Here is a 69,389-nt window from a genome sequence, read left to right as displayed (position 1 = left end):
CATGACAAACATGATTGTGAAAAATGTAAGAGGCCCCCATGGAGCCTCTCCCTTCACCCCCCCTCTGTCTCCAATACTTCTCTGATGGTCCCCTCTGCGATTAGGGTTTCCCATAATACGTTTCCAGAAGCATCCTCAAGACATCATAGATCTGTCACCGAAAAGGTGTGGTCTCAGGTAGAGCCTGAACTCCAGGCATGGACCATGACATGACATGGATCACGTCAATCAAATATACTCCATAACATTGCAAAGGAAAGCATGGACAGTTCAAATACACCCCTTGGTCTTGTCTGGGCTTGGTCCCACTACAGAGTGGGTAGTCATTGTGATTTAGATTGTTATCTGTTTGCCACTCTTGGGGCAGGATCTCACCGGTCATGACTCCTTGGGAAGTCCCTGTACATCTCTGGATTATGGTGGGCTCACTCACCCCTCCCATAGCCGAATGCCTAGTCAGGAGCTCTTGTGGCAGTTAGCATGACTTATGCTAACATGGCAGTGCATTTGCTGGGGAAGGGGTCAGGTGGTGGGTCTGATGATTCTGTGTCTGCGCCCCTGTCATAGTATGCTGGCAGTGGCGCCCCACCGGTTTCAAGAGAGTCAGGCGCCCCGCAGGCGTGCTCAAATGCTGGGGAGTTGAAGATGCCACACATCAACAATGACATTAAGTTAGGCGTCAAGGATGTCCTCTTGAGGCTGAAACAGAGCACTCTCAAGTCTCACAGTGAGGTGGGGGGGGGTGTTCAATAATCTGGAGCGCCATTTCTTTCTGAGGCTCTAATTAGCTTCTGTCTTCGTTGCAGATGATGAATTGGAAGGGAAGAACAAGGGGGACCACAAGAGAATCCACATAGCGGAGAAGTCATATAAATATTCAGAGTGTGGAGAGAACATCCATCAGAGCTCCCATTCCACCTTCCGTCAAAGAAAGAGCTTCGTTCAGAGGGATAGCCTCACTTCACACGTAAGAACACAGAGTAGGGAGAAATTGTATCAGTGCAGAGAATGTGGAAAGAGCTTCAAGCGGAAGTATAATTTCACTTTGCATCACAGAATTCATACAGGGGAGAAACCCTATCAGTGCTTGGAATGTGGAAAGAGCTTTAATCGGAAGGATAGTCTCACTTTGCATCAAAATGTTCATACAGGGGAGAAACCCTATCAGTGTTTTGAATGTGGAAAGCATTTCCGTCAGAGTAACGATCTCAGAATCTCCCATTTCTTTGCTCTGATGGATCAGAATCCATCAAAGAATTCATACAGGGGAGAAACCCTATCAGTGCTTGGAATGTGGAAAGAGCTTCAGTCAGAGACAGAAACTCACCATCCATAAAATAATTCATTTAAGGCAGAAACCCTATCAATGCTTGGAGTGTGGAAAGAGCTTCAGTAACCACCAGCATCTCACTTCCCATCAAAGAATTCATGCAGAGGAGAAACCTTTTCAATGCCTTGAGTGTGGAAAGAGCTTTCGTTACAGTACCAATCTCATGACCCACCAAAGAACTCATACAGGTCAGAAACCATATCAGTGCTTTGAATGTGGGAAGAAGTTCCGGGAGGGGCCCAAGCTCACTTCCCATCAAAGAATTCATACAGGGGAGAAACCATATCAGTGCTTGGAATGTGGAAAGAGCTTCAGTCATAGGCAGAGTCTAACTTCCCATCAAAGAATTCATACAGGGGAGAAACCCTATCAGTGCCAAGAATGTGGAAAGAGCTTCTGTCAAAGTGCCCATCTCACGAACCATAAAAGAATTCATGTAGGGCAGAAACCCTATTGTTGTTTGGAATGTGGAAAGCGTTTCTGTCAGAATATCAATCTCAGAATCCATCAGAGAATTCATACTGGGGAGAAACCCTATCAGTGCTTGGAATGTGGAAAGAGCTTCTGTCAAAGTGCTCATCTCAAGAGCCATAAAAGAATTCATGTAAGGCAGAAACCTTATCAGTGCTTAGAGTGTGGAAAGAGGTTCAGTCGGAAGGATAGTCTCACTTCTCATCAAAGAATTCATACAGGGAAGAAAAAGTCTTAGTGTCTGGAATTTGGTCCACCAAATAATCCAACTTCTTCTTTAAAAACCCCACTGAAGGATATTCCACCCCTTTATGAGGGGATTCTTTTTCACAGTTCGCTTTTACTATCAGAAAGTGTTGGAAAACACCCTGGGAAGGCTGCAAGCTTCCCCAAGTCTCCAGAGCCTTCCCCAGTGGCTCTTTCTGGCTGTAAATCTTCTTCAGTCCAGAGCAGCTAGTAATAAGCAACTCTTCTCTCCTGAAAAGAGCACGCCAGTCTTCTAGCATATCATAGCAGAAGAAAGACTCAACTGTAGTTCTAAAACTACTTTATTTACAGTCTCATATACAGAAACTCCATCAGTACAACACCAGTACAGAACTGCGACACACACAGAAGTGAAACTAACTTCCAATAGTACTCAGAAGAAAGACATTAAATGATACATTCTGCTGTTTATATACCATAAAATGTTGCCACGTTGTTATTCTCGTTAAAGGAAGTTGTAAATGTTTATTTAAATCCAGCCAATGTGTCCATTTCTTTTTGTTATTTCTGCAAGGATATTGTAAAAGGTTCCCATTCTTTTAAAAAGTCACTATTGTCTTTTTCACACAGAAGGGGGCGCCTGTGGCCAGAGGTAGGGGGTTCCCAAGGGGAACGCCCCAGGAGCAAGGGGGCAGCAGGGACTCCCAGAGCAGTAGTTGGAAATCAGGACCAGCCTCCCCACCAGAGCAGAGTGGGGGGGAAGGGTCCCAAGTATCGGGGCCAGTGCACTCCCCACCAGGGAGAGAAGACGAGGCAGGGCTGACCACGCCTCCATCGGAGAGTCGGACAATGGAGGGAAGGTCAGATCCGGCCAGCATCCCGGAAGAGGGAAGCAGTGACAGAAGTAGTGTAACGGTTAGGAGAAAGGTCACTGGGTTGGCGCGAGAGGCAAGTTCAAATGTACAGGAGCGCGGGACAACAGAGAATGAGGATTGGGAACCGGGTCCTAAAGCCCGCCGGAGGCAGGGGGAGGAGCTAAGCGACTCAGCGTCGGAAGAGTCCAGAAAGGGCAATGCCCCAGCAGGCAGGAGGACCCAGAGGAGGAGAGAGCAGCGGAAAAGGTGGAGCAGGGCTCGGATCTTAAACTGGTGTCAGAGGGGAGGAGACTCAGACGGGACTTCGCCGATCTAGGGTTTAAGACGTAGGGCTGCACGCTGCGGCTTTGAAATGGAAATTGAACTTCAATAAAGACTTTTGTACATTACGACAGCCTAGCGTTGGTCCTCTGTGAGCTGGGACCTAGAGGCAGCTCTGACACATACATTTACCAAAGGTGTCATGGGCTTTGAAGACACTCAAACTCAGGATGCAAGGGAGAAATGTGCTAAGAGGAAGGCACACGTGGCAAATCCACACTGTGATCAACTCCCATCTGGAAACCAATGTCCCCACTGTGGAAGGACGTGCGGATTCAGAATTGGCCTCCACGTCACTTACGGACTCATTGTTAAAACTGTGTTTATGGAAGACAATATTACTCGGCTATGAGTGATCGCCAAAGAAGAGAAGAAATAATTTCCATTTTCATTTCGGCAATTCTTGACCTAAAATACCTAACAGGAAAGCTTCTGTTTTTTAAAAAACAAATGTTATTTTAAACATTTTTAAAAATTCATTATATATCATCTCCCAAAAGTTTTTGATAATTCTGCATTCCCACCACATAGGGTAAAATGTACCTTCCCTTTCTTTACACCTCCAACAATTGTTTTGTTCTGTTCTATACATTTTGGCCAATTTTGTCAGTGTAATATAGCATCTGTAAATCATTTTCATATAATTTTCTTTCAACAGTATGCAATCTGTGAATTTCAAATTCACTTTCCACAATTTTTCCTAGTCTTTGAATTGTATAGTGTGACCTAGATATTGTGCCCACTTAATCATTACTGATTTAACTTCTTCACCCTTGGTTTCCCATTCCAATAATATATTATACGCCTTCTTTAGTAATTTTGAATTATTTTCTATAATATCTTTTTGGAATCTGGAGACTGTGTAGCTAAAACCTTTCTTACTATCTTCCTTAAAGATTTCATTTAGTTGTCTATGATGTAACCAACTCTGAAGGTGCTTGTGATGGGATAGTGAGCTGCTTGTGCGTAAAAGCTTGATCCCTCTGGGGTTTGGCTGGTCATCCAAACCGAGGCACTAACGGAGCCCCCAAAGCATGACTCCGTCAGTCGCTGGTAGAATCTGACAGTGGGCGTCTACGGAATTTACGCCAACATAAAAGCTGTTTGACGGACATGCGCCTTCGTGACTCTCTGCGTGACAGTTTCCGGCGAAGGGTGGGAGTTCCTAACGGGGGTCTTGTTACCTCTTCGCTATTCTCACTAGAAGTATCCCAGAGCCTCCCCTCCGCTGTGACTCCTGCACTCCCCCTGCTGGTTCCTTCCTCTGCTGCAGATTCTCTCCTATTCTCCTGGAGCCTGTCCACCACCTGTCCCTCCAATGGCAGTTCCCTGACATCCACCTCCCCCCCAGGGCCCCCTTCACCCCCTCCTGCCTCCTCTCCCACTGGCGGTGAGGGCGGAAAGCCCCTGAAGGAACTCTCCTCGTCGTCCGAGGATTCAAACACTTCTAGCCACGGCGTACCGTCTCTCTCCCCGTCTTCCTCTTCTTCGTCGGAGTCGGCTTCCTCACCCACCCCTGACTCTGGGAACCCTTCAAACTCTCCTTCCTCATCGGTGGTCCCAAAGTGTTCCCTTCTAAATCATGCCACGGGTTGCGGTTTTCTTGGGAAACGCTGATGAAATGTTTCTATTAAGACCTCGTCATTGACTACCTCTGCTGGTACCCAAGTGTTTTCCGACTCTACTTCCCCCTCCCATTCTACCAGATATTCCACCTGATTCCCCTTCCACCTGGAATCAATGATTCCTGCCACGTTCATGTCGCGCTCTCTCTCTTCTATCACGGGCGTTTGGGTGGCCTCTCTCTCACGCTCCCCCCACTCACGTCCCTCTCGGTACGGTGACAGTAATGACCTGTGAAATACTGGGTGTAATTTCATGTGACTGGGCAGCCTGAGTTTGAATGCTACTGGGTTGACCTGCTGTATGACCTCAAAGGGTCCCAATCTTTTGGGTCTCAATTTCTTACTCCCGCCCTTGAACGGTAGTCCTTGGGTGGATAACCACACCCGGTCTCCCACCCTTATAGTTTCACCTTCCCTCCTATTTCTGTCTGCTTGCTTCTTATATTCTTCCTTGGCTTTCTCTAAATTAAGTTGAAGCTGACGGTGGATCGCTTCCATCTCTTCAAAAAAATATTCCGCCGCCGGCACGCTCCACCTCTCCCCTCCCTCTCCTGGGAATGCCCGGGGGTGACACCCATAATTTGCCAGAAAGGGACTCATCCCTGTGGACACGTTCTCCGCGTTGTAGGCAAATTCTGCTAGAGGTAACTTATCCACCCAATCATTTTCTCTGTCTTTTACATAACACCTCAGGTATTGTTGTAAAATCCCGTTTGCCCTTTCCGCTTGCCCATTTGTTTCTGGGTGCCGGGCAGTTGAGAAATTGAGTTCTACGTGCAGTAAGCTCATAAGTTTCCTCCAGAACCTGGAAGTAAATTGTTTCCCTCTGTCGCTCAAAACCCTCAAGGGGGCGCCATGCAACCTAAAAATATGTTCTACAAACAACTTGGCGGTTTCCTCCGCTGTGAACGCATGTGAACAAGCTATAAAATGACACATCTTGGTTAATAGATCTACCACCACCATGACAGCTGTTTTGCCTTTGGATTTTGGCAGGTCCGTCATAAAATCTATGGATACTGCCTCCCATGGCCTTTCTGGCGTGGGTAAGGGTTGTAATAGCCCCGCTGGCGCCACCCTCTCTCCTTTCGCTCGCTGGCACCTGTCGCAACCCCTGACATATTCCCGTACGTCCTCCCTCACCTTGGGCCACCAAAACTCCCTGGTAACCAACCACATGGTTTTGTGCTGTCCAAAATGTCCCGCTGTGGGGCTGTCATGCAACTGCTTGAGTACTCTGCCCCTCAGTTCCCCATCGGGTATGTACAGTGCCCCTTTGTAATACAACGCCCCGTTCTTTTCTTCAAACCCCCCTGTGTTCTCCTCTGTCCTCCTGAGCTCTCTTAGTTTCTCTTGGGCGTATTCATCGTTCTCAGTACCCTCTATCAGTTCCCTCTGCCCCACCAATGCCGCCCCACACACCCAGCGGTCTTCAGGGATTACATGCCTTGCCTCAGGCGCTCCCTCCCCCTCTAAGTACTCAGGTTTCCTGGAAAGAGCGTCCGCCCTCACGTTCTCAGAGCCGGGCACGTAACGAATTTCAAAGTGGAATTTGGAGAACTCCTGGGCCCATCGCACTTGTCTCTGGTTCAGCACTCGGGCTGTTCTCCAGTATTCCAGATTTTTGTAGTCAGTTCGGACTTGAACCTTGTGCTGCGCCCCAATCAGCAAGTGCCGCCATTTCCGGAATGCTTCATGAATGGCGAGCAGTTCTCGGTCGTATACTGTGTAGTTCCTCTCGGATTTGTTCAACTTCCGCGAGAAGAATGCACACGGTCTCCATTCAGACGTATCTTTTCCCGGCTGGAGAAGAACGGCCCCCACCGCTCGGTCTGACGCGTCAGTCTCCACTCTCATTGGTTGTTGTAGATCCACGTGCAAAAGTTGCTCTTCCGACGCAAACGCCTGCTTTAAACGTTCGAACACCCGCTGCGCTTCTTCCGTCCAAACAAATTTCTTTTTGCTACTAAGACAATCCGTGATGGGCGCTGTTAAATGGGCAAAGTTTTTGATGAACTTCCTATAGAAGTTTCCGAAGCCCAGGAACCTTTGCACGTCCTTCTTGGTCTTTGGTGTTTTCCATTCCAGTACCGCTTGAACCTTGCTGGGATCCATGGCCAATCCCTTGTCAGACAACCGGTACCCCAGGAATTCCACCTCCCTGGTATGAAACTGACACTTCTCCAGTTTCACCCACAGCCGGTTTTCTCGCAGCTTGCTCAGTACCTCTCTTACATCTCGCACATGCTGCTCCTCATTCTCTGAGTACACCAGGACGTCATCTAAGAACGCTACGCAGTTCTTGTAGAGCAGTGGCCCCAGGACGTGATTCATGAATGATTGAAAGCAGGCGGAGCCCGCTTGTAATCCGAAAGGCATAACCCGGTACTCAAAAGCCCCCAAGGGGGTGAACATAGTGGTCTTCCACTCATCCCCCTTTCTCACACGTATCAAGTTATATGCCCCCCTAAGGTCCAGCTTGGTAAAAATTTTCCCTTTTCTCACCCGTGTTAGAATGTCATCAATTCTAGGCATAGGGAAAGTCACTGGTTCTGACACTGCATTTAGGGCCCTGAAATCACATACAAGCCTGGGCTTGCCCGTGTTTTTTTTGTCCACAAAGAACACTGGGCTGCCCCCCACCGCTCGTGACTCTCTGATGAAACCTCGCTTGAGGTTCTTGTCAATGAACTCCCTTAACTCCTGCATCTCACTGTCTGACATTGCATACAGCTTGCCCACTGGCAATTGTGCTCCTGGGAGTAAGTTAATTTGACAGTCAAAGGGTCTGTGCGGGGGCAGTTTATCTGCTTCTTTTTCGCTGAATACGTCTGTCAGGGTTTCAGGGACAGAGAGCGAGGGGGAGGGGTCCCAGGGTGACGAGGAAGAGGACGACGATGACCCGAGGTTGTCAGTGAGTCCGTCAAGTGAATCAGAGGATTCCCAAAAGGGAGCCCCCCTGGTCAGGCCAAGGGGCAGTAGAGAGGGAAGCAGTCAGAAGCAGGGGAACGAAGAGGGAATCCCCAGTGGGGGTTGGAGATCGGGACCGGCCTCTCCGTCGGAACGGAGTGAAGGGGGTGGAGTTACCAGTGTGTCAGAAGGAGCAGAACAGGGAGCAGAGAGGGGAAGGAGTTCGGAGCAGAACGTCCTGCCGGAAGGGGAGGAGTGTAGTACCGAGAGTAGCGTAACGGTCGAAAGGAAGGTCAGAGGCAACGTACGCGCGCCAAGTTCAAATGTGGAGGCGCGCGGAAATGAGGAGAGCCCTGAGGAGGAGCCTGGTCCCAAAGCACGAAGGAGGGGGGAGCAGGCGTCAGAAGACTCAGCCTCGGGGGAGTCCCGAAGGGAGGGAGCACAGGGGGGCAGGAAGACCCTGCGGAAAAGGAAGGAGAGGAAAAGGTGGAGCAGTACAAGCCTCTTAAGCTGGTGCAGGGGCGGGACTGACTCAGAGGGGACTTCAAACATCTAAGGGTAACAGATGCTGAGCCACGGAGCTTGGATGTAACGACAACAATGTTCTTCAATAAAACCTTTTGTATATAACTTGGACTGGATTTTGGTCTCTTGTGAGCTGGGACCTCGGGTGGCTCTGACAGTAAGTCCCCTCCCAAAGAACGCAATTTTTTTTTTTGCAAAGCTCACAAACGGTGACAGCCATGAGTGCGGAGGATCAGCTGACAGCACTGCGAACTACAGTTTCCGAACTCACCGCTGCTGTCCTTGCGTCTCAGAAGAAGCATGACGAAATGGAGAAGCGCTGCCAGGACCTGCAAACAAGGTGGGAGCGTGCAAACAGGGAAGGGTTCCCAGGGTCCAGATCAGAGGGCATTGGACTTGGAAGGCGGGGGGGCAGCCTAGTCACCCACTTTGATGGGAACCTGAAGCACTACCCCAGTTTCAGAGCAGACGTTTTGTATGCATTACACTTGCTTCGTCATGACTTTAAAGATGAGGAGGAGAAAGTGGGGTTTATTGTTTCTCACTTGCATGGGCCGGCCAGAGACTGGTTGCGCAATTTGTGGCGTGAAGATGGCCCTGCCCGCCGCGATTCTGATGAATTCATTAAAGCGATGGATGCCTGCTTCCAGTCAACCGTAGATTTGGATCTTGCACGCAGGGAGATATTTGGACTGCGGCAAGGCAAAGCCACTGTGCGTCAGTACCATTCCAGATTTTTTGCTTTACTGACTGCGTTACGCTGGGAGAAAGACTGCACACCTGTGAGGGATTTGTTCTGGGAGGGTCTCAGCGGTCCCATAAAGGACGAACTTGCCAGGGGAGACAGACCTCAGACCCTGGAGCAGGTGATACAGAGGGCTCTGGCGATTGGCATACGTCACGAGGGACGTCCTTGGCACAATGAGGAAGAACGTCAGGTGCGTCCACCAGCGAGGACGTCTTCTTTCATCCCCAGGGAGTTCAGTCAGTCACATCCCTCGCCGCTCGGGAGGCAGGGGGAGGAGCCGATGGAACTTGGTGGTGCTAAGGCTCAAGCAACAGCCAGAGCCCCAGTTTCCGGTGCAGTAAAGGCGAAGCCTCCTAGAGGGACCAGGAAGTGTTACATCTGCGACAGTGCACTGCACATGGCGAAAGAGTGCCCCCAGAGGCTCCAGAAACACACTGCAGCTTTAGCGACGGTAGCTGCAGAAGTGATCCAGGAAGAGGAACCTCAGGGAAACGACAATGCCTGGCTGCAAGCAGAATTGCTGGGGCTCAGCCAGGCGAATCTGTAGAACAGTCCCCAGCGTCTTTGCAACCCACAGACCCTTTACCACCCAAGCCAGCGGTGCAGCTCACTGCAACACTTCAGTTGCCAAATGGGACCACCCTAGAAGTGCCCCTCACGATCGATTCGGGGAGCAATGCCGATTTCGTGGGGATGCAATTCGTCAAGCAGCATCGCATAGCGCTTCTACCCGCCACAACGCCTCTGAACGTAGTCACAGTGGATGGCAGGAAATTGCTAGGAGGGCAAGTTGTGCAACAGACACCTCCCATGGTGATGCGGATAGGAGATCACCGAGAAGTCATTAGCTTCAATGTCACCCAACTGTCTGACACGCCTATAGTATTAGGCATGAGTTGGCTGGAGAAACACAGTCCTGCTGTAGCGTGGTACCAACGCCAGATCACCTTTTGCTCATCGTACTGTGCTCAAAATTGCATCCAGTCCTGCCAGGAGGAGGGGGCTGAGCACCAGCTGCGACTTGGCATGGTGCAGGCAGTACCTAGCAAGTACGAAGGGTTCCTGGAGGTTTTCTGCGAGAAGGAAGCTGACCAGTTGCCGCCCCACAGACCTTATGATTGTGCCATCGACCTGGTGCCGGGGGCGCAGTTGCCGACTGCAAAACTGTATTCCATGTCTGAGGACGAGATGCAAGAGCTCAGGGAGTTCATAGAGCACAATTTGAAGCGTGGATTCATCCGGGAATCGAAAGCAGTGGGGGGCAGTCCTGTGTTTTTTGTAAAGAAGAGAGACACGCCCCAAAAAAGACTCATTGTGGATTACAGGTTCATAAACAGTATGACCAAGCCCAAGGCCTTCCCCATGCCCAAGATAGATGATCTCCTAGCAACCGTGAGGAAGGGGAAGATCTTCACCAAATTGGATCTGCGTGGAGCGTATAACCTCATTCGCATCCGGGAGGGCGATGAGTGGAAAACGGCCATGTTCACGCCTCTGGGCACGTATGAATACAGAGTTATGCCATTTGGTCTCCAAAATGGATCTCACGTATTCCAAGCCTTTATGCATCACGTGCTAGCGGGACTCCTCTACAAGAAATGTGTGTGTTTCCTCGACGACATCCTGATCTTTTCGGAGACGGAAGAGGCCCACGAGAGGGACGTAAAGGAAGTCCTGCAAAGACTGCGGGAGAACAGGCTCTACGCCAAGTTAGAGAAGTGCCAGTTTGATGCGACGGAGGTGGATTTCCTGGGCTACAAGCTGTCCGACAAGGGGCTCGCCATGGACAGCGTCAAGGTCCGCGCGGTGTTGGACTGGAAGAGCCCACGCAATCGGAAGGAAGTCCAGAGATTCGTCGGCTTCGCCAACTTCTACCGCAAATTCATCAGAGGTTTTGCAAAGGAGACAGCAGCGATCACGGACACTCTGAGTTCCAAGAAGAAGAGGTTCGTGTGGACGGAACAGGCGGAGCGCTCTTTTCGGAAGCTTAAAAGCCTTTTCGCCTCCGAGGAGCAACTGCTGCACGTGAATCCAGGCAGGCCCATGCGAGTGGAGACCGACGCGTCAGACAGGGCGGTTGGAGCTGTACTCCTGCAAAAAGATCCACATGGAAACTGGAGACCCGGTGCCTTTTACTCCCGAAAGCTCAGCAAGGCGGAGCAAAACTACACCATATGGGACAGGGAGCTGTTAGCCATTCACGCAGCTTTCAAAGCGTGGCGACACTTCCTCATAGGAGCCAAGCACACAGTACAGGTCCGCACGGATCACAAGAACCTAGAGTATTGGCGCACGGCGAAGCTCCAAAGCCAGAGACACATGCGCTGGGCGGAATTCTTCGCGGATTTCGACTTCCGGATAGAGTACATCCCAGGAGATTCCAACGTTATAGCCGATGCGCTATCCAGGAAACCGCAATATCTCGATGAAGCGGCGCCAGTAGCAGCCAAGCACATTTTCGCACCGCAGGCGTGGTCGTGCGCTGCCATTGCAGTAGATCTGGACGCGGTGCGACGCGCGTTGCAAGTGGATTAGTTCGCACAGTCCAAAATGGAGGAGTTGCGCAGAGGTGTGCAGAGTGGGGAAGAGTTCCAACTGCGCGACGGACTGCTAACTCGCAAAGGTGCCCTCTACGTGCCAAGCGACGAGCTTCGCGCAAAGGTTCTGCAGCAGTTGCACGACGCCCCCAGTGCTGGCCACTTCGGTAAGGAGAAGACAATAGAACTGGTGGCAAGGGACTTTTGGTGGCCCCGGATGCGCGGAGAGGTAGCGGATTACGTCGCCAGGTGTGACACTTGTCAGAGGTTCAAGCCAGTACACCAGAAGCCAGCGGGGCTGTTGGAACCGCTGGAAACGCCACAGCAACCATGGGAGAGGGTAGCCCTGGACTTCGTTACTGACCTGCCCAGCTCCAGAGGGAAGACAGCGGTACTGGTGGTTGTGGACCTGTTCACCAAGATGGCGCACTTCATTCCGTGCGCAAAGGTGGCGACGGCGGAGCAGACTGCCAAACTCTTCATTGATCACGTGTTCAAGGTGCATGGGCTGCTGCAGTCCATCCTGTCCGACAGGGGGCGCCAGTTTGTTTCCAATTTTTGGCAGAAGCTTTTAGGTATCCTGAACGTCAAGATCAACCTTACGTCGGCGAGACACCCACAGACCAACGGCCAAGCTGAGAGGGTCAACGCGATCATGCAGCAGTACCTGAGATGTTACGCCAATCAGCGACCCGCAGCTTGGGTGGACTACCTGCCGATGGCAGAGTTTGCCTATAACAACACGAAGCACGCGTCCACGGGGGTGACGCCGTTCTTCGCGAACAACGGTCGGCATCCCAGAACCTTCCCGGGGTTCGGGGCACCGAGAGAGGGGGTGCCGCAAGAAGCCGACCAGTTTGCAGCGGAGCTGCAGGAGGTGCACGAAGAGTTGCGGAGACATTTGGAGCTGGCCAAGCAAGCATATAAGGTGCAGGCTGACAAAAACAGGAGAGCGGGGGAGGAGATCCAGGTGGGGGACTGGGTGTGGTTAGCCGCCCAAGCCATGCCAGCCAAGTCGTTGGCCAAGAAGAAGCTAGGGCACAGGCAGTTAGGGCCGTACCAAGTGGAGGCTAAGATCAACCCTGTAGCCTTTCGACTAGCCCTCCCCGAAGGTTCCAGAGTGCATCCGGTATTTCATAGGTCGGTGCTCACCCCCTACAAGGCACCGCACAGGTTTCAGGAGCCTGAAACAGTCCCGCAACTACACACTAAGTCACAGGAGAGGGAGAGGGCGCCTAGGGCCGAACCACTCAACGAGGTCACAGAAATCCTGGACTCGAGATGGGGGGAAGAGGGGGTAGAATACTTTCTAGCCACAGAGGGCACTCCAGCCAGTGCCAACGGTTGGGTGCCGGGCTACGCTTTAGACGAACCTCTTCTAAAAGACGAGTTCCATGCCCTTTTCCCGCATAGACCCATGCCAGCCGAGTACTTTGATGACTGGCTCTTTACGCCCACACTCTCAGGCAGTACTTTCCGGGGTTTTTCTTCAGCCGAGGAGAGAACGCCAGAATCTAGCCCGCCCAGGGGATCGTGCTCAGGGGTGGACACAGAAACCTCCTATTGGTGGGACGAGCAACCAGAGGAGGACTGGCGCAGGAAATGGCTGACGGGACCTTGGCCGGCAGCACCAGACGAGGTACCAATGGAAGAGGGAGAAGAGAACACCTTGGGTCAAGAACCCGAATTCGAACACTCATACACCGAACTGCAAGCAGAGGATATGGAGGTACACAACCTGTATCCTGCATCCACCTCCGAAGAGCTGCAGCTCCTACAACCTGCACCCGATGGGCGGGAGGGGGGAAGGGGGGCTTCGAGGGGGGGATGGATGTCAGGGTTTCAGGGACAGAGAGCGAGGGGGAGGGGTCCCAGGGTGACGAGGAAGAGGACGACGATGACCCGAGGTTGTCAGTGAGTCCGTCAAGTGAATCAGAGGATTCCCAAAAGGGAGCCCCCCTGGTCAGGCCAAGGGGCAGTAGAGAGGGAAGCAGTCAGAAGCAGGGGAACGAAGAGGGAATCCCCAGTGGGGGTTGGAGATCGGGACCGGCCTCTCCGTAGGAACGGAGTGAAGGGGGTGGAGTTACCAGTGTGTCAGAAGGAGCAGAACAGGGAGCAGAGAGGGGAAGGAGTTCGGAGCAGAACGTCCTGCCGGAAGGGGAGGAGTGTAGTACCGAGAGTAGCGTAACGGTCGAAAGGAAGGTCAGAGGCAACGTACGCGCGCCAAGTTCAAATGTGGAGGCGCGCGGAAATGAGGAGAGCCCTGAGGAGGAGCCTGGTCCCAAAGCACGAAGGAGGGGGGAGCAGGCGTCAGAAGACTCAGCCTCGGGGGAGTCCCGAAGGGAGGGAGCACAGGGGGGCAGGAAGACCCTGCGGAAAAGGAAGGAGAGGAAAAGGTGGAGCAGTACAAGCCTCTTAAGCTGGTGCAGGGGCGGGACTGACTCAGAGGGGACTTCAAACATCTAAGGGTAACAGATGCTGAGCCACGGAGCTTGGATGTAACGACAACAATGTTCTTCAATAAAACCTTTTGTATATAACTTGGACTGGATTTTGGTCTCTTGTGAGCTGGGACCTCGGGTGGCTCTGACAACGTCAATCAAGTCAGCGTATTGTGGTGGCACCCTCCCCTTGTCCATCACTTCCATCCCTGCTAGAGTGGCCCTGGCCCCTGCCTGAGCCTCTCCCTCCTTGCAGTGTTCTAGGCAATGTGCTGATCCAAAGGAAACCACTCTCTGATGCCAGCCTACTAGCGGATCGTGTAGCGCCAGCCAGCTCATACCCAAGATAATAGGAGCTCCCCCCAAGGTGGCTACGTTAAACGCTGTCAGGGGTTCTGTGTGTCTTGCCACCCTCATTATCATTGGTACAGTCTGTTGGCTCACTTCTCCTCCCAACAGCTCCCTCCCATCAATCGTGGTAACCTGCAAAGGCTTACTTAATGGGATAGTCTGTATCTGGTGTTCAGCTGCAAACTCCTTACTCATGAAATTACATGAGCTACCTGAATACAATAGCACTTTTATCTTCAGTGGGTGTCCGTTTGCCAGTTCCAGCAACACCTCTATCACAAGCGCTGGTCTTGGAGGTTCCGGCGTGGGCACATTCACTACTCCCTGGCCTGGCTGCTGTGCCCTGATGTTGGCAACCAGACGTTGGCTTTTACTTGCTCCGTGATTTCTTCTTCCTCCTTCCCCCCAACAGTTCCCGCCATCCCTTGCCATTCCTTCCTTTGCGGACAGACTCTGGCAAAGTGACCTGGCTGTTGGCAGAGATAGCATCTCTTGCCGCTCTTTCCCTCCTTCTTCTGCCCTTCACTGGTGTTTGAAACTGCGTGCGCGCGCGCTGTTCCAAGTTCCATCGCCTCTGCTGGCGGGAAAGGCTGCTCCGGAATCTCTGGAATGCGGAAGTCCTTCCAACGTTCCCCCTTTCCTTCCCGCTTTTCCATAGCTCTAGCCTCCTGGCGTGCTCCTATGGACAGCGCTGATTTAGTCAGCTGATCCATAGACTCCGCCCTAGGCGCCCGGGAAAGTTCATCTTTCACTGCCGGAGAGAGACCTTCTTCAAACAGCATTTGAATAGGTTCACTAGCAAGGTCCCACCCTAGTCTATGAATCAGCATGGTGAACTCAGTCCAGTACTCACGTACAGATCGGCTCCCCTGTTTACACGCCATTAACTGTCTGCGCACCACCCCCTGCTCGATCTCGCTGGAAAACATCAAGTCCATAGCGCAAAAAAACTTCATTGTGTCCTTTAAGATTTCATTATTGGCTGCCATCAGGGGCCGAACCCAGTCCTTCGCCCCTCCCTCTAGATGGCCAATCACGTACGCCACTCTAGAGTTCTCATCGGGGAAGTCATCAAACAGTAGATTGAGAGCATATTGCATCTCTGTCCTAAAGGCTTGATAGTTCCTGGGATCCCCCCCAAATTTCTGCACCAATCCAGGCACCCGTCTGGCAAGTGGGGTGGTTTTCCCTTTATCCGCATCTTGAGCCCTCCTCTCCTCGAGCCTCGCCGTTTGCAGCGCCAGCTGGACCTCCAACGCCCTGTACCTTTCTTCCAGGCTTGGACCTGCTCCAGCTCCAGCTCCTGCTCCTCCGGTTCCGGCTGGTTCGCTCATGATGCCCTCTGCTTGCACAAGCTGCTTTCAAAGACTGTCAGATTGCTGTGATGGGATAGTGAGCTGCTTGTGCGTAAAAGCTTGATCCCTCTGGGGTTTGGCTGGTCATCCAAACCGAGGCACTAACGGAGCCCCCAAAGCATGACTCCGTCAGTCGCTGGTAGAATCTGACAGTGGGCGTCTACGGAATTTACGCCAACATAAAAGCTGTTTGACGGACATGCGCCTTCGTGACTCTCTGCGTGACAGTTTCCGGCGAAGGGTGGGAGTTCCTAACGGGGGTCTTGTTACCTCTTCGCTATTCTCACTAGAAGTATCCCAGAGCCTCCCCTCCGCTGTGACTCCTGCACTCCCCCTGCTGGTTCCTTCCTCTGCTGCAGATTCTCTCCTATTCTCCTGGAGCCTGTCCACCACCTGTCCCTCCGATGGCAGTTCCCTGACAGTGCTCCTTCAACTCATCGTAACTTTTTAATTTTAACTTGCCTTCTTGTTCTATTAATAGTTCTCTATGTTGGCCATATTTGTTTCTTAATTGTCAATTTAAGTGAAGATGCTTCAATAGGGGAAAGCCACCATAGAGTTTTTTGTTCTAATAAATCTTTATATTCCCCCCATACTTTTATTAAATATTTTCTTATTATGTTGTTATGGAATCCTTTGTGCACTTTCTCTTTCCCATACCACAAGTATGTATGCCAGCCAAATCTGTTATCATGTCCTTCCAACTCTATTGCCTCCTCCTTTTCTAATTTAATCCAGTCTCAAATCTAAGACAGACATGCTGCTTCATAATATAATCTAAGGTCTGGGAGGGAAAAGCCCCCTCTTTCTTTTATGTCTGTAAGTATTTTATGTTTTATCCATGGCCTTTTCCCACTTCAGATAAATTTTGCTATATCTTTTTGCCATTTTTTGAAGCAGACATTGTTACTTATTATCGTATCCCTCCCCTCCCAGTAACAAAGGCCCTGCTAAGTAAATCAGCCACTGATAGCCAAGATTTTGACTGGGAAAGGACTTTCGTCGTTCTGCTTTGGAATATGTGATGTGAGTGTCTGGTCTTTTTTTATACTTGCTGCTTCATGATTTGGCAAGCCTCAAGGAGAAAGAATCAATTAATTAAACAGAATGCAAGTGGAACTTTAGAAAAAAACAACTTGAGAACTTGATGTTTAATGGCGTGGTCCTTTGCGGAGGGCTCTAATTAGAACAGGCAAGGTATCAACTTGTTTGAAGATATGAAGGGACTTTGTTCAAAGACATGATTACATTAAAAAAACAAAAAACCTCTCTCAAAGGGGGCTGAAGACAACCAACAGATTACAACTGGGGAATATTTCACACAGGAAACCACATCTGTTTGCATGGATTTTTGTCATATATGGATTTATAAAAGTGAAGGTGAATCTTTGATCTTTGTAAGCTTCCCTTAGGGCTCAGGGGGAGCAAGCTTAGATTGTAGAGGAACCAAACAAGTATTAACTGTGAAATCTATCGCACAGTGTGGTCTCTTACAGAAGATTATTTGGTTTGGGAAAATATCAGTTCATTGAAAGACATGTGTCAGGGGTTCAGAAGGAGAGACACAGGAGGGGGAGCAAATGGAGAGTGAGGAGGAGGAGTACGAGGGGGGCGCAGGCAGTGACAGTGGCCAGAGTTATTCCACAAGCCTCTCTAGCGAATCGGAGGACTCACAGAAGGGAGCGCCGGTGGCCAGAGCAAGGGAGATTCCAAGGGAGAAACCTCAAGAGGGAGGGGCCAGCGGGGAGTCCCTGAACAGCAGCTGGAGATCAGGGCCAGCGTCTCCACCAGAGCGCAGTGGGGAGGGGGAGTCCCAGGAGTCGGGACCAGTGTCCTCACCACCAGAGGGAGGAGAGGAGTCAGGTTTGGCAACACCCACATCAGGAAGCGGGGAAACGGTCAGAAGGAAAGTCACCGGCTGGGCGCGCGCGCCAAGTTCAAATGTACAGGAGCGCGGCACAGCGGGGAGCCCGGGAAGGGAGCCAGGTCCTAAAGCCCGCCGGAGGGAGGGGCAAGACTCAGGAGGCTCCGCGTCAGAGGAGTCCAGGAAGGAGGGAACCCCAGAGGGCAGAAGGACCCAACGCAGGAAAGAGCAGCGCAAGAGGTGGAGCCGGGCTAGAATCTTAAACTGGTGTGGGTGGAGCAGTGAGTCAGAGGGGACTTAGCCGGTCTAGTGTTAAGACGTGGGCCTGCGCGCCCAGAGCTTGGAAATGGAAACTAAACTTCAATAAAGACTTTTGTATATAATATCCACTGGGCGTTGGTCCTCTGTGAGCTGGGACCTAGCGGCAGTCCTGACAGTAAGTCCCCTCTCCATTTTCACCAATTTTGCAACCTCGTGGAGTGCGGGAAAGCAGCGAGGGGTGAAGATTGGTGCTTCGCGAGCTCACGAAAAACAGGGAAATGACTACCGAAGAGAGGATAGCGAGTTTGCAAAACGCAGTGACGCAGTTGACTGCAGAAATTGCGGCTTCCAGAAAGAAAGAACAGGAAGCAGCTGCTGCCTGCCAGGATCTGCGAACCAGGTTAGAAGTGCTAAGTACACAGAGGCTACCGGCCACCAGACCAGAAGGGATTGGGCTGGGAAACAGAGGAGGGAGCCTGGTATCTCACTTCAATGGGGACCTGCAGGAGTATCCTAACTTCAGAGCAGATGTGATTTATGCATTGCAGCTGCTTGACAAAGACTTTAAAAATGAGGAAGAGAGAGTGGGATTTATTATTTCGCATTTACGGGGGGAGGCAAAATCGTGGCTGCGCAATCTATGGAGAGACAAGGATCCAGCCCTCCAAAATGCGGCTGCCTTCATTAAAGTGATGGATGCGTGTTTTTTATCTGAGATTGATGTGGATATCGCTAGGAGGGAGATTCACGGACTAAGACAAGGTAAAGCCACTGTGAGGCAATATCATTCACGTTTTTTCGGATTGGTGAATGTACTAGCCTGGGAGAAAGAATCGCCTGCCGTCAGAGACCTGTTCTGGGAGGGGTTGAGCGGAGCTGTGAAAGACGAGATCGCAAGGGGGGGAAGACCCCAAACCACCAAGGAAGTGGTGGAACGGGCACTCTCCATTGGGGTTCGGTTGGAAGGACGCCCTTGGGGCAGGGAGGAAGGGCATTTGGGACGCACGCCAGCGAAAGGACTGCCTCCCTTCCCCAAGGAGGCGGCGCGCGCTCGATCCATGCCTCCGCTGGGAGGGGGAGAGGAGCCGATGGAGATAGGTGGTGCTAAGGCTCACTCCACAGTCGGAGCCCTAACTCCGGGAGCAGTCAAGATGAAGCCTCCTAGAGGAACCAGGAAGTGCTACATCTGCGACAGTGCTCAGCATATGGCAAAAGAGTGTCCCCAGCGGTTTCACAAGCATACTGCAGCCGCAGCGACAGTAACAGACGCAATTCAGCAGAGGGAGTCGCAGCAGGAAAACTCCACTGTCTGGCTGGAGATGGCGTCTCTGGGGACCAGCCAGACAAGTCAGTGAAGCAATCCCCAGGGATCTTACAGCCCACCGACCCCCTCCCACCCAAACCAGTAGTGCAGCTCACCGCATCCCTTCAGCTCCCCAATGGGCTACTTGTGGAAATTCCCATCACCATCGTCTCGGGGAGCAATGCAGATTTTGTAGACATGCAGTTCCTCCAGCAACATGGCATAGCCCTTCTGCCAGCGGCGGTACCTCTGAAAGTCGTCACAGTGGACGGCAGGGAGCTACTGGGAGGGCAAGTGCTACAGCAGACGCCGCCAATGGTGATGCGCATTGGAAACCACCGTGAGGTCATCAGCTTCAACGTCACCCGCCTGTCAGACACGCCCATAGTGTTGGGAATGAGTTGGCTGGATAGGCACAGCCCGGCATTAGCTTGGTACCAGCGGCAACTGACCTTCGGCTCCTCTTACTGCGCAGAACACTGCATCCTGGCGGACTTGGAAGATGAGGGGCACGAGGATGGACCACAGCTGAACTTGGGCATGTTGCAAGCGGTGCCTAACAAATACAAGGAGTTTTTGGAGGTCTTCTGCGAGAAAGAGGCGGATAAGCTGCCACCCCACAGACCCTACGACTGCAAGATCGACCTCCTGCCCGGGGTGACGCTCCCGACGGGGAAACTGTACTCCATGTCTGAGGATGAATTGCAAGAGCTCAGGGAGTTCATAGATCACAACCTGAAGCGGGGATTCATCCGGGAGTCCAAGGCGGCAGGAGGCAGTCCCGTGTTCTTTGTAAAGAAGCGGGACACGCCCCAAAAGAGGCTGGTCGTTGATTTCCGCTTCTTGAACCTCAAGACCAAGCCCTCAGCCTTCCCTATGCCCAAGATCGATGACCTGCTGGCGACGGTGAGGAAGGGTCGCATCTTTACCAAGTTGGATCTACGCGGAGCGTACAATCTCATTCGCGTACGGGAAGGCGACGAGTGGAAAACAACCATGTTTACGCCGCTGGGCACTTATGAATACAGAGTTATGCCTTTTGGATTAAAAAATGGTTCCCACTGCTTTCAAGCCTTCATGCATCATGTCTTGGCGGGTCTCCTCTACAAGAAGTGCGTCTGCTTCCTGGATGACATCCTAATCTTCTCGGAATCGCCGGAGGCTCACGAGAGAGATGTTAGGGAAGTTCTGCAGAGGCTGCGGGAGCACAGGCTGTACGCCAAGCTGGAGAAGTGCCAGTTCGACAAGACGGAGGTGGATTTCTTGGGCTACAAACTGTCCGACAAGGGACTGGCTATGGACGGTGCCAAGGTACGTGCAGTACTGGATTGGAAGAGCCCACGCAATAGGAAGGAAGTACAGAGGTTTGTCGGTTTTGCCAACTTTTATCGCAAGTTCATCAAGGGTTTCGCCATGCAGACAGCGGCCATCACCGACACCCTCAGTTCCAAGAAGAAGAGGTTCATCTGGACGGAGCAGGCAGAGCAGTCCTTTCAGAAGCTCAAGCAGCTCTTCGCTTCCGAAGAGAACCTACTGCACGTAAATCCCAGCAGGCCCATGAGAGTGGAGACGGACGCCTCAGACAGGGCCGTGGGAGCCGTTCTGTTGCAGCAAGACCACCAGGGGGACTGGAGGCCGTGCGCTTTCTACTCCAGAAAACTCAGCAAAGCGGAGCAGAACTACACCATTTGGGACAGGGAGTTGCTGGCCATACATGCAGCCTTCAAGGCGTGGCGGCACTTCCTCGTCGGAGCCAAGCACACGGTGCAGGTCCGCACAGACCATAAGAACTTGGAGTACTGGCGCTCGGCGAGGTTCCTGAACCAGCGACACATCCGCTGGGCGGAGTTCTTTGCAGATTTCGACTTCAGAATTGAGTACATCCCAGGAAACAGCAACGTCTTGGCCGTGGGCCTGCGCGCCCAGAGCTTGGAAATGGAAACTAAACTTCAATAAAGACTTTTGTATATAATATCCACTGGGCGTTGGTCCTCTGTGAGCTGGGACCTAGCGGCAGTCCTGACAACATGAAAGACCACTGTGTCTTCATTTTAACTAAACAAAAGAAAGGTGGAAGACAGCCCAGAGTCCTGGAAGAGAAGACGGTAGAATGAGAAGGGACTGCACCAAAATCAGTGGATGGACAACAACAGGAAGAACAAAATTTTCCTCTTGCATGTTAATTTACATATAGATCCATTAAATACTATGAAAGTCGCATACCAGTGGCTGTCAAGATAAGATAAAGGATTAAGATTGGTATGATATTGGGAATACATAAGAGAGAAAAAAGCAGGAACAAGAAACAAAAAAATTCTCCTGACAACCCAGAACATGGGAAGTCTCTTTAAATTATATCATTCGGAATGTTTAACTGCTTTTTTGTACAGTGGTACCTTGGTTTAAGACCAGACTAGTTTACGGACATTTTGGATTACGACCAACTCAAACCCAGAAGTGCGTGCCTCGGTTTGCAACCTTTTTTGGATATTATGAACCGAGTGAAACGGGACAAACCCAGAAACCTGAAAAGAGGCAAACATTACTTTGATACCCAGACAAGATAAGGACATAGCAAAACCTAAAAATGTCCAACCAATTTCATTATTAAACTGCGACTATCAACTGCTTGCAGCAATATAAGCAAACAGACCTTAAGAAGTTATGAATGATTGAATGCATCCCCGGCTGGCAGTTAAAAGATAATGTTAGAAATCAATATATCCAGCTTGCTCAGCAGAAAAGAACAGAACCTTCTGGAAGGAAGCAGTATTTTCTGGTTTCTGCCCTCAAGACTTTAGCGGTGACATTTTGTCCCACTGCCAGAAAAGCATCTCTAGCTCCCTCGTTTCTGTGGCAACGCTTTTTGGGATGTGGTTCTTTGCAGGCTCATTTGTATTTCAATAAAGGCCTATCTTTCCACTTGGAGACTTCCTCCTTTTTGGGGGGGTTTCTGTGGGTAACCTCCAGTCTAGGAACCTCTTTTTGAATTTCTCCTACATATATGAGACTGAAACACTATAAATATTGGTAGAAACAACTCTACTGTGAAGTTCAATTTACAGATGGGGGGGGGGGATATTCCAAAGCAGAGCCCATCTTTTTCACAGGATCCAACTGTTACAGAAATTATGGGGAGGGGGGCACATCTTTAAAGTTGTTAATTGTTACAAATATTATGCATAAAGGTATACTTTTGACTTAACAGCTCAGGGATGTTACCTAGCTTAAAAATCATATAAAATCAACTCCTTTGCCATTTTCCTTCATTCCACTGCCAATTTGCTTCATTGGCCAAAGACTTGGAAACCACTCGGTCCCCGCCATAATCCCTCAAGCGGGAGGTCACATATGCAAAGGAAGGTACTCATAGGTGTCAATCACTGGGCAAAAGCACTCCTCCGGACTTGCCCAGGTGGCAGACTATGCAGACCCAAGTTCTATTGTCCCTTTGTAGTAGGTGCTTAGAATGTACTTTCCAACACATATCTTGTATCCGCCTGTTGCCCCAACACATTTCTCCTATGTTGATCATGTATAACCCTCCCCTTTTCTGATGTAGGAATGATGTAGCGATGATGCTTAATGAACTGTATGCTGGGATAAGATGGAAACTTTTAAAAGTCCTTGTCACCCCATCCTCGGGATTCAAAATTCCTCTTTGAACCTGTTGCGCAATAAACTTTGGTCTACAGCTATTTGCTCCAGTTGGTGGCTGGACTCCTTCCTTTATTCTGGCTCTGCCCAACCAGCTGGGGGACTGAGCAGCCTGGCACATAGATTTTTCCGTAACACTTCTTAAACTTGGGAATGTCTGCATGTGACCCCATCTCTAGAGCTCCCATAAACACCACAGAGAAGGTGGCTGGAGCCTGAAAGGCGAAAGCATTGGCCTCGAAAGCAGGACTTGGGGATGCTTCCCCCATGGAGACCTGGGACCCCTTCTCCTTCGGAAGGGACCTCCGAGGAGGAAGCTATTAGTCGTGGCGTAGCTAATTGGTTTACGACCCCAATTAGCCCCAGCTTACAGCGATCTCCAGTCCGGCACGTTTCCCTCTAGCTGCGCCGATCCTTCGTTCCACCACGAAATGCAGAGTAAACACAGCGGAGCTATTGCTTCTCGGTGTAGAAGATTCAAACACACCCAGGCATTAGTGTGTTTATTTAACAGTGTTTATTCAAGCAGTAAAACAATAAAACAGCACTTCTCAGATTCTCCCTGGGCTGCTAGCGTTCATGGCTACCGTCTCCTTCGGAAACAGAGACAGAACAGGCAGTGAGGAACAACTCCTCCCTCCTTCTGAGTCACGCGTCAGGAATGGACAGACGTCATCCAGAACTCCTTAACCCTATGAGTTCTGAAACCACTAACAGAAGCCAGGGCGGATATAAAGTTCCTTTCCCCACTTGTTAGGAGCCTGAGCTCCATTTGGGGTCCCTCCTTCTGCACCCCAAGGTTCCTCCAAGGCCTTGGGGAAGGAAACTGAGGCAGGCTCTGCTTGCTCCCCAGGGCCCTGGGCAATTTCCCTAGAGTCCCCCCACTGCCTCCTGAGACCCACAGGGATCAGGAGTGGGAGCGACTTCTCCTGTTCAAGTACTGCCTGAGGGGGAAGAACAGAGGTCTTGGCCCATTTGGGGGAGCAAGCGAGGGCCATCCAGAAAGGGCTCCTGGGACCCCGAGTTCGAGAGGCAAGAAGGGGATTCTCCAGCCTGACCTTTCCCCTATTCCTGCAGGTGGAGCCCTTCTCCTAGCACTGACTCTTGGGGTGACCAAGGTGTCTTTGGCTGGGGAGGATAAACTAAGCATCCCAGAATCCTTTTCGTGAGGCGGAGGAGAGGATGGGCTCCAAAAGGATGACTCCTTTGGGGGGGGGGGAGGGTTAGGCAGCCAAAATCAATAGATGGGGGGGATTCAAAGAAGGCTTGGAGCCCCTCTCAACCTGGCAGAGAAAAACACCAAGGAGCCCCCCTCTCCCCCCCGCCTGCTGCTCTCCTCTCTCTTCCCGGCTCAATCCACCCACTTCCGGGTTCTCTCTTGCCCTCACCCAATCGCCATGCACAGAGCACCCTGCTCCCCTCCAATTGCTGACCGTTCTGGAAGTGAAGCTGCAGAGGAGGCCCAGGAGGCGGTCCAAGGAGCTCCCCCTTCCACAACAACCCTGCCAGGTTGGCCGCTTGCATGTTGCCCTTTCCAGCAGGCAAAGCTGCAGGGGCCACTCACTTCCTGGCTGTCCAAAAATGGAGGAGGCTTTTGACCCTTGATGAACCTGAGAGGAGCCTTGAGGGGGCAGATAGGGGCTCTTGCCCATTCCCAGACTTTTCTTCCAACCATTTATTACTACTGTTTATCAAACCTGGCCACCCTCACCTCTCCTGCAGCCCTGGAAGGAAAAAACAGACACATGGCATGCATTTCTTTTCAACACGGGTTTATTCTCCAGGTTGGCTCTGCCCCACGGGGCTTACAGTCTACAGCAGAATCTACACAGAATGGGGAGGGGGGCGAGTTCTGGGGGAGGGAAGAGGGGGCAGGTCCTTGTTCGTATCGAGAGAGAGGGCCGAGGGGAACGAAAGCTGCTCTGCATGGCCGTCTCTGCAGGGATGTTGCGGGGAAACAGGCTCCTTTTGCACCCAGGTCTCTAGAGGGGATAAACTTGGGTCTGGACTGTACCACTTCAGGTCCCCCGGAGGGGGAGGTAAAGGGACACCTGATGACCCACATTCTGTAAGTGGAGGATCCCTGATTTATTTATTTTTTGGGGGGAGAGGATATGCCAATCTTGCTCAAGTCAGTCTCCCCTACTCCAAAAAGGTTCTCTCCCACAATCCCAAAGACAACACAGGCCCCCGTCAAGAGTCTCCCAGAGCATGTGCAGAGTCTGCGGCCCAGGACCTTAGGGGTGCTTTTGATGCAATTCCTGCCTTGCGGGGGATTGGACTAGATGACCCTCAGGGACCCCTCCTAATTCTACACTTCTATCATTTCACAGCACACAAGTGAGGAGGGGCAGGGACTGCCAGAAAGGGGAACTTTTGCTATGCACAGATCTGGCCCCCTCCTTAAAATCAGAGCTGTGAATCTGCAGGATGCGAAGCCAAGCAGACCCCTGACCCCAAAAAGGAAGGGGAAGGGGGCTTCAAACAAGGGACCGGTGGGGCAAGACTGGGCAGCGAAAGAGGGGGGACCCAGGAGTCCGGGGGCCTACGATCCACTTCACCCTTTCAACGGGATCTGGAGACAGGCAACAAACCAAGCCGGGAGCTGGGTTGCCCAAAGTCCGTTACTGCAGAAAGAAGAGAAATCCGTGAGATACTGACCCGATTTGGAGAGGAAACATTAGCTGGCTGGGGGTTGCAATTGCAGGAATTGCTCCACAAGAACCCTGCGAAGTAGGCAGACTGGATCCTGCCCCCCGGCCCCCCCTGCGAGCTTCATCATGGCCAGGGACTGGGGATTTAAACCCACATCTCTCTGCCAGGGCCTAGTCTGGCCCTCTCACCACTGCACCGCACTGCCTCTCAGCGAGTGGCAGAGAGATATATTTTTTTAAAGAATAGAAAAATGAGGAATCGAGAGAACTTGGCAGTCTTGGGAGCATCTTGGACACTGACCTCGGATTTGGGCTTCTCCGATTTGGGTTTTTCTTCAGAAGCTGAAAGGGAGGAAAATGAAGCAGGGAAAGGTGAATGACCAGAAAACCCAACAAAATGGACAGGAATACTTGAAAGCATGCAGAAAGCTAAAACGGAAATCAAGATTTCTGAGCTGCTGGGCAGGGATGTTTTTAGCAGGCAACCAAAGAGAGTCTGGCCAAGGCGCCTGGTTGGTATCAAGAGGCAGGGAGTTCCAAAGAGCCTTGGAGCCGGGAGGGAACCCCGAGGGTCATCTAGTCCAACCCCCCCGCAAAGCAGGAATCTTGAACCCACAACCCTGAAATCAAGAGAGGCTCTCCCAGCTGAGCTTCTTGTACTGGCAACTGTGGGAAAGGGGAGTCAATTGGCCAGTGCCAGTTCCGCCAGTCAAAGGGGTCAGGTGGTGGGGGAGAGATTTCTCAACTGCTTTTACTGTCAATGTTTGCATGGTCTTAATAGATTCTGAATTGTCTCCCCCAGGAAAATATTTCTATTTTTCATTATAATAATTAGACTTGAGGGAGGCTGGGTTATTTGTTTTGGTTCTCATTTTTATTATGTACGTTGTGTTTTCGTCATGCATTTTTATGCCGCAAACTGCCCGGAGATCCAGAAAAGGAGGGTGCTGTGAACATTTATAGAATCCTAGAATTGTAGAATCCGAAGGGACCAGAGGGTCATCTAGCCCAACCCCTGCAAGGCAGGAATCTCAACTGAGTTATCCCCCAGAAATATTGACCAAATGGTAAATAGGACCATATCGATAACAAAAATAAGAGTACAGAAGGGGAGGGTGGGAACAACCTTACCCCATCGGAAGAAGGACTGCAAGACCCCCAGGAGCACAATGGCGACAAGGAACAAGCCGATGGCATCCTCCAGGGAGGGGCCCAGGGACCCTGGGTGGGGGAGAAGGGGCAGAGGCAGAAGGGGGCCGTCAGTGAGGGAGAAGGGGGGCGACGTCAGACCCCCACCCTGCCTTGGCCACCTATTGCAGGTCCCAAAGCTGCACCTTTGCCCCACCCCCATATCCTCCACCCCATGCCCAACTTGATCAGTGCCAATGCACAGAATCCTAGTTGGGAGGGCACCCCGGCGGTCATCTAGCCCAACCCCCTTCAAGGGAGGAATCCCAGCTAAATCACGCAGGACGGACGACCCCCCCAACCTCCGCCAGTCAGGAATCACACCCACAGCCGGTCTTCTGGGCCTTGCTACCCAGCCCCCAGGGGACCCCCAAGTGCAGACCCCCACCTGCCACATGGAGCACGACCGCCTTCTTGACCCCCGCCTCGCCCAGCCCGGCGTGGCCCACGTGGCAGACGTAGGAGACCCCGTGGTCCTCGGTCGGGACGGGCAGCAGGCGAGCGAAGCTGGTGAAGCTGAAGGTGCCGTCGGGAGCCTGGCGGTGCCCCGAGTCCCCGATGTCCAGGAAGGCGTCCTGGGGGGCGCCGGACCCCCTCCGCTTCCAGCTGACGGAGGCACCCAGAGGGAAGAAGCCGGAGACCTCGCAGGCCAGCTGGGGCCGGGCGCCGGGGGGCACCGAAAGCGTCGTGGGGCGCAGCGTCACCTGGGGGGGCTCTGCAGGGCGAGAGGGGGAGGGGGAGTGAGCAGAGCGCCCCCTGCTGACAACCAGGAGTGCTGCAGGCTCCCAGCTGCTGGGAGGGGAGAGGGGGGCTCTTGGATTCGAATCCTGAGGAAGACAGGGTCCCCGTTGGCTTGATCAAGCGGCCAGAGGCTTCTTAAGGAGCCTCCCAGTCCAGGGGTAGTCTCTCTGGATCGCTTGGTTCTTAGAAGCCTAGAATTGCAGAAGTGGAAAGGACCTGCAAGGGTCATTTAGACCAACCCCTGCCAGGCAGAGATCTCAGGGCAATTTGGCCACTGCGAGGTTTAAGTACTCCCCTATGTTCTTTTGGAGCCTCCAGGCCCAGGAGCAGTCTATCTGGATCCCTAGGTCCTGGCCGGCATTTGGAGAATACAAGATGCTGGCTCCATGGGGGTCCCTTTGGGCAGTGGACCCCCCTTTCCCCTTCCCTCTGCCCTCCCTGCGAGGGAGACACCCCACTGGCCGCTCACTCACCCACCACCTTGAACTCGAGCGCCTGCTGGGCGTGCAGGTGGGGCAGGTAGACGGTGCAGATGTAGGTGCCCTCGTGGCGGACGGCCACGCTCTGCAGGCGCAGGGAGGCGCCGCCGCCCTCAGCATCCAGCAGCAGCTCGGCCCCCTCCTCGGCCACCGACACCCCCCGCGAGGCTCCGTCGAAGGCCAGCACCACCTTCCCGGCCCCCCGGAACTGATGGCGCCACTCCACCGAGAAGGCCGAGGCCGGCGCCGAGAAGCCGCAGTGCAGGACCGCCGGGCGCCCGAGGCGGGACTCCAGGCGCGGCGTCCGCGTGAAGACTGACAGCACCGCTGCGCAAGGAGGGAGGAGGGCGAGGTGAGCGGGAGAGATCCCCAGCGGTCATCTAGACCAACCCCCGGTGCAAGGGAGGAATCCCAGAAGAGAACAACCCAAACCCAGCCTGCAAAAACAACAAACCCAGGGCCGTGTTTAGCAGATGCGGCGCCAGGCCGCAAATGTCCGCACAGCACCCCCAAATTACCACTGATAATGTTGGGGTGGCTGTAGCTGCGCACTGCCAGCCATTGTGGGGGGGCGCAACTCTCCCCCATGCCAATGCAGGAGAGCGATCCCCCGAGAGGCCAGCGCCCTGGCGCGACGCATCACTAAGCCCTATGGGAAAGACGGCTCCGAACAAACCCACAATCTATTCGATTTATTCATTTAATTTAATGGTTCTCAAATTTGGGGGAGACCCCCATAAACTCTCTCCCCTCCAGCCAATGCCCTAAAAAAGGAATGGTTTGGAACAACTGTTTGCACGACCCAGTATGATGAAAGCAAGATTTGAAAGAGCAACAATTAGTTGCCAAATGACTCAAAATCCACTTCAAACTACTCCAAGTAGTTCAACCCAGCAGATGCATTTGATCCAGGGATTTCCGCTTCCCAACTGGCCCACGGTGCCCCCCACGAGGGTGTAACCAATGACTTTGGACACTCCTAATTTAAATAACTGCATCTCTGCCCCACCTTCTCCTCCCAGGGGCTCAAGGCGGGCTCCCTCCCCTTCCTCTGCCATTCCTCCACACTGACCCTGCCAGGTAGGCCTGCCTGAGAAGCACCGACTGGCCCTCGGTCCCTCTCTCCCAGGCTGCCGGCGCAGGGCTCTAGCCGCTAGGCCGCGCTGCTCCCCTTCCGCTCGCCAGGTGGTACCTGCGGTGGTGGTGACGCTGCTGACCCCATCCTGCTGCTTCCAAGGCGGGGCCTCCTCGGTGTGCAGGACGCTGCTGACCCCGAACCCGGCGTCGGGGGCCTGGATGCTGGCGATGAGCCACTTGCCTCTCTCCAGGGCGCGGGGGCAGCCCCCTCCGCCCGCCAGCCCCTCCGCCCAGGCGACGTGGGACTCTTGCGGCGCGTAAGCGTTGATCTCGCAGGAGGATTCTGCCTCGCTGGCATCCGGACTCAGCCAGGGCGGGGGGGTGGCCGAGGCCTGACCGCCCCACAGGGCCCCAGAGGGGTCTGCCGGGGGGACAAAGCGGGGGGAGGTGAACCAGTGTCTGGGGGGGGATGACAAGCCTTGTCTCTCCACTGCTGGACCCCCCCAAACCTACATTGCAGGGGGCTGGAGTGGATGACCTTTGGGGTTCCCAACTCCACCGTTCTGTGTCAGCCAGTTCAGTTCAACTTGCAGAATCACAGAATTGGAAGGGGCCCCCGAGGGTCATCTAGTCCAACCCCCTGCGATGCAGGAATCTCAGCGAGAAGAAGATGCCCTCTAAGGAGGATCTGTTTTGTCTATTTAATGGGATTTAAATGCCAGTTAATAAACTAAAAGAATCAAGCAGTTTTGTACCTCTGAAAAGTGGAAATGTTGAGGTTGGAAAACAATATATCCATAATAAGCATAAATAAATTAAATTAATCCACAACAATAGGACTCCTGAGTTCTTGAGATGATTTCTTTTGTCCATTTACTGTATTTATTTTTAACCAATTGGAACTATAAAATGGTGATTTTCTTGAGTCAAAGTGAGAGTAACCCTGAACAATTTTTTAGCAAAAAAGCACTGTACCTATATACCAGAGAAGCATGTGTGGAACTGTAGTTGTTTACATATATAGTGACATATTGTAATATACCTTCCCCCCTTTTTATTTCTTTGTTCTCTATTTTATTTCCCTTTTTATTATTCAAGTATTCTCAGTTTAAATTGTGTGGTTGAACCCGGAGCCAGGCCTCTTGGCCCTCATCATAACTTTGCTTTATTCCTATCCCTGGGTCTCTCCTCCGAGTCAAAGTCCGCTGGGGGCTCCCCTGGGCCTCGTGGGGCTCTGGCACCCGGCACAGTTATTTCAAATGATTTTAACCCCTAAGAGTTTAAAATGGATAACATGGATAATAGATATAGAAATAAGGAAGCTGCCAAAGGCCAACCATGTTTGGGCCTGTGATGGACAGCAGAGCCAGGCCAGTCAGCGGATTTAGTCCCTCAGAAATTCCCTGGGGGGGGGCTGGAGCCTTGCTCTGATTGGCTCCTAAGACAGTGGGGGGCGGAGCCAGCCCTTTTGGCGGGAAAATGCAAGGCGCCTTTTCTGAGGGGGGAGCTTGGAGGGGAAGGTGGGGAGGAGAGGAAGAGGAGTCAGGCGGGAGTTCAAGGGGAGAAGCTGGGGGGAGGGGAGGGAGACCCCCAAGAAGGAGGGCTGAGGGGACCCCCTGGGTGTGGGGGGCGGACTGGGGGGGGCGGAGGGAGACCCCCAAGAAGGAGGGCTGAGGGGACCCCCTGGGTGGGGGGGGAACTGAGAGAGGGGGGAGCGGAAGGAAAGGGCCCCTCTCTCAGGAACCCCCCAAGTCCAGCATTTGAGCACCATGTCTAGAAAGCGGAACATCGGCCTGAGAAGAGAAGCTGCGCCTGGACTTCTGCCTTTAATGCCCTGACAGCCTCCAAGTTGAGGCAAGAAGTTGACTTCTGCCTGGAAGAACCCGTCTCCGGACCCCACCTTTTCCCCAGTAAATAGAACTTTTCTTCTTGGCTCCGCTTCTGCCCTGGACTCTAAATCCCCAAGTTGAGAGGCTGTGGTCAATGGCAGAAATTCACTGAATTGGCGTAATGTGAGGTGGATCCGCTATATTTAATTGGGGGCCGTGAGTAGGGACATAATGCGTCTTTATGAATTGGAGGCTTGAGGGGGGAATCCGCTACAGGGCCGTTATAAAATGATCATAAAGAGTTGTAGAGTTGGAATGCATTTATACCAAATATAGTGGCTTAAGAATCAACATCTATGTTTTGGGATAATAATATCACCTAGACATTAGATAAGTATATACGGAATTGGAATTCTTAACTCTTTTAATGGTATAGTGTATTATTATAATTATTACACTGGTACCTCGGGTTACATACGCTTCAGGTTACAGACTCTGCTAACCCAGAAATAGTGCTTCAGGTTAAGAACTTTGCTTCAGGATGAGAACAGAAATCGGGCTCTGGCGGCGTGGTGGCAGCAGGAGGCCCCATTAGCTAAAGTGGTGCTTCAGGTTAAGAACGGACCTCCGGAACGAATTACGTACTTAACCCGAGGTATCACTATATTATTACTTAGTGTTGTTCAATCACACTGATGTTTTAAAAAGAAAAAAATGTTTAAAAATAAAAAAGTAAACAACTGTAGGTTGGACCCTGAGGGACATCTAGTCTCACCCCCCTGACATTTGGCCTTCCAGCCTCTGTTTGGAAAACCTCCAAGGAAAGCAACTCTGTCCCTGGAGGTTTAAGAACGGAGATTGGGGAAGGAGTGTTTGCTGACACTGAAGATCCAGAGAATCATTTAAGTTTCCCAGCCTCAGTTGTGGCGCCTGTGAAATGCGTCTCTCAGTGAGGCTGAATTCAGAGCCGGTGCTTCAAGTCCCTCCAGGTGAATGAGAAGCAGGGATGGGACCCAGGGGACAGGTGGGGGTGTCCTATGGGGGGTCTCCATACCCAGGACCTGGAAGGCCAGGCCGGCCTCCACCTCCGGGGGCAACTCGGACTCCAGGGCAGCTTCTTCCAGGCGTCTCCCGGGTGGGGGCAGGAACAAGATGGCGGGGCGCTGCTTGGGGGCGCTGGACATGCCTGAGCCTCCGCCCCCAGCCTCCTCCAGGAACCAGCAGCCCCGCTTGGCCAGCGGAGGCGAGGATCTGCCGAAGGACGCTCCTGCCAGGAGAGGAAGAAGAAGAAGAGGAAGAGGAAGAGGAAGAAGAAGAAGAAGAAGAAGAAGAAGAAGAAGAAGAAGAAGAAGAAGGTGGACCAGATGCCCCTGGGGCCCCCAAGCAGCCCAAGGGGACCCCTCCCCCCTAGCACAGCCTCCAAGCCCAGTCTGGGTAGACTGCCTCTGGGCCTGGAGGCTCCACCGGAAGTGCCCTGCTGGATCCGGACCAGAGCAAGGTAGACTGGCTCTGTCCAGGGAGGCTCCATTGGGACGTGGCGGGGAAGAAAGCAGAGCCCAAGGGGGGCCGGAGGGCAGAAGCAGCGGGGCAGCAAGGGGCCGGATTCGGGACTCTGCCAGGAAACGGAAAGCGAAAGCGGAGGGACTATCCCAGGCCAAACCCTCCCCCCCCCCGCCCCGCTTTGCGACAGGCAGAAATCCCACCGGAGAAGTTTCCCCCGCCAGCCCCTTCCTGCACCCGCTGAGTTTCTGCCTTGCGGCGGGAGGAAATCCGACCACGGGGGCGAGGGACGCCTCTTCCTCCGCCCCCTCCCGGAGGGAACCCAGGCGTCCGGCCCAGAGCTCTCCTCCTCCCGCGCCCTGCGAGGGTGGGACCCAGGCGTCCGGCCTCGACCTACCCAGCAGCAGCAGCAGCAGCAGCGGGAGCCCCTTTGCGCGGAGCGGAGCGGGTTGGGCAACCATGAGGCTCCGCAGGGAGAGCGCAAGGAGAGGCGGCGAGCGGCGATGGCGGAGACTCCGTCCGCGCTTCCCCTTTCGATTTCGGAGCCCCGGAAGGAGGGCGAGGCAGAAGGGAGGGGGAAGCTCAACATCAAAAAAAACGAAGATCATGGCCACTGGTCCCATCACCTCCTGGTAAATAGAAGGGGAAGAAATGGAGGCAGTGAGAGATTTTACTTTCTTGGGCTCCATGATCACTGCAGATGGTGACAGCAGTCACGAAATTAAAAGACGCCTGCTCCTTGGGGAAAAGGCGATGGCAAACCTAGACAGCATCTTAAAAAGCAGAGACATCACCTTGCCAACAAAGGTCCGTATAGACCAACTAAGTTAGTTCTTGGTATGAGCTTTCGTGTGCATGCACACTTCTTCAGATACACTGAAACAGAAGTTTCCAGACCCTTCTATATAGTGAGAAGGTGGGGAGGGGTATTACTCAGAAGGGTGGTGGGAATGGGTGATTGGCAGATAGCTGTGATGAGCCTGTTGACGACTCTTAACGACTTCTGTTTCAGTGTATCTGAAAAAGTGAAACTTCTGTTTCAGTGTATCTGAAGAAGTGTGCATGCACACGAAAGCTCATACCAAGAACTAACTTAGTTGGTCTTTAAGGTGCTACTGGAAGGAATTTTTTTTGTTTTGACTATGGCAGACCAACATGGCTACCTATCTGTAAAAGGTCCGTATAGTTAAAGCTCTGTTTTTCCCAGTAGTGATGTATGGAAGTGAGAGCTTGACCATAAAGAAGGCTGATCACCGAAGAATGGATGCTTTTGAATTATGGTGCTGGAGGAGACTCTTGAGAGTCCCATGGACTGCAAGAAGATCAAACGTATCCATTCTTAAGGAAATCAGCCCTGAGTGCTCACTGGAAGGACAGATCGTGAAGCTGAGGCTCCAATACTTTGGCCACCTCGTGAGAAGAGAAGACTCCCTGGAAAAGACCCTGATGTTGGGAAAGATGGAGGACACAAGGAGAAGAGGACAACAGAGGACGAGATGGTGGGACAGTGTTCTCGAAGAGACCAGCATGAGTTTGACCAAACTGCAGGAGGCAGTGGAAGACAGGAGTGCCTGGCATGCTCTGGTCCATGGGGTCCCAAAGAGTCTGACACGACTAAACGACTAAACAACAACAATTTATACCCCACCCGCACATCTGGGGGCAGGGCACGAGGCTGCTGTCTAGATGGCCTCTGAGCCGAGAATCACAGAGAATTCTGCACATGCTCTGGACCATCCAGATTCTGGGAGGGAGGGAGAGCGGCCTGCTGGCTGCGCTCAGCTTGCAAAGGGTTAAATTGAACAGAGCTGGAGTCCTAGAGAGGACAGGAAGCAGAGACAGCAGGCGACAGGTCCTCCAGAGCAAAATCCCCTCCCTCCGTGCCCAGCCCCTTCTGGCATCTCTTGTCTCCTCCGAGTGCTGCCTCTGTTTCCCTCCTGGGAAGAGTCTGGTGAGTCTCCTCTCTCTTCCCCCTTGGGGTGCCTGGGGGAGAAGAAGAAGAAGAAGAAGAAGAAGAAGAAGAAGAAGAAGAAGAAGAAGAAGAAGAAGGGTTTGGATTTTGATATCCCGCCTTTCACTCCCTTTAAGGAGTCTCAAAGCGGCTAACAACCTCCTTTCCCTTCCTCCCCCACAACAAACACTCTGTGAGGTGAGTGGGGCTGAGAGACTTCAAAGAAGTGTGACTGGCCCAAGGTCACCCAGCAGCTGGGTTATTTAGCAAATAAGTTAAAAGAAATTATGAAAGAAGTAATTCATGAAGATCAAGAGGGCTTCCTTCCTGGTTGACATATGAAAGACAATGTAAGAAATATGGTAGGCATAATAGAATATTTGGAGACCTGGAATGACAAGCAAGCAGCTTTAATATTTATAGATGCATAAAAGGCCTTTGACAATATTTCATGGAACTTTATGAAAAAGAATTTAGAGATGATGGACTTTGGTCAACCTTTCCATATGGGAGTGGGAGCTATTTATAACAACAACAACAATTTATTTATATCCCGCCCTCCCCAGCCAAAGCCAGGCTCAGAGTGGCTAACACCAGTAAAAATAGCACAATTTACATAAAATCACAGTCAATTAATTAAAAAACATTCTAAAATCAGTTCAGAATCAAATTAATAGCAACCATTGGGCTAGAGTTCTATGAAGATTACAGAAGGAGAGAGGGGGTCAGACTGTGCCTTGGCCAAAGGCCTGGCGGAACAGCTCCGTCTTGCAGGCCCTGCAGAAAGATGTCAAGTCCTGCAGGGCCCTGTCTCTGGCTGAGGCCAGCCTAACCTCCCTATGGCCCGGGATCTCCAAGATGTTTTTATTTGAAGACTGTAAGGTCCTCCGTGGGACATACCAGGAGAGACGGTCTCGTAGGTACGAGGGTACTAGGCCGTATAGGGCTATAAAGGTTAAAAGCAGCACCTTTAATCTGACCCTGTACTCCACTGGGAGCCAGTGCAGCTGGAATAGCACTGGGTGAATGTGATCCTGCAGCGAGGACCCCGTAAGGAGTCTCACCATGGCATTCTGCACCCGCTGGAGTTTCTGGGTCAGTCTCAAGGGGAGCCCCACGTAGAGTGAGTTACAATAATCAAGTCTCGAGGTGACCGTTGCGTGGATCACAGTGGCTAGGGCAGGGCGAGAGAGGTAAGGAGCCAACTGCTTAGCTTGGCGGAGATGAACAGAAAGCCAAACTGATTGTTAACAACACTTCAACAAAAACTTGTGATATTACAAAAGGTAGCAGACAGGGTTGTCCTTTAGCACCATTGGTAATTATAACTGTTTTGGAAGTTCTGGTGAAAGTCTTAAGATTAGATCAAGATATTCAAGGCATAAGAGTAGGACATAAAGATGGGCGGGGTATAAATAATAATAATAATTATTATTATTATTATTATTATTATTATTATTATTATTACAAATTAAAAGCCTTTGCAGGCGACTTAGTAATAACAGTGGGAGATCCCCTTTCCAATGTACCTAAAGTGCTGGATAGGTTTTGTGAATTTGGCCAAATAGCCGGTTCCAGACTGGAGGGTGTGAAACACCTAGCAGTCAAGTACAACATTCCTAGAGTAGACATAAATAGGAATGCTTGGACCAGCCAGTAGTAAACTTCCTGTTTCCTCCTGGGCTGGGACAAACTTCCTCTGCATGTGACTAGAGGTGGGCAGGACCTTACCTGCCCAGGTACAAAGGGGCAAGGCAGGTAAGGGATTTCTGGGAAAGGATATATAATTGTCAGGGGTTCAGACGGCAGTCCTGACAATAATGAATTAAATAAAATGTTTAAATATACATTTGTGGAAAAACCATGACTTTTTAGGTATAATAGGTGAACAGATTCCCATAAAGTTTTTTAAAAAAACCAAAACATTTTATGTATGCAACAACAGCAGCAAGAATCTTACTAGCCCAAAAATGGAAGCAAGGAGATGTGCCAACAAAAGAAGAATAGCAGATGAAACTTACGGACTTTCCAGAGACGGCAAAGCTGACGGGGAAGACCCGAAATCAGGAAGATCAAGTATTTGAGAAGGATTGGAGTAAATTTGTGTATTATTTAAAAGATCACTGCAAACAGTTTAAAACATTAGCATGTTTGTGTGAAGACTTGTAATGTGAAATTAATTTTGATAAATTATTTTTAGTATACTTTAACAGTTGGAAAACTAAAAGATGCAGAGAATATATGTTTACAGTATTTGAAGAAACATGGAGGGAGGGAAGTCGAAAGGTTCTGATGAACCTGAGGTGTATTGTTTTGAAATGGTTTTGACATTGTATTCTTATTTGAAAAGCTAATAAAGAAGTATTATACCAAACAAACAAACAAACCTGCAGAGCACTGCCAAAACCTCCCAAAAATGTTATACTCACACGAGAAACCATATCAGTGCCAAAGATTTCAGGCCTTCATCTGCCCAGATACAACAAAACATGTCTCCCCCACATTGGTCTCTGCAACCACAGCAGGCGCTGCAACTCTTCAATGGTTTTTCCTCAATGACACACTCTTCCATTGTGTGTATCTGAAGAAGTGTGCATGCACACGAAAGCTCATACCAAGAACTGACTTAGTTGGTCTTTAAGGTGCTACTGGAAGGATTTTTTTTTTTTACTATGGCAGACCAACACGGCTACCTATCTGTAACTCTTCCATTGTCTCTCAAGACAACGGAGATGGATGCCTCACCTGGACCTGGTCCTCACCAAGAGGGAGGAACTGATCGATGAAGTAGAAGTACTGGGAAACTTGGGAGGAAGTGATCATGTTCTCCTGGGTTTCATGATACAGAGGCAAGGGGAAGCGGAGTGTAATTGTGTGGGAATGTTGAGGGTGGCAGGAGAGGATATACTGATTATCAATATCCTTCCTAACTTAGTCAAAACAAAAAAATTCCTTCCAGTAGCACCTTAAATACCAACTAAGTTAGTTCTTGGTATGAGCTTTCGTGTGCATGCACACTTAAGGTGCTACTGGAAGGAATTTTTTTGTTTTGACTATGGCAGACCAACACGGCTACCTATCTGTAACTTCCTAACATAGCAGAGTGCATTCCTCTTCTGATGCAGCAGAAACCTGGTTGCAAACTCGTGTGAGTTTCTTAAGGCAATAAGCAATTCAATCTGGCTTGTCCAGATTGAAATATGTTCTACTATTCCTGGTAAGATCCCCTTTTAAATCCCTCCTAAAAGAATAAAGACACCATAGTCTTATTCATAAGTGTCAGGGGTTCAGAAGGAGAGACACAGGAGGGGGAGCAAATGGAGAGTGAGGAGGAGGAGTACGAGGGGGGCGCAGGCAGTGACAGTGGCCAGAGTTATTCCACAAGCCTCTCTAGCGAATCGGAGGACTCACAGAAGGGAGCGCCGGTGGCCAGAGCAAGGGAGATTCCAAGGGAGAAACCTCAAGAGGGAGGGGCCAGCGGGGAGTCCCTGAGCAGCAGCTGGAGATCAGGACCAGCGTCTCCACCAGAGCGCAGTGGGGAGGGGGAGTCCCAGGAGTCGGGACCAGTGTCCTCACCACCAGAGGGAGGAGAGGAGTCAGGTTTGGCAACACCCACATCAGGAAGCGGGGAAACGGTCAGAAGGAAAGTCACCGGCTGGGCGCGCGCGCCAAGTTCAAATGTACAGGAGCGCGGCACAGCGGGGAGCCCGGGAAGGGAGCCAGGTCCTAAAGCCCGCTGGAGGGAGGGGCAAGACTCAGGAGGCTCCGCGTCAGAGGAGTCCAGGAAGGAGGGAACCCCAGAGGGCAGAAGGACCCAACGCAGGAAAGAGCAGCGCAAGAGGTGGAGCCGGGCTAGAATCTTAAACTGGTGTGGGTGGAGCAGTGAGTCAGAGGGGACTTAGCCGGTCTAGCGTTAAGACGTGGGCCTGCGCGCCCAGAGCTTGGAAATGGAAACTAAACTTCAATAAAGACTTTTGTATATAATATCCACTGGGCGTTGGTCCTCTGTGAGCTGGGACCTAGCGGCAGTCCTGACAATAAGTAACAAAAAGTAAAAAAAATCCTTCTAGTAGCACCTTAGAGACCAACTGCAATTGGTCTTACAGGATAAATAAAGCAAGGGGTGAGATGGCTAAAAATAGCTTTATCATGTATAATGAGATAAGAATCCAATATCTCAATGTCAGACGTTAACAGTCATCAACAGGTTTACCACACCTATCAGCCAATCACCCATTCCCACCACCCTTCTGAGTAATACCCCTCCCCACCCTCTCACTATATATAAGGGTCTGGTGACTTCTGTTTCAGTGTAGCTGAAGAAGTGTGCATGCACACGAAAGCTCATACCAATAGCAAACTTGGCTGGTCTCTAAGGTGCTACTGGAAGGAATTTTTTTATCTTGTTTCAACTACGGCAGACCGACACAAAAAGTAGTTTTACTTTCGAGCAGGCAGAGCACAGTGTGATCCCTGAAGGCAAGCTTAAAGCTTGAAGTTACAAATGTACAAACAGGCTTACCCCATATGGAAGATGACCTGGGGACTGCTGTGGCAGCTAGCAGTCCAGTCCAGGTGATGCAGGAAGGTCAAAAAGGAGAGACGTAGAAGGTAGCAGCATGACTTGGCCTTTTACCAGGTCTGGAAGGGTCACGCCCACCTACTAGTCCCATGCAAGGAAGGATGCTCCAGGCCAGGAGGAACAGGCTGGACCAAACATTCCCTTGCATGCCCACTCTAGCAAAACAAGGAATATTGTACATGACTGCTCCCAGTAGATTATATCCCACAAATTGGACATTTACCCTGGACTTTAAAAAAACTGAAAGAGTTACTGGGGATGTTCCCATGGTCAGAAATACTCAGAGAGAAGGGAGTCCAAGAAGGATGGGGATTTATTTAAGGTGAAATATTGAAGGCCCAAATGCAGACAATATCAACAAGAAAGAAAAGTGGGAGGCATCTAAGGAAACCGATGTGGCTGCATAAGGAGCTTACAGATGAGCTGAGAGTTAAGAAGAGCATGTATAAGAAATGGAAGGAAGGGGAAATCACAAAGGAGGAGTAGACACGAGTAGCCAGCAGTTGCAGGGTGAAGGTCAGGTTGGCTAAAGCTCAGAATGAGCTTAGGCTTGCAAAAGAGGTTAAAAATTATAGGAAAGGTTTCTTTTACTATGTCCAAAGTAAAAGGAAGAACAAGAAAGTGGTAGGTCCTCAAGGAAGTGGTAGGAGAAGAAGGGGGTATGCTATTGGGTGACAAAGAGAAGGCAGAACTGTTCAACACCTATTGTCTTCATCCAAAAGGAAAGTGATGCCCAACCTGGTGATAATCAAATAAATGATGTAAGGAGGGAACTGCAGCCCAAGTTAGAAAATGAGGTAACAAGAAATGAATTCAGATCTCCAGGGCCTGATGGGCTGCATCCAAGGGTACTAAAGGAGCTTGAGGATGTAATCTCAGAGCCTTTGTCTGTGATCTTTGAGAATTCTTGGAGAACAGGTGAGGTCCCTACAGACTGGAGGCAGAAAAGGATCTAGTAGCACATCTAGGCCACCAGCCCAAGTTGATCTAATGGAAATGAGATTCTCACTAAACAATAGGGAAAACATTCTGATGGTAAGAGACAGTGGAAAGGAACTACCTTGGAAACTGCTTAAAACACCATCTCTGCTTAAAAGCTCTTTCATTGGCAGAGCTTGAGATCCAACAAATATGAGGGAAGTTGAAGTCTCCCACGAGTACTGTATCCCTCCTTTTGAATGTTTGGGAGTCTGTTCTAGGAAGGCATCATCCAAGTCTTCAGTCTCGCTTGGCAATCTATAACGGACACCCACTGTGAAGCCACCGCTGTTTCTCCTACAATTTTTATCCCTATACTCTCAATCTGCTTTCCATGCTCCCGGTCATGGGTTTCTTCACAAGTGTACACCAGTGGTACCTCAAGTTACAGACGCTTCAGATTACAGACGCTTCAGGTTACAGACTCCGCTAACCCAGAAATAGTACCTTGGGTTAAGAACTGTGCTTCAGGATGAGAACAGAAATTGTGTGGCAGCAGCAGCAGCAGCAGCAGCAGCGGGAGGCTGCTGGTACCTCAGGTTAATAACAGTTTCAGGATAAGAATGGAGCTCCAGAACGAATTACCGCATTTTTCGCTCTATAGGACGCACTTTCCCCCCCAAAAAATGAAGGGGAGATGTGTGTGCGTCCTATGGAGTGAATGCAGGCTTTTGCTGAAGCCTGGAGAGTGAGAGGGGTCAGTGTGCACTGACCCCTCTCGCTCTCCAGGCTTCAGGAAGCTATCTGCAAGCCTTTGGAGCGCAGCGGGAGTTCCCGCTGGGCTCCAAAGGCTTGCGGATAGCAGCCCGAAGCCCGGGGAGCGCGGCACTGCACTCCCCGGGCTTTGGGCAGCTATCTGCAGCGCTTGCCACCGCTCCCAGACCTGTTCTGGGGGCTGGGGTCGGGGGAAGCTCGGGCTGCCCCCGCCCCGCAGCTAAAAACAAAGTCGCGCGCAGCCTCTCCCGGCTGGAGAGGTTGTACGTGGCTAAAGAGGAAGCCAAGACAGCCAGCGGGATGGATCCGGCTGGCTGTCTTGGCTTCTTTGCTCTTTGGGGCTGGGGGAGGGAAATAAAAATCTTTTTCTTTATTCCCCCCCCAAAAAAACTAGGTTCGCCCTATGGTCCGGTGCGCCCTATAGAGCGAAAAATACAGTAAGTTCTTAACCCGAGGTACCACTGTACTACCCCCTTCCAGTTTGGTCTGTTCCTTTTGAACAGGCTGTACCCCTCAGCTTCCACGTTCCAGTCATGAGTCTCATTGTTAGGGAATCCTTCTGCCAGAAACAGAGGAGGTTCCAGAAAATTCATTTATATATAGGAGTGGCACTCTAAGCATGCATGGCTCTGGCTGGTGGTGCCAATAAGAAAGAGGAACTATCAGTTTCGTTTTTTGCAGAAGGCAAATGTCTACCCGAGTGCTGCCTGTAAATTCTGCTTTGCTGGGACTGCTGATGGACGCCGTTTCTGGAGAGAGAGAGAGACTTTTAACTCAAAGCGTGCCATTAAAGCTGCTTGCTTTCAGAGTCTCTGAGTGATTCATCTCTAAGAATAACTTCAGTTACTGTTCACTGTTTCCGAGGAAAAACTCTTCTAAACAATTGAAAGCATGTTACTGAGGTGCCTTCACACAAGTATCTACGAGCAGAGAAAGTGTAACGAACCTTTAATATTCATCCCAGCAGGTTTCAGTGATGCCTTCTGAGTCATCTTTGCCACCCTGTAGTGGAAGCTCCAATTTGTCTTGCTGAGCTGAAACCATGAGTTGCTCCCTCCAGCTGCTTCCTTCTTGTACAGTCATACCTAGGTGGAAGTTGCTTCAGGTTGAGGGTTTTCAGGTTGCGCTCCGCGGTGACACGTTACTTCCGGGTTTTGCCGCTCACGCATGTGCAGACGCTCAAAATGACATCACGCACATTCGCAGAAGCGGCGAATCGTGACCCGTGCACACGCAGACGCGGGTTGCGTTTGCTTCAAGATGCGAACGGGGCTCCGGAACAGATCCCGTTTGCATCCAGAGATACCACTGTAGTTTCTTGCCCTTTACCGGGTTTCTGGAGCATTGCCTCAGTTTCCTGTGCATCAATGAGGCTACCATCCCCAGTACCAGGTGTTCTTCTGCTTTTGCAATATCATCTCCTTCCCCCTCAAGATCTAGTTTAAAGCTCTCCTCATCAGGTTTGCGAGACTCCGCAAATGTTCTTGTCACTGGCTTAGTCATATGGAACTCCCTGCCACTGGAGATTCAGCAGACGCCTTCTGGGCTGACTTTTAAAACGCCTCCCAAATACTGTTCAACCAGGCCTACGCAGGCAGCTAAGAATACATGGTCTTGGGAGGTTTTTAATTTCTCTCTTACTTTCACTCATTACAATTTTATGTTTGGGTTTTGTGTTTTTACATTGCTGTAAACCACTTTAGGATAAAGCGGCATATAAATATTTTTATAAACCAATAAATGATTGTCAGACAATGCGACTAGAAGTGTGTTTATTTGCTCCAAGCGAGACCTGCCATGAAGAACACCCCCCGCCCCAGGATGGGCTTGCTCCTTGTGGGCCTCTGGGATACCTGACCCCCCCCCCCCGCCTGTGGTTCTGCTGCTGATGGGACTGGATGTTCTACCAGGCAGTGAGAGAAGCAACACGCGATGCAGAAAGGTATCTAGCTGAAACACAGAAAACCAGTTTTAGCACCAGAACTGAGTGCACCCTCATCTTATTTTATTTTAAATAAATCTTCATGCCCTGGGCAGCTTCCGCCTCCTGCAGACTTCCAAACAAACCTTTCTCCTTTTTTGACATCTATGCTGCTCCTGCTCAGAACGGGGAGGTTGAAGAAACAGCAGGGCTCTGAATTTCTCTACCCGCCATAAACCCCCCACCAGGGAAGAATTAAGTCTTTTCAGGCTTTTCCTGTACTGTCCAGCCATATCTAAAGGTAAAGAGACCCCTGACCGTAAGGTCCAGTTGTGGACAACTCTGGGGTTGCGGCGCTCATCTCGCTTTATTGGCCGAGGGAGCCGGCATGCAGCTTCCGGGTCATGTGGCCAGCAGGACTAAGCGGCTTCTGGCGAACCAGAGCAGCGCATGGAAATGCCGTTTGCCTTCCCGCCGGAGTGGTACCTATTTATCTACTTGCACTTTGATGTGCAACTGCTAGGTTGGTAGGAGCTGGGAACTCGCCCCGTTGCAGGGATTCAAACCGCCAACCTTCTGATCAGCAAGCCCTAGGCTCTGTGGTTTAAACCACAGTGCCACCCGCATCTCACACCAGCCATACCTAGGCCGCCATAAAAAGCCAGGTCGCAGGGGGGCGACATAGCAGATCCCAAATACGGTAAACAGCAAGAAGAACTTTCTGACAGTGGAAGCGATTCCTTGGGAAGGAGGTGGGTTCTCATGGCATCGGAGAGTTGTAAAGGACTCCCAAGGGCCATCCAGGCCAACCCCCTGCAATGAAAGCCCAGGTACCTGGGGGTGGGGTTTGCAACCAGTACAAAGACCCACACTTTTGCTGCCACCTCCAGGGAACAATGGCAGCCAGAACCCAGGGCTCCTTGGCACCATTCAAGGTGTTGCTTTTGACCTGCTTTTAGAATCACGGAGCTGGAACGGACTCCAAGGGTCATCCAGTCCAACTGCCTGCAAGGCAAAAAGCCTCTCCTCAACTGTGCCTGCCTTTGGATGCTGTTACAGATAGGTAGCCGTGTTGGTCTGCCATAGTCTGTGTATCTGAAGAAGTGTGCATGCACACGAAAGCTCATACCAAGAACTAACTTAGTTGGTCTTTAAGGTGCTACTGGAAGGAATTTTTTTGTTTTGCCTTTGGATGGTGAAAGTGAGCCGCCCCCAGCAAGTGAAGCCCTCCAGGGACAGAGGCGGCCAGGGAGCAGTCAAGGGGTGACTGGTTTCATCTGCCTGTATTTCCCTCTAGAACCTCCCGGCGACATCTGAAAAGGCCGAATGCCGGAAGATACAGGGCAGATGTGTGTAAACCATGGGACTGGCCCCCACAAGAGACTGGGATGGCCACCAATTAGGCAAATTAACGGAGGATCGGGGCCGCCCCCCCCCCCATGGCGCATTTCTCCGTCTGTGGCCAGGAGCTCTGGGTCTGAAGGGTAGCTTCTAGCTGGGAAGAGGGTTGCGGCAGTCTGGCGCCGCTCTGGGGCTCCTTCCCTTTGGGGCACGTGCTTCGCCGCAATGCGAGCAGGATGCTGACCCAGAGGAGCCACTGGCCGGATCCGGCTGCAGGGGTCCTCTGTGCCTCTGAAGCTTTGGCATTCCTCAAAAAGACGCCCCCTGCTGCTCCTTCGTGATTGTTGTGTTATATTGTTGGGAATCTTCTCCTTGGGTCTGAACCTCATTTCGTGGGAGAGGGTCCTCTCCCGTGGTTTTTGTGTCCTTGTATTTTTTCACTTCTCTCTTTCTCTTTATGTAATAAATTAAGCTAAACTTTCAAAAGAAAAGGGAAAAAAGACCTGTCCAGCCTCTTCCTGCCCCGTCTCCAGGATCTCTGCTCCCTACCAATCTCCACTCCACAACTTTAATAGCACAAACAGCTTTGGGGCTGCCTGTACAGGGAAGTTTTCAACGTGTGATGTTTGGTTCTGCTTTCATCTCTCTTGGAAGCCGCCCAGAGTGGATGGGGCAACCCAGCCAGATGGGCGGGGTATACAGAATAAAATAATAAACATAGTTAGTATTATTTCTACATCCAGTCTGTTTCCCGCTCTGCAGTTCTGGGAAGCTTTGGAAGTTAGCACAGTATCACAGAGTCAGAAGGGACCATCAGGGTCATGCAGCCCAGCCCAGCCCAAGAATCCTTTTTTGACCAACATGGGACTTGAACCCATGATCCCGAGAGCAAGAATCTCGTGCTCTACTGACTGAGATCCCAGCTTATGAACGGGGGGGGGGGTGAGAAGCCACCCTAGACAAAGTCAAGGCCATTGGGTCTGGCGAACCCAGGGCTGCTGACACTGGCTGGCAGCAGCTCTGCTGGATTTTGGACCTGGGGCCTGGAGATGCAGGGGACTGAGCGCCTGCTGCCACACTACAGTCCTGCGGTTCCCACCGAGACGGCCCCTCTCCTTCCTGTCCTTCTGCACACAGCTGTGGAGCATGTGGGGCACCTGCAGCCTGCCGGCTCTTCTGGGAAAAGGGCCCTGGAGACCTCCTGAAATGTTGTGATTCCCTGGCTGCAGCCCCAAGTGCCGGCAGCAGGAGGGCCAGGAGGAACCCGAGGGGCTGCTCTTCCCACCACCAAGCCCTTCCCCAGCCAAACCACTCCTGCCCAGGGCCTCTCAGAAGCAGCTTCCAGAAAGGCTATTACGTGGGGAAATCAAAGGACCAGGGCTGGACAGAACCCTCAAGGCTCTTCTAGTCCAGCCCTCTGAAATGCAGGAATCAAAAACAGCACAGGGAGCTCTGGCCAGAGTCTGGGAGGAAGACCAAGTCAGGCTGTGGAAAGGGGGGAGCAGTGCCACGCAACCGCCACTGGCACAGCCCCCCAGCCCCGCCCCACCAACTGAGGGCAGACAGCGGGGGAGGGTAGCAGCCAGGGGCCCCAGGAATCTGCAAGAGATGCGCTTTGGGGCAGAGCGAGGTGAGGGGCACAGGGCCGTGGTGCAGGCTGACAACCAAGATGGATGTGACGGAGGAAGAGGAAGAGCAGGGCGTGGCCACAATGGAGCCTCCACGTCCAGAGCCCGTCCACCGGAAGACCAGGGAGGGCAGCAGCCGGGGAGGCCTCTCTTGGCCCCCCCATCTCCCCCCTGGAGCCGTTGGAGGGGCTGAACGAAAGCAGCTTCCCGCGTCCTCATCCAGCAGCCAGTTTGTGTGAATGGTGAGATTTTAATGTCAATTTTAAAATTGTGCATTGACTTGGGTTTTAAATGGTGTCCAGACAGAGGCAGAGAAGTGGGGGGGTGCGCAGACTCCCCCCCAAAAGGTGGGGCAAGAAGAGCAGGCCTGTAGGAGGCCCCACAGCTTACATGCCTGGGGGGGGGGGGAGCAGCCAGGTGCCAGTTGACTGTCCAGGAAGGGGAGAGCCCTCTTGACGGAGCCCCCCCTCCCCAGCACCTGGGGCTTAGCCCTTCGCTCCCTGCCTTTCATGCCAGCCTGATCCCCAAAGTGGCGGGGCTGGCGAAGGGGGGGTCTTTGGGCGTGTCTATGCCATCGCCCCCCAGCACAGGGTGAGGTGCCCTGCCCACCACACGTACTCTGGCTCCCTGACCCCCAAACCCGCCTCTGTGCCCCCAAGAGGGTCCACAGGGATTCCCATCCCTCCATCCATCTCTGGGTGGGCCTCTCCCCCCGCTTCTACTTGTAGGTCCAGCAAGCGGTGGCCCATCCCTGCCCCTTGCAGATCTCCTTGTGCTTGAGGAAGCAGCTCTGGACGCGGAACTTGCGCCCGCAGTCCTCGCAGGCATACAGGTTGCCGTCGTGCGTCTTCATGTGCTCGGTCAGGTGGTGCTTGAGCTTGAACTTCTTGTTGCAGACAGAGCAGCCAAAGGGGCGCAGGCTGAAGGTCAGCATGATGTGGCGGTCCCGCTTGGGCTTGACCGCAAAGCGCTTCCCGCACAGGCAGCCAAACTTCTTGCCGTCGGGCGCAGACATCAGCTTGACAGGCGCGTGAACCACCTGCCCGTGCACGGCGTGCGCCAGGATCTCGTTGCCGTGGAGGTCCACGGGCTTCCACGAGCTCTCAGGGAAGGCCACCGAGTCCGCCTTTGCTGAGAAGCCGCCGGCGGGGCCACTGGACGAGGATGCCGCCGGGGCGCCAGGGAGCAGGTAGCTGACCTCGCCGCTCTCCTGGATCTCGGCCGGGCACAGCCCCGACACGGCCAGCGGCCTGCCCAGAGACTTGAAGAAGCCAGCCTCCGACAGGCACGAGCTGCTGCCGGCCCCGCCCAGCACCGAGGCCGAGGCGGCCGCCTCCTCGGCATCAAAGCGCTCCTGCTTGATGTAGAAGACCTTGGGGGCCTCGTGCGCCGAGGCAAAGGGCGGCTCCTTGGCTCGGCTCTCCTCGGCCTTTGCCGGCCCGTCAGTGGAGCCGCTGCAGATCTGCGCCTGCTGCTCCTCCTCCTCCTCGTCCTCATCCTCCTCCTCGTCAGGCGGCACGCGGATCTTCAGGACCTCGCCGTCGGGGCAGGTGCGCCGCCGCCACCCAGGAGCCTCAGCTTCGGCCTCGTCCCTGGAGCCAAAGTAGTTGCTGCTACTGGGCGACTGGCTATCGCTGGCGCGGCTGGACCAAGGCCGGCAGGCACCGCCCTCCAGCTCCTTGAGGATGCCCGAGCACTGGTCCACCACCTGCCACATCTGGAGCCCACTGGCCACCAGGAGGTGGCTGGGCAGGGCCTCCAGGAGCAGCTTGAGGCGCCCCGAGTAGATGAGCTGCAGGAGGTTCTCGAAGGCGTCCGGCTCGATGACGCCGGGCAGCACGATGCAGTTGGTGTCGTGCAGGAGCAGCTTGTCATGGAAGTAGGGTGAGGAGGCGGCCAGGACGCTCTTGTGCGCCTGGAAGACGCGGCCCTGGACGTGGATGGCGATGTCGCAGAACTTGCCCTCCAGGCGGTGCTTGTTGAGCGACTCCAGCAGGACGGCGGCATAGTGAGGGAACTCAATCTGCACGCTGCGCGTCTCGGGCTCCATGGCCACGGGGAAACGGGCGCCGCTGCAAGGAGGAGAGAGAGGGTGAGGGGCCAAGGGGGGAGGAGAGGGCACAGGGGGCTCCGCAGGCCAGGCAGCTGCCTACCGGGGGGGAAGGGAACCCAAGGGTCATCTAGCCGAACCCCCTGAAATTGCAGATTTGTCCAATCTGCAACCCAGAGATTAGGGGCCACAAGAGGCTTGCTTTATGAACTGTATTGCAGGGGGCTGGGTTCCTTTCCAAACCTTTCTATCTCCTCTGCTGCTGCGTTCTCTCAGAAGCCTGGGCAGCCGCCCACCAAGGATTCCTGATGATGCAAGGTGTTGGGATAAAAAACCATAAAACAACATTGTGATGCCCCCGTTTGGGAACGCTCCCTTCTTTAGGTGGCCACAGGCAGCCACAAGTTTGGTCAGGAGTTCCCTGTTTGATCATATTTCTCTTTCGGAGGCTTCTGGCTGGACAAATTTTGGAACCTCCTTGAGTCTGTTTCATTTTCTAGTGCTGATTTGTGGGTTCATTTGTCTCTTTTACAGCACTGCTGCTGATATTTCACGGTGCTCCTAATCGTGTTCTGTGATTTGCACTGTGATCTGTTAAAGTAAGCTGCTTTCAGCTTTCAAGAAACAAAAATGGCATATAGGCACATTTAATAATTTACACACAGAGAGAGGAATTGGTAGGGACCTTGCGGGTCATCTTTTAAAATATTTTACTGTAAGCCGCCCAGAGTGGCTGGGGCAACCATGTCATATGGGAGGCACATAAGTAATAAAATTGTTATTATCTTGTCCAGCCCCCTAGATAACCTTCAGGGTCCCTTCTGACCCTACATTTCTACGTTCCTCAGCTGCTGCTGCTGCTGCTGCTGCTGCCTGGCCTCCGGTGAAGCTCCAGGATCTCTCCAGCCACTGAAGCAGGAAGGGGCAGGAGGAGAACCAGCCAGACTGAGTCCAGAATAGAATAAGGGGAGGGGTCTTCTTTTGCTGTTTACTTATTTACTTGTTTTCATCTTGTATATTATTATGTGAACCACATGGAGATCTTACAACAAAGGGCAGTATATACATCTAAATAATAATTCATTTATTAATGTATTTATTCTAATTCAGGAGTGTACGCACGACAATGGAGGCGTTCGACAACCGAGGTGCCACTGTAATAATATTAATATTAAAAGCACCTTGCCTATCAGAGACGGAGGCGCCTTTGGGGCTGTTGTGTCTCTGTTCGCGGAGTCTTTGCTTCTCACTTCTCGCCCCATATTTCAAGGGGAAGCTCTGCGACTTAATGTGCCTATATGCTCCCCCCCCTCCTTTTTTGCATTTCCACTATTTACTGTTACCGTGAAATTGGGCAGCGCATAGACCTTCAGCCAGCAGGCGACTTCGGAGGCAATTATGCGAGTTCATATCTGCGCAGGTGGAGGGCAGTCTCCCCCCCCCATACAGTCCTCCCTCCAGTCCGGAGGGGGCCATTCTCCTTATTGATTGGCTGCGCGCCCCGCCCCCCGCCCGCTCTCCGGAGCGCCCTGGGCTCAGCGGCCGGCACTCTGCGCGTGCTCAGGGGCGCCCTCGCTCCGGCCCCTCCCCCTGGGAGGACGACGCGGCGCGCCAAGGGGCGGGGCCAGAGGCTCCCGAGGCTCCTCCCCCCGCCGCCTCCCCGCCGCCGCCTCACCTCGGCCGCCGTTGCCGCCTCTTCCCTTCCTTCCGCCTTCCTTCCTTCCTTCCGCCCGCCGGAAACGGCTGAGCCGGAGCGAGAGACGCCCCGCCCTCGGGCCTCCTCCGCGCCCAATCGGAAGCTGCGAGGGCGCTGGCTCGGATTGGCGCCCGGCTCGGACGCCCCGCCCCCTTCAGGCAGTTTAGCCAACCGGGGAGGTGGTCGAGTCCCGCCCCTTGCACTGTCGGCCCGCCTCTCCCGTCGGCCGGAAGAACAGGACCCGGATGCGGATCTGGACTCTAATTGGCTGCGCTCTTCGACTTAGGCGGGAGCTGCTTTGATGAGTTCGTCCTTCAATTAGGCAAACCAGCAGCGCAGAGGCGGGACCAGGAGAAGCGCTGCGCCTTCCCATTGGACGCGGCTCCTGGGAGGGAGGGACGGGCAGGAGGCGGCGGCCCTTCCTGGTCGCCTGCGCAGCTTTCTAGTCCTCAGCGAGAGCGAAGGAGGTTGGCTGCGGGGAGGGGCTCCCGGAGCGAGTCAAAGGAGATTAGGACTCTTAGGACTATTTACTAGTAGTTGTTGTCTATAGACCCCCCTTCATCCAAACATCACAGGGGCGATTTGAGAGCAAAAGGAAAACACAAAAGAAAATCTGTTGCAAGCTTTGTAAAGGTAAAGGGACCCCTGACCATTAGGTCCAGTCGTGGCTGACTCTGGGGTTGCAGCACTCATCTCGCTTTACTGGCTGAGGGAGCCGGCATACAGCTTCCGGGTCATGTGGCCAGCAGGACTAAGCCGCTTCTGGCGAAACCAGAGCAGCGCATGGAAATACTGTTTACTTTCCCGCCGGAGCGGTACCTATTTATCTACTTGCACTTTGATGTGCTTTCAAATTGCTAGGTTGGCAGGAGCAGGGACCGAGCAACGGGAGCTCACCCCGTCGCACCGCCGACGTTCTGATCGGCAAGCTCTAGCGCCCTCCGTGTCTGTGTGATCTGCAAAACTGCCATTTATATAAAGCTGAACACCCCCCAAAACATTGCAAAAGGCAGCATGCAAGCCACACAAAGAGCTGGAAACACTTTGCTTGCTTGTGTCTGTTGCATATAAGCTAAACAAGCTCTAGCTTAGGGCCCCACTCTCTTGGGGGGCCCCAAAAAAATTAAAGGGAAAAAAGTGATGTACATTTCGAAAATACAATATAAAAAATAAAATAAAACCTACATACAGCAAGTTTTTGTGTTGTGTTGGCTCCTATTTTGTTATGTGTAAATGGCTTTGGATACCTCTTAGGTCCATAAATTACCATATACCATATATTCAACAACAAAAGCAACAATTTGTTATTGACGTTGTTGTTTAGTCGTGTCCGACTCTTCGTGACCCCATGGACCAGAGCATGCCAGGCACTCCTGTCCTCCACTGCCTCCCGCAGTTTGGTCAGGCTCATGTTTGTAGCCTCAAGAACACTGTCCAACCATCTTGTCCTCTGTCATCCCCTTCTCCTTGTGCCCTCCATCTTTCCCAACATCAGGGTCTTTTCCAGGGAGTCTTCTCTTCTCATGAGGTGGCCAAAGTATTGGAGCCTCAGCTTCACGATCTGTCCTTCCAGGGAGCACTCAGGGCTGATTTCCTTAAGAATGGATACGTTTGATCTTCTTGCAGTCCATGGGACTCTCAAGAGTCTCCTCCAGCACCATAATTCAAAAGCATCAATTCTTCGGCGATCAGCCTTCTTGATGGTCCAGCTCTCACTTCCATACATCACTACCGGGAAAACCATGGCTTTAACTATACGGACCTTTTTTTAAAAAAAATAATAATGAATATTTATTAGCATTTTCAAAAAAGGACAAAACATATAACAACAAAAACAAAAATAAACAAAAAAATACAAAAATCCAATACTAAAAAAAAAAACAATTAAAAACACCTGAAAGTTCAAATACTTATTTTCTTTTAACTTGTTTCTCAGACCTCCTCACACCTCCCCTTCTTGTATTCCAATTTAAATTGTTGGCTCAGCAAATCCTTAATTTACTTCTCCATTTTAACTTAATTTAATTTATTCTAACATGTTATTATTTTACTTATCTTCTTTCTTCCATTTCCTCAATTTATATTTACAAACCTTATTTTCATTTAATTTAGACCATTTAAAAAAATAAATTTTAACTTATCCAAATTTACACATCAATATTTATACCTCATTATTTTTTCTTAAACATTTTTCCTAAAGTCGACCAAAATTTCCCTTCCACGTCTTTCCCAATTTCCATACCAATAGCAAAGCAAAGTAAAAATAAAACCAACTATATTTATATACCCCTTGGATTCCCAAACTCCACCCACCCTTTTCCCGATTTCAGTCCTCAACAAAAATCCATCAGTCTCAATATACTGTTTAGCCTGGAGATCTCACGTCCGAGGCTCTCAATTCTCTCTCAGTTCCTCTCTGCCGGCCTTTTTGGTAGTCTTTAATGTTAAACTCCAAATCTCGAAGAAGCTCCGGCCCAACAGGATCCATGTTTCTACCAGCCAGACCTCCATATTTAAAGATAAAAGCTTATGGGGTACTTCAAATCTTGTTTTATACTCCTTTCAAGTCCAAATGTCCCCCAAGCTCCAGCTTCTACCTCCAATTCAGGCCAGGCTCTCCACATCAGATTTTTATTTTCCTTTTTTGTCATCATGTCAGGCTTCAAAATGCTGCTCTCCTTTAACTTCTGCAAAGTTTCAGCTCCTCCTTCCTTTTCTTCAGGGACAACATCTGTCACCTGCTCCATATTGTCAAAGCTCTCCGTTTTCTCTATTTGTTCAGTTGGATAGGCTCCTTGTTTCAAGTCCTTATCAGACTCAACAATGTTCTTTACTGCTAAGTCCAGAGTTGTAACATTTGTAGCCAAAACATCAGTTTGGCCTTGTAACTTTCCCAAGAGAACAAATGCTCTGTCCAATTCAGCCTGGATTTTCCTTCCTCCAGCCATTCCTGTAATGTCACTAAACCCCTCTAGGGGGATTTTAGTTCCTTAATATTCCTTTCAGCTCAAGTCCAAAAGTCAGATTATTTTGTATCAGCCCTTCCTTATTTTCAACAAATTATTACAAATTAACCAGCAGAAGCAACAAAAACAAGGTTCTCCTTTTCCGTCTCGACAGCCAACTTGACAGCTGTCAAACTTTCCAGTCTTTCATCAACAGGCTCTCTCGTGGGACACTCCCGGGTCCGGGGGTGTGTGAAAATTCAGCTCCCAAAATTAATCTTATTATCCTCCAGCAAAAATTCTTATAATGTCAAAACCGTGAAATTAAAGTCTTTTACTAAAAAAAGAAAAGATTCTCTCGACCTTAGCTAGCAGGTCCTTTGCTTTAAATTGTTTACAAAGGGGGGGGGTGGACTTCCTTTTTAACCCTTCCCTGCTCGTTCCTGATCCGCCAAATTTTCCTTAAAATTCCAATTTCCGTATTACTCACGGGTTGATGTTTTAGAGTCCGAATGTTCCAAGGAAAAGTCAGCGCTCTCTGATAATGGCTTGTGGCTTCACTCCGCAGATGAAGGAGTACTCTCAGCACCGCGCCGCACCCCGTCCCCGTTCTGAAGCCTTTAAAAATGCTCCTTCACGGATTGGGGGGGCGCAAATGGTGCCCGTCGAGTCACTACGCTCACAGGCTTCTGCACCTGTGATTTTAAGAGTCCCCGCGTTGCTGCAGTGGTAAGACCCAGTCTCTGCAGAGCCGATTCCCTCCGGAGCTCGGAGGGAATCCGCCATTAATCGATGGCGCCATCCCGGAAGTCCTCCAACTATACGGACCTTTGTTGGCAAGATGTCTCTGCTTTTTAAGATGCTGTCGAGGTTTGCCATCGCCTTTCTCCCAAGGAGCAGACGTCTTTTAATTTTGTGACTGCTGTCACCATCTGCAGTGATCATGGAACCCAAAAAAGTAAAATCTCTCACTACCTCGGTCACACCTCCATTTCTTCCCCTTCTATTTGCCAGGAGGTGATGGGACCAGTTATTGACATAGGATGGACATATTGTTATGGAAATTATGGGGGGGCACATCTTTAAAGTTGTTAAATGTTACAATTATTATGCCTGAATGTATTATTTCAACTTGACAGCTTAGGTAAGTTACCTAACTTTAAAAAATCATAAAATCAACTCCTTTGCCATTTTCCTCCATTCCAACGCTATTTTGCCCTTGGAAAAGGGACTCCAGGAAGTGCCCAGAGGTGACAATTGCTGAGCTGACTGTTGACCAAGGAGAGCCTAATCCCATCACCAAATTTGCCAAGGGGCCAGGCATGCAAAGGAAGTTCTATTGTACTTTGGGTGGTGGGACTTCAGAAGTGTTTGCCTATGCTAATCTAACACCTGGGTCTTGCCCTGAGATGTCTGTTTATGCTAATCTTGTACCAAGGACTTGTCTGGACAAGTTTGCCAAGGTTAAACTAGTGTAACCCCAGTCTACCCCTCCCCTTTGGTGACATGTCAGTGATGTAGCAATGATGCTGTGTAAACTGTATTCTGGGATACGGTGAGAAAGTTTTAAAAGTCGTCACCCCATCCTCGGGGTTCAAAATTCCTCTTTGAACCTGTTGCACAATAAACTTTGGTCTGCAGCTATTTGCTCCGGTTGGTGGCCGGACTCCTTCCTTTATTCCGCAGGGACCCACGGGCTCTGCCCGACCAGCTGGGGGACTGAGCAGCCTGGCACTTAGATTTTTCCGTCACAGTATGTTTGTTACTATGGTGTGTATTTTTGCTCGGATGAACCCCCTGTTACGGAAATCTGGGTGCGTATTTACCCTGCCACCCAGCCAATCGGACAGAGTCCGTGGATTCTTGCGGAAGAAAGAAGCTCAGCCGGAGACAGGAGCAAACTGCCGAAGATCCAAGTTTATTGGCCAACAGGTTCAAGACGAGATTGAACCCCGAGAGTGGGGCGACATAAACTTTTAAAAGTTCCCTCCAAGTCCCAGAATACAGTGCACGAAACGTCATGAATTCATTATGGGAGGGTTGGGTTTCACGGATTGCATCATGAATATATTACACACGTCATGAGTGTCTCAGAGAAAAGGTGGGGTTACACTCATTTACATTTGAGACAAGGGAGGGGGAAATATGTAGAGCGAGAAATACACATAGACAATCATTTATCAAGTACCGGTGGTGGCAGGACAAAGGGCCATAGATATGCATCGTCTGCCACCTGGTATTGCCCGGGGAAAGGGTTATGCGAAGCGATCTGACAGGATTAAGAAGTTCCTGTGTACGTGCCTGGCCGCTCCGGGGATTATGGAAGTAGGGATCACATCATGGAGTCCAGAAGGGGCTGAGTTGAATGACACCAAGAGCAAATAAATCGGAGTTGTGGTTGATTTTATGTGAATTTCCAAAGGTTTCCTATGTGATTCGGTCTATTTGGTATTGGTAATCAAAAGCGGAAACAAAATGGATACATTGTAACAGGAATGGATACATTTTGACAGTTTTACGAGTTCTCCAGTTTCGGATCCATTGTTCTCACAGTGGGGGGCCGTCAACAGCTTGTCAGTAGGTTCAATGAGGCGTGCAAAGCTGCCTGAGCTAGCTCCTGCAGGACGAATGCATGGCTGTGATTGGCCAAGACGCAGCCATAGGAATAAGCGGAGATACAGGAGCGCCCGGTCTACTCGTTCTGAGTATGGAGCGCAAATAGCCATAGGAAAAGATAAGAGAATACATTCATATATTCGAGCTTATTTCGCTCGTGGTAGAAAGGGGCTCTGGGGAAGGTGTGGTGCTTGTGCGACGGTGAGGGGAACTGAGGGTGGGTGAACGGGGATACCCTAGAGGTCATCGCCTCGGTTGTTCAAGGGAGAGGGGCAAAGAAGGTACCCCCCCCTTTCCGATCCGTATCAGTCCCCCATTCGGAGATAGATTTGCATCAAAGTTCTGAAGGAACTTGCAAATCCTTTCTCCGCACCACAGGAACGCTAAATTTCTGTGATCTCATATTCCCCTTCTCCCAGATGCCTCATCTGTACATAGTCAGGGAAGGTGGGGGTATGTTGGGAACGAGAATAGGCTCGAAGAGAGAAGGAGTTAGGCGAGGCAGGGTGGCGGAGGCGGAGGAGGGAACAACAGGGATTAATACAGTGCACAGTACAACATAAGACAGACACACAAAGACCAGCGGTCAAGACGATGAGCAGCATGACTTTCAATAATTGTTGGAGCCAGCCCAACTTGGGTAACCATCCCCACAGGTCCACATCGGATAGTCCCTCATGTTGGATATCGTGTAGCCTCCCTGCTAACTCGTGAATATTGTTCAAATGCCCAGTTATGTTTAAGGTCTGGTCAGTCACGTATGTGCAGCACTCGGTGCCTATTAAGGCACAGGTGCCTCCTTGACTAGATAAGAGGAAGTCCGTAGCAATCCTCGTCTGTAAGGCCATCTGTCTTACCTCGGTTAGTTCCGACATGAGAGAGTCCGTGATCTGGGTCGCCTCCTGCATAAACTTAAGGAGGATGTCGGTGAGTCGAAGGATATCCACATGGTTTGAACCGGCACCGTAGGCCGGGAAAAGTGCTCGGCCTACGGTCTCTCCATTTGCAGCAACATCTGACAGATCTGACAACTCCTTTTGCTCCCTTTTATTCCGTTGTCTTCCGGGGGGTAGATGTGGGACGATCCTAATTCCGGGGACAATGTAGCCGACGAAGCAGGATCCGGACATGTGTGGGCTCACCCATGTATATGCACGGTGTCCGCACACCCAGAATAGGCCGCTGAGGTAAGATTCCATTCTGCCGGAGGCAAAGGTTTGCAACAGCATGGAGTCTGAGGGTTGGGGTCTCCAGTTAAAGGGGTGTCCGACGGCAGCGGCCCAGGCGACGGTAAGGTTAGGGAAAGTCCGGGACTCTCTTGCACTGGTGACGGTGACCAGGCCAGTGGGCAGGATTTCGAGAGTGTTTGAACATGTACTGGATCCAATGAAGGTTCCTTCTCCGGAGAAGCTGCGGCAAAGGGGCCCCTTCGTAGGGCCGGTGAGATAGAGATATTGATGCGTCAAGTTGAGCGCCGTTAGGTTCCAGGAAGTAACGTTTCCGGAACGGAATTGTTCAAGGGTCACTGGCACTGGGACTAGTGGGAGACTCTGCTGGAGGTGGCTAGGCGCGTGGGCACAGATCCAGCAGTCTGGGTAGGGTGCTTCCTTTGCCACCTGACTGAGAAGTTTAATGTAGGAGTTTTGCTCCCAGGATGAGAGGAGGTCTTCTCCCGGGAGTGCAGAGTCAGTGCCGAATTGTCGAGGTGCCGTGCCGACTGGGTGGAGTGGGTCAGTAGTGTTTAATAGTCGCCTATCCCTGGCGATACCGCCGCATCTCAGGGGTCCGACGTGGTCCCATGAGGGGGGGCGTGAAGGGTGTATAGGATGATGCCAACCTTCGAGATATTCAGCCCCTTTCCACTCGTGAGTGACCCCTAGGTTCCATAAGCAGCAGAATCGTCGCAGGCAGAGTCCCTGGAGTTGAGACTTCCGGGTTTCTGGGGTGGAGAGGAGACACTGGAACCCGAAAATCAAGTTTCCAGAGGGGTGATTTGAGTCCGTATAAACGTGGGAGGCCCCTCCTATCTCGATTTCGGTCCAGTTCGGGTTGTGGGAGATCTCTCCGTTGGCGTAGAGAAGATAAGTCCCGTTTTGGCAGGTCAGCCGGTAAGAGGAGTGGTCAAGAGTGAGGGCCGCGGACCCGATACGGCGCAGGTCCTTGTTTCGGACGAAAAGTTCCCAGTATTCGTCGTTGGCAAGTCGGGGTACTAAAGAATGGCGCAGTAAGACTCGAGACTCTGGAAGGCAGAAATCAAAGTCCCCCATTCGATCAGGGTTAGACCTTCCCGTCTCGACCTCATGATAGTCCAAGAAGTGATAGTCTGTTTGCAACCCTGTGCAGTGGTCTGATGATGTGAGAGTGACCCAGGATATGGCGGCGAGAAGAAGAACGGCGTAGGCCAGATTCATGGTGTAGATGCGTGTGGGGCAAACGAATGAGGGCTGCAAAGCGAGGCTGTCAAACGAAGCAAGCTGTCAACGGAGCTGTCAAATGGAGCTGTCAAATGAAGCTGTCAGATGAACTGTCAAAAGCGAGGCTGTCAAACGAAGGAAGCTGTCAACGGAGCTGTCAAATGGAGCTGTCAAATGAAGCTGTCAGATGAACTGTCAAAAGCGAGGCTGTCAAACGAAGGAAGCTGTCAACGGAGCTGTCAAATGGAGCTGTCAAATGAAGCTGTCAGATGAACTGTCAAAAGCGAAGCTGTCAAACGAAGGAAGCTGTCAACGGAGCTGTCAAATGGAGCTGTCAAATGAAGCTGTCAGATGAACTGTCAAAAGCGAGGCTGTCAAACGAAGGAAGCTGTCAAACGCGGCTGTCACCGCGTTTGAAACGTAGCTTAATGGTGTTGGTATCTGGGATGATTTCGGACGTCCAGTTGGATGTCGCGGTGTCTGGTCCGGTCTGTTGAGCCCGACTTTGGCCCCGATCCGCTGGTCCAGTCTGTTGAGCCCGACCTTGGCCCCGATCTGCTGGTCCGGTCTGTTGAGCCCGACCTTGGCCCCGATCTGCTGGTCCGGTCTGTTGAGCCCGACCTTGGCCCCGATCTGCTGGTCCGGTCTGTTGAGCGTCGTCGTCAATATATGAGGTCGGTGGAGTAGGTGGAGTCGAAAATGTGAAGTCCTCACCGTTGCTTTCTTCCGTCTCCTGTGGAGGGGGTGAGGACTTGCATCTAGTATGATGTAACCAAGAATACTTCTCACCTACTTTCACGGCGGTTGGCGAGGTCAAGAGTACTTGGTAGGGGCCTTCCCACGCGGGTTGGAGTGGTTCTTTCTGGTAGACCTTGACGAGAATCCAGTCACCAGGGTGGAAGGAGTGAGCATGGACGTCGATGGGCAGGTTTTGTCCCTCGATGGCCGCGTAGTGGTGGAGACGTTGTAATTGTGTCTGGAGCTGAATAACATAATTAGTAAGTTCTGTTTCTCCTAGCTCCAGTTCTGAGAGTGGGAATAAAGTGTTGTAGACGGGAGGAGGCCTCCCGAATAAAAGTTCGAATGGAGAGAGTTTCAAACGTTCGGTTGGGGCGCTGCGGATGTTATGAAGGACCAGTGGGAGTGCATTCACCCATTTTAGGCCAGTGAGCTTGCAAAGTTTGCCCAACTGTATTTTTATTTCCTGGTTCATGCGCTCTACTTGGCCAGAGGATTGTGGGTGGTACGGGGTGTGGAGATCCCATCTAATTTGGAGTGTCTTGGCAACTAATTGCACCACTTCTGCAGTAAAGTGGGTTCCCCTGTCGCTGTCAAGGCGTCGGGGTATGCCATAGCGGGGAATAATATCCTGTAGGAGGGCCCTGGCAACTACGGATGCGGTAGCTCTTCGGCAAGGGAATCCCTCCACCCACGAGGAGAATTGGTCCACTATAATCAAAGCATGCTTAAAGCCTTGGCATTGGGGCAGATCAATAAAGTCAAGTTGCAAATTCTCAAAAGGGACAAAGGCCCATGGTCTGGCTCCCGGTGGCCTCCTGGGTTCACGCTTCGGATTGAAGCGATGGCAGGTAATGCAATTCTTTGATGCTGCTGCTGCGGCAGCAGCTATCCCGGGTGCATACCAAGATCTGATTACATGTTCCATTAATCTCCCTTTTCCCCAATGTGTCCGCTGATGAAGAATCCTCACTACTTTTGGAGTCCAGGCCTTTGGAAGGACGGTTCTTCCATCGGGGAGGACCCAGATGCCTTGTTGTTCGGTGGCACCTATCGATTCCCACATAGCCTTTTCATCCTCTGGGGCAGATTTGTAAATTTCTGTAAGGTCTAGGTCTGCTGGTAGCAGGAGGGCTTGAAACTCGGATTCATTGTTAGGAATGCGTAGGGCAGCCATTTGTGCGGCTTTGTCGGCTCGTCTGTTTCCTTTAGAAACTGAGTCCCTACCCTTGGTATGGGCTTTGCAGTGGACGACGGCTATAGCGGCAGGTAAATGGATCGCCGTGAGAAGTCGCTCAACTAGGGCGGCGTGCGAGATTTGAGACCCGGCGGCGGTTAGAAAGCCTCTCTGGAGCCAAATTTGACCGGTTGTGTGTACCAGGCCGAAACAGTATTTACTGTCGGTATAAATGGTTACCCGCTTCCCTTCACCTATCTCGCAGGCACGCAGTAGCGCGATTAACTCAGCGGCTTGGGCACTGTACTGGGAGTTGATTGGGTTTGATTCTAGTACTTCGAAGTCGGTGACCACTGCATACCCAGTCTTTCTAACCCCGTCGATTACTTTAGAGCTGCCGTCAGTATATAGTATTAGGTCGGGATTCTCTAGGGGAAGATGATCTAAGTCTTCACGAGGCTTTTCAGCTTGCCGGACTATGGTGGTGCAGTCATGATGTGGGGTGCCATCATCGGGAAGGGGTAGCAGGGTAGCGGGGTTTAGCGAGTTGACACGTTTAATGGTAACATTGGTTGGGGTTAGGAGGAGGGCTTCGTACCGGTTGAGGCGTGAGTTTGAGAAATGGTGGCATCCTTTTAGAGTTAGGAGGGTTGAGACCGAATGGGGAACGTGAAGGGTGATTTCATGGCCCAGAACTGTTTCTTGAGCCTTCTCGAGGAGGACTGCAGCGGCTGCAATGGCTCTCAGGCAACTGACAGCCCCTTTAGCAGTGTTGTCAAGTTGCAGACTGTAATATGCTACTGGCCTCTCTTGGTCGCGGAAGGGTTGGGTTAGGACACCGGAGGCTACTCCCATTTGCTCGTGAATAAATAGGTTGAACGGGATTCGGTAGTCGGGTAATCCTAGGGCAGGAGCGGATCTGAGTTCCCGTTTTAGTCGTTCAAAAGAGTTGTAAGCTTCCTCTTCCCAGACCAAAGTGTCTGGGTGGTCCTGACGCGTCATAACAGTTAAGGGCTTCGTTATTTCGCTGTAACCAGCGATCCATGCTCGGCAGAAGCCGGCCATGCCAAGGAAGCCGCGCAGCTGTCGTTTCGTTTTTGGGAGAGGGATTTTAGTGACTGCTTCAATCCTGTCAGTGGCTAGACTTCGGGTCCCTACACCCAGGATGTGTCCCAGATACTTGACCTCTTGTTTACAATATTGGAGTTTCTTTGGGGACACCTTATGTCCCTTCTTTGCCAGTTCTGATAGGAGGTGTTTAGTATCTATCTTACACGCCTCTTCAGTGGTAGAACACAATAAAATATCATCCACGTAAAGGAGTAAGGTGGAGCTAGCCGGTAAATGGATGTCCTCTAAGTCTTGATGTAATATGGCCGAAAAAATTGCGGGCGACTCTACATAGCCTTGGGGAAGTCTGGTCCAAGTTAGTTGACTGGGCCCCCAGGTAAATGCAAAGAGGAATTGGCTGGTCGGGTCCAGGGGTATACTGAAGAAGGCGGAGCACAGGTCCGCAGCGGAGTACCAAGTCGTTCCCGCTGGAATTGCGTTTAGGAGGGAGTTCGGGTTTCCCACTACTGGGTGCCGTGGTATTACGAATTGGTTCACTAATCTCAAGTCCTGCACAAAACGGTACCGTATAGGTTCCCCTTCTTTAGCGGGTTTCTTGACCGGGAGAACTGGAGTATTACAGGGTGAAGCGCACGAGACTAGGATCCCCTTTTCGAGGAAGTCCTCAATCATGGGTGTTAGGCCTTCTATGGCTTCTTTGGGCAGAGGGTATTGCTTGGTACATGGGAAGGGTAGGTCACTTCGGTACGTGATCTTGACTGGAGTGGCGGAGAGTAAGAGCCCGACTGAGGTTGATTCAGTGCCCCATAGGGAGGGGGGCAAGTCGGTTTCTAGGTCAAGAGGGAGTTCGGGAAACTGTCGATCCGCTTTAGATTCCTGAACGATACCTTGGAACATGGGAATAGAGTCCCCTGGCATATGTAGGTAAATGCCATCGGAGGAGCATTTAATGGTGGCGTTAAGTTTGCAGAGGAGGTCTCTGCCGAGGAGATTGACAGGGCTACTTGTTAAAAGGAAAGTGTGTTCCGCTAGTAATGGTCCGAGGGTGACCTTAGCCGGTCGCGAGAGCGGGCAAGTGCGGGGTATCCCGTCCAGTCCCATTACTTTCTTGGTCACTGTCCCTGGTTCCAGGTGGCTGTTGGTTAGGGTGGAATAAGTAGCCCCTGTGTCCAACAGACATTGATAGGGGTGGCCGTCAATCTCAATAGTGCAGACCGGGTCCTCAGGTGACAGTGCAAGGACGGGGCAGATGGTTTGGGTCTGAGTGGGATCCCCTTCTAATTGTCAATAGGTGTCCTGATCATCGGGAGGTGGTTGGTTTGGAGGATGCAAGGGAGGCGCAGTGGCATTCGCCCAAGGGTGAGCAGACTGGTCTATGGCTGTCATCTGGGTCCGGGGTCCTGACTGGGGTCGGGTTTGAGGCGTCGGGTTCGAGGGCGTTGGTGGAGCATAAGTCGCCGGTTGGTGGTTGGTGTACCCTGGGGTTACGTTGGGTTGTGGGGGGAAAGGAGGGTGGCTGGCTCGAGCAGGGAAGGACTTGGATTCGTGCCCCCCGTAGGTTGACGTATTTAGGTAAGGGCAGAATCTTTTTATGTGACCTTCTTCCTGGCAGTAGTAACACCCTCCAGTCCCCGGTCCCCATTGCCTATAGGGGTTAGGAGGTCCTCCTCCCCGGACCCCCTTTCCTCGGTTGAGGCCTCTACCTCGGTTAGGGCCATAGGTAGTCTCCATGCTCAAGGCCAAGATCTGTTCGACCTCGGATTTACTCTCCTTTTTCTTTCTTTCATCTCGAGAGTTGTAGATGGATTTCGCAATGGACAAGATTTCATTTATACTTTTTCCATCGTATCCAATTTGAAGGTTCAGGGCTTTCCTAATATCTGGGCAGGCCTGATCCTTGAAGAAGCCTTTAACGATTACTTCATGTTGTGGATTCTCGGGGTCTATCCCCCCCCAGGTCTTGATGGCAGAGACCAATCTCGTATAATAATCAGAAGGGTGTTCGTTTGGTCCCTGCATTACCGTTTGGACTTTGGTCCAATTAACGGTGCGTTGACCTGCAGCCTTCACGCCGTCCAGAATGGCTTTCTTAAATAATTTTAAGCACCAGATCCCGTTTGTCGTGTTATAATCCCATGTAGGTTCTACTCGGAGACATTGTGCGGTGAGCGCCTGCAATCCTTGGGGCCGTCCCCTCTGGTAATCGGGCGATTCTATAGCTTCCCCGGCTTTAGCCAGGATGTCCGCCTTCTCTGCCTCGTTAAAGAGGGCATTCAGAAGGACATGGACATCTGCCCAGGTAGGATTGTGGGTGGAAAAGATTGCGCTGATCTGGCGGTGACATTTGTCCGGATCGTCCCTCAGGGAGGGCATCTGGTTGGACCAAGTTACGAGGTCCGAAGTATAAAAGGGATGATGCGTATACACCATTCTTGGGGTTCCGTCAGGTGAGAGAGGCGGGATCGGCAAAGCCCTTAGAGGCATTTGGATCGCGGTAGAGCTCACAGTAGAGCTCACTTGGTCAGAAGGCCCTGGGGTTCCTTGGTTATAGTTCAGGGACTCTGCCGTAGACCCACAAGGTTCGGAGGGGAGATCTCTATCTCTGTTTGGGGCGGGATCTTCAATGGTGTTGTGAAGCATTGAGGAAGGGGTTTTAGCTTTGGTCTGCCCGGGGTCTTTGGGTTTAGCCTGTCCAGAGTCCTTAGTTTTAGTAAACCCGAGGTCCTTTTGGTCCTTCTTGGCTTGTAGCCTTGTGACTCTTCTACTGTCTTGAGTCCCTTCCCCCCCTTCTCCATCGCTACTCGAACCGCTGTCAGACGGCGGTGGTCCTTGGTAGTAAAAGTGAACCAGGGCCTGCTGTATATCTTCGTCTTCATAAGGGGGGGGCATCTGCTGTCGCCCGGGATTCATTATAGGTAGCTGATAAGAAGTTGTTCCCTTCGGGGCTTGGAGCACTCTCCTTACGGCCTCGAAGGCAGCCAGGTATTCCAACTGGCGGGGTTTTTCTTCCATTAAGTATTTCTTTAAATAGTTCAAGCGCTCTTCATTGAACGAACCCCCTGTCGGCCAGCGCAATTCAGGTTTAGCCGAGGTGGTACTGGCGGGCCAGATCTCAGAGCAGAGGTCCTCTAACTTTTCTTTAGATAATAACTCGTGGCCAGGAATCGACTTCCAATGTGTGATAACAAATTGGAGAGGAGAGTCGGGATCCTTCTGGGATCGGGATGGCTTTCTGGAAGCCTTCCTCCCAGAGTGAGCCCGCTCGTTTTTGGAAGCCTGGGTACCCATAGTATATTTCACGCGTGTCTAGACAAGAAAGAGGAGAGAGGGATAGGGGTCGGTAAAGTTTGGTGAGCCAATAAAGGGCTTGCAGTATAAGAGTGGCCTCTAGTCGCTTGGCAACTTCCTTAGAGAGTTTAAAGAGCTCTAGCTATCCGGTATTATTTCCTTTTCCTATTTCCTTAACCAGTAATCTGGGGTCCCTTTCCACTCTGCCGGTCCCGCCCAATTCCTCATGGGCTATTCCCCCCCTGGCAACCTCCTACCTATCGATCACTCTCAGGAAAAGGGGCCCTACTGAACGTCCGCGCCATGCGGTGCCAGATCGGGTCGTCCCTGGATAGAATTTCGGATCGAAAATCCCCCTTGCTTTCGGAAGCGGGCTTACGGTACACGGGGTACGTAGTCCGACCGGTGCGGCTGGGATTAGGATAGAAAGCAAGACCACTTCCTGCCCCCTAGAAAGGACGCTCGGGAAGATCGGAAAAAGAGCTCCAACCCCTTGCTTTCAACTGGGATGCCCGTTGCGGAGAGTCGGCTATCTTTCAAGTCGGGTCTCTCCGTCTTACCCTTCGGGCTCCCAATTGGTGCGGCTGGCTGGAGAGTTTAGAGAAAGGGATAGAGCTCAGAACCCCCTTTTCGGGTCGAGCGGCGGTCCACGGTCTCTCTCGCTAACTGGACCAAGAGAAAGGTGAGAAGAAGCGATAGAGAGGAGGGCAGAGAATTCGGTTGCCAGGAGAATTCCACCCCCTTTCCCACCAGTGCACTGGATTTCTTTCCTATACTCACGAGTCTTCTGTGTTGATCCGATCCCGGGATCGATGAATAAGCTGGCTGGATCCCTTTTGCTCCCCGGCTGAACTCCTGGGGCTTTCGATTACCGCCCGGAAGATGGCCGGAGGTCCCAGTAGGGTCTTCCCAGGCAAAGTGGCCCGGAGCCGGCTGAAGATCTCGGGGCCCCCGGTCAGCAGCTCGGGAGAACCGCTCAAAGCCCCACGTTGGGCGCCAAGCTGTTACGGAAATCTGGGTGCGTATTTACCCTGCCACCCAGCCAATCGGACAGAGTCCGTGGATTCTTGCGGAAGAAAGAAGCTCAGCCGGAGACAGGAGCAAACTGCCGAAGATCCAAGTTTATTGGCCAACAGGTTCAAGACGAGATTGAACCCCGAGAGTGGGGCGACATAAACTTTTAAAAGTTCCCTCCAAGTCCCAGAATACAGTGCACGAAACGTCATGAATTCATTATGGGAGGGTTGGGTTTCACGGATTGCATCATGAATATATTACACACGTCATGAGTGTCTCAGAGAAAAGGTGGGGTTACACTCATTTACATTTGAGACAAGGGAGGGGGAAATATGTAGAGCGAGAAATACACATAGACAATCATTTATCAAGTACCGGTGGTGGCAGGACAAAGGGCCATAGATATGCATCGTCTGCCACCTGGTATTGCCCGGGGAAAGGGTTATGCGAAGCGATCTGACAGGATTAAGAAGTTCCTGTGTACGTGCCTGGCCGCTCCGGGGATTATGGAAGTAGGGATCACATCATGGAGTCCAGAAGGGGCTGAGTTGAATGACACCAAGAGCAAATAAATCGGAGTTGTGGTTGATTTTATGTGAATTTCCAAAGGTTTCCTATGTGATTCGGTCTATTTGGTATTGGTAATCAAAAGCGGAAACAAAATGGATACATTGTAACAGGAATGGATACATTTTGACAGTTTTACGAGTTCTCCAGTTTCGGATCCATTGTTCTCACAGTGGGGGGCCGTCAACAGCTTGTCAGTAGGTTCAATGAGGCGTGCAAAGCTGCCTGAGCTAGCTCCTGCAGGACGAATGCATGGCTGTGATTGGCCAAGACGCAGCCATAGGAATAAGCGGAGATACAGGAGCGCCCGGTCTACTCGTTCTGAGTATGGAGCGCAAATAGCCATAGGAAAAGATAAGAGAATACATTCATATATTCGAGCTTATTTCGCTCGTGGTAGAAAGGGGCTCTGGGGAAGGTGTGGTGCTTGTGCGACGGTGAGGGGAACTGAGGGTGGGTGAACGGGGATACCCTAGAGGTCATCGCCTCGGTTGTTCAAGGGAGAGGGGCAAAGAAGGTACCCCCCCCTTTCCGATCCGTATCACCCCCAACTCGCAAACAAGCCTTGACACAACCAGCATGTTTTTCTCCTCTGAAACACAGCTAATTTTTTATCTCTTCGTACATAAGAACATAATAGCCTGTTCAGGAGTCTTTGGCGAGGTGCTGTGGCAGCTTTTTGCAGGAAGGAGTTCAACAGGAGAAGCCCATCTTTCCTGGTGGGTCATTTCTGCATGTTTTGGCCTTGCTAGCAAAGCCACATCATGCAAGAGTTGGTTGCTGAGAGCCGTGGAAGCCTCCTCGGACCTACAAGGCTCCCAATGCTATCATGGCTTCAGCTTTCCTGCTGCAGCCACAGTTAAAGTCCTCCCGTTGCCACAGGATCCTTTCCAGAAGGGCCAAACTCAAGCTCAAGCCACCTATTTCCCTTACCCCTGAATTAGAAGAAGAGGAGGAAGGAGTCTCAAAGCGGCTCACAATCTCCTTTCCCTTCCTCCCCCACAACAAACACTCTGTGAGGTGAGTGGGGCTGAGAGACTTCAGAGAAGGGTGTCTGGCCCAAGGTCACCCAGCAGCTGCATGTGGAGGAGCGGAGATGCGAACCCGGTTCCCCAGATTACGAGTCCACCCCTCTTAACCGCTACACCACACAGGCCACTGCACTGCTGCCAACGACAGGGCAGGGAGGCTTGAGAGGGAGGAGGCGCCCTGAAGTGGAGCCTGTGCACGCAGCTCACCGGAGGAAGACAGCAGAAAACGCCAAATTCAGCAGTGGAAGAAGAAAATTTCAGAATATAAATTCAGAAATATAAACATTTATTACAAAAAAGTATCAAGACTTTAAAAGACAAAAGAGTAAGAATGGGGTCGCTATCCAAGAAGCAGAAAGACCAGCCGCCTCCGCCGCCCTCACTTTCGATTTGAAGCTGTGCCAATGACACATTCATTGACCTGGAAGGCAAGACCGGAGAGATTTTGGGGGACAGAAACTGGTCCCCACAGCTGCTGCTGTCGCCACCTCCTCCATCCAGCTACGGCCAGGATGCACCTTCCGCAGAGGAGATTCTGCAAGCAGCCCAGAGAAAGGGACCTCCCCTCCCCCCAGCCGTAAGCTGCAGCCACTTACCTTTCTGGCAAAGCGAAGGGAATTGAGGGACTCGGCAAAGTTCTCCTCCGAGGGCGAGATGTTAACGAACATCAGCCTGGGGGGAAAGGCAGGAGGAGACGGTGAGGAGAAACAGAGGGTGCCTCAAGGGGGATGCATGGCACCCCTGTCAGAGACGTCTGGGTTGAACGGGGTCATCTAGCCCAATCCCCTGCATTCCTGGCAGCACAGCGCAGACCAGGCATCAAAGGGGAGGGGGAGCCATCAACTCCCTCCTGCCGACTCACATCTTGGAATTGCCGCCTAAGGAGTTCTGGAGGAGGTAGGTCAGCTTGCTGTTCCGGTAGGGCACATGGGCCTCCTGCAAGGGGGCAAAGGAAGCGGACAAGAATGGGTGCAGGAAGGGGAAATGTTTGGGGGCCCCTCCTCCCCACTTAGGGCAGGCCGGTTCCGCCAGCATCGCGAGGCTGTCCCATTCCTGATCGAATTGTAGAGTTGGAAGGAATCACAGCTCTAGAGTCCCTGACAGGTGGGCACCTCACACAGGAGACAGCGGTGGACGCCACATCCTCACCCTCGCAGAAGAGCAGTGCACTGCGGGAGGCGGGCTGTGAAGGGCTGCCCCATGGCTGGCCGGGACTCTCCCACCCGGAGTCACACGCGACCCCCCTCTCCCGCCTACCTTGTTGCTGAGGGCGGTGATGACCAGGCCCAGGTTGGAGAGGCTGCTGTTGATGGCCTGGGTCTCCTTGAGGCGGTCGCCTGTGGAGAGGGATTTGTCCAGGCGCTCACTGCCAGCCAGGTCCACCAAGCTCAGCACGGCTGCCGGGGGGACAAAGGAGGGGTGAGGGTGGAGGGAGAAGGGTGGGTGCCCCCATCTCCCCCTGAGGGGTGCTGGGGACCAGGGACAGAGTGCCGGGGGGGGGGGGGGCAAGGGAGCGCCTGAGCCTCTGGGCCAAGGCAGGGACAGAGGCCTCCGGTGAAGGGTTTCGGCAGGGGATCGTGGGGCCGGCTACACTCACAGGAGGTGTGCAGCTCCCGGTTGGCGTTGTGGCCCTCGATGCGCAGCTGGAAGAGGCTGTGGCTGCGGGAGGAGCGCTCGTTGAGATTGGTCTTGGCCACCGAGCGGTTGGCTTTGGCCCTCTGGAGCAGCTTCAGCACCTGAAGGGGCAAGCAGGGGGCAGGAAGCGGAGAATGGCAGTCGGAAGGGACCCCTGAGATCATCTGGCCCTAGCCAGCCCCCGGCAAACAGCGTGAAGAGGCTAGCCGGGCACATTTTCCACCTGGCTATTGGCTACTTGTGACCAAACTAAGATGCCCGGGCGTCAGATGGCGTTGGACATCACCACCTGGAGGGGCAAGCCTGGGAATCCTTGGAGCAAGACTGTTTCCACACACTAGTACCTCATCCTGTAGAATTCTATCCGTTACATTTTAGCTGCACAATCAGAATGAGTATCAGGAAACAAAATGGTTTCTCTCAGCAGCCTGAGCAGGAGCAGTGAACAATGTCAGTTCATTGTTCTCACTTGACTTCACTCCCCCACCCCCACTGCCCCACTCTCAGTTGTGAAGAATATTCTTATATTGTGAATGCACCGTTAAGAAAAAGAAATTGGAATAGGCCAAGATATGTGGACTGCCCCAATCCCAGCTCAAGGTGGTCATCTGAACTAGCCAGATGTTTAACTGAGAATCAGTCAGTCAGTCCATCATTTGAAAAATAAGACTTTAGAACCGCCTGGCCCCAAAATGGCAACTAGACATTCCATTTGGGTGAGTTTAACCTTGGTTTAAGGAGCCGCTTTGTGCCTAGCTTCTATATTGGAGTTTCTACCATTGCCTGCCTTCATACAACAGCGGGAGACAGAAGCATCTCAGAGAATTGCAAAGTTGGAGGGGAGCCCCCAGGGTCCTCTAGCCCAACCCCATATTCCTCACTCTGCTCCTCCCCCCTCAGAGGCTTTGGATGCAGACACACTCTGGCTGCCTTGTCCCCAGACCAAGGCCCTAAAATGGGTCACAATGGGGCTGGTTCTCCGGCTTCTGCCTCTCCTCCACCCCTTGCAAGTAGGCTGGTGGCTGGACACAGTGCAGAGAGCGGAAGAATAGTAGTGTTGGAAGGGGACCCCAAGGGTCATCTACCCAACCCCCTGAACCGCAGGAACCCCCCTGGAACCCCCCCCCCCGCGGTACCTCATGCTCCGAAGCAACGGGGACGTAGCAGAGGTTGGGGACGTGCAGTTCCTCCGTGCACTGACTCACTCGCCGGATCTCCAGCTCGGAGCCCCGCTCAGGGCGCAAGACCAGCAGGTCCCGCAGAGACTCATTGTAGATCTCCAGGAAGTTGGCAGTGAAGTGGTACTGGGAGGAGACAGGCAGAGGGGCAGGATCATATCAGGGAAGGTGGCTGGGGTGGCGCATGCCCAGCCGGCACATCGCTCCCGGCTCAGACTCAGGGACTAACTGGCATGCCTATTCCAAGATGGCCTGCAGAGGCTTCCAAAGGTGAGGCCTAGGAGTTCAGGCAGGCCAGCCCTCGGGTGCTCAGGGGATCTTGTGAGACTGAACGGAAGGCCCTGCGGAAAAACACTGGCGGTCTCACCATCCTGTGGGGCGGGTGAGGGTGAAAGAGGCAGCCCCCTCCCCGAGTGCTCAGAGGGCTTGGGAGAACCTCTCTCACCAGCGCCCTCTCTGGGAGCTCCCATGCCCAGTGTGAAACCACCTGGGAATTACAGCATGGCGAGTGAATGCAGCGGGTGTCTCCTGCGGCTTCCTCACCCCTCCACCCGCTTTGGACACCTGCAACCGCTTTCCCTCTCTGCCCCCCACCTGCCAGC

The 69,389-nt window shown here is 51.9% G+C and overlaps 3 protein-coding genes and 1 long non-coding RNA gene across 10 annotated transcripts in view; 1 reads left to right on the top strand and 3 right to left on the bottom strand.

Moving 5' to 3' along the window:
- Positions 1-24,536: 24,536 nt before the first annotated feature.
- LOC310837369 (tapasin-like) lies at positions 24,537-32,872 on the bottom strand (the record flags this gene model as incomplete). Of its 3 annotated transcripts, none has more annotated exons than XM_083723881.1 (8): positions 24,537-25,408; positions 25,737-25,777; positions 26,567-26,656; positions 27,012-27,338; positions 27,838-28,170; positions 29,036-29,341; positions 31,804-32,016; positions 32,647-32,872. In XM_083723881.1, 8 exons carry the CDS (start codon positions 32,870-32,872, stop codon positions 25,406-25,408), a joined length of 1,539 nt encoding a protein of 512 aa, XP_083580007.1. In that variant the 3' UTR covers positions 24,537-25,405. The 3 variants fall into 3 exon arrangements, with proteins under 3 accessions (XP_083580007.1, XP_083580008.1, XP_083580006.1); XM_083723882.1 differs by having other exon boundaries at positions 31,804-32,013; XM_083723880.1 differs by having other exon boundaries at positions 31,804-32,166; positions 32,214-32,778.
- On the top strand, positions 29,351-29,875 carry LOC310838308. Its single transcript, XR_014560913.1, has 2 exons — positions 29,351-29,485; positions 29,643-29,875. It is a non-coding gene; the product is annotated as an uncharacterized lncRNA (long non-coding RNA).
- An 11,318-nt stretch (positions 32,873-44,190) lies between the features above and the next one.
- Positions 44,191-49,163, bottom strand: ZBTB9 (zinc finger and BTB domain containing 9). Of its 2 annotated transcripts, XM_083724811.1 has the most exons (3): positions 49,090-49,163; positions 47,658-47,719; positions 44,969-47,436 (listed from the first exon to the last, which is right to left on the bottom strand). In XM_083724811.1, exon 3 carries the CDS (start codon positions 47,412-47,414, stop codon positions 46,083-46,085), a length of 1,332 nt encoding a protein of 443 aa, XP_083580937.1. In that variant the 5' UTR covers positions 47,415-47,436; positions 47,658-47,719; positions 49,090-49,163; the 3' UTR covers positions 44,969-46,082. The 2 variants fall into 2 exon arrangements, with proteins under 2 accessions (XP_083580936.1, XP_083580937.1); XM_083724810.1 differs by lacking the exon at positions 47,658-47,719 and having other exon boundaries at positions 44,191-47,436; positions 49,090-49,160.
- A 17,076-nt stretch (positions 49,164-66,239) lies between these two features.
- Positions 66,240-69,389, bottom strand: part of KIFC1 (kinesin family member C1) — an 8,915-nt gene continuing 5,765 nt past the window's right edge. For all 4 annotated transcript variants that reach the window (XM_083724002.1, XM_083724004.1, XM_083724003.1 and 1 more), the window contains 7 exons: positions 69,382-69,389; positions 68,746-68,913; positions 67,572-67,710; positions 67,232-67,371; positions 66,837-66,910; positions 66,571-66,646; positions 66,240-66,395 (listed from right to left, as the gene is read on the bottom strand). The exon at positions 69,382-69,389 is cut by the window's right edge and continues 166 nt beyond it. In XM_083724002.1, coding sequence (XP_083580128.1) covers positions 66,354-66,395; positions 66,571-66,646; positions 66,837-66,910; positions 67,232-67,371; positions 67,572-67,710; positions 68,746-68,913; positions 69,382-69,389 — 647 coding nt within the window. In that variant the 3' untranslated portion in view covers positions 66,240-66,353. The remainder of the gene's footprint in view (positions 66,396-66,570; positions 66,647-66,836; positions 66,911-67,231; positions 67,372-67,571; positions 67,711-68,745; positions 68,914-69,381) is intronic.

Source organism: Podarcis gaigeae (genome assembly GCF_964106915.1).
Source record: "Podarcis gaigeae genome assembly, chromosome: 2".
NCBI lineage: Eukaryota > Metazoa > Chordata > Lepidosauria > Squamata > Lacertidae > Podarcis > Podarcis gaigeae.
This window is presented reverse-complemented; position numbering and strand designations above follow the sequence as displayed.

Bases quoted from the DNA above. Each gene is read 5' to 3' on its own strand.
- ZBTB9 (XM_083724811.1), bottom strand. From the start codon at position 47,414: ATGGAGCCCGAGACGCGCAGCGTGCAGATTGAGTTCCCTCACTATGCC.